This window comes from Podarcis tiliguerta, assembly GCF_965153285.1.
Source record: "Podarcis tiliguerta genome assembly, chromosome: 1".
NCBI classification, from domain to species: domain Eukaryota; kingdom Metazoa; phylum Chordata; class Lepidosauria; order Squamata; family Lacertidae; genus Podarcis; species Podarcis tiliguerta.
This window is the reverse complement of record NC_139534.1, coordinates 115,081,591-115,153,679: the sequence shown is the minus strand read 5'-3', so window position 1 is coordinate 115,153,679 and position 72,089 is coordinate 115,081,591. Positions and strand designations below refer to the sequence as shown.

The following is a 72,089-nucleotide window of genomic DNA, read 5'->3' as shown; positions in this document are numbered from 1 at the left end:
AGTCAAAAAACAGCTGGAGACCCAAGTTTGGGAAAGCTACACTGATTGTCAAAGGCTCTCCAGGGTTTCAGGCAGGAGATGCTAGGGACTTAACCTGGAACTTTTGGTAAGCAAAGCAGATGCCGCTGAGCTATGGTCCTTCCCCCAAACCAGATAGTTCATTGGACAATACAGAAGCTGCATTATCTAGCTGAAAGGAGCAGCTTGCTCAGTATTTTCTACACAGGGCATATCCAGATGTTGTTGGACTCCAACTCCCATCATCCCCAGTCAGCATGGCCAATGATCAGGGATTATTATTTTATTAGGCATTACATTTGTTAATTGTTTTATTTTGCCCAGGGCAACCCAAAGCAACCTACAGACAGACAGACAATAAATGATGGGAGCTGTACTCCAACATCTGGAGGGCATCATGTTGCCTACCCCAGTCTACATTAACTGGCAGTGGATCTCCAAGGTTCCAGACAGAGGACATTTCCAGCCCTACCTGGAGGTGATGGACATTGAACCTGGGATCTTCTGCATGCAAAGCAGATGTTCTGCCACAGAGCTATGACCCTTCACAGGTGAAAAGAACATACTGGTCTTTCTATGCCCTGTATTGTCTACTATGGATGTTAGTGACTCTCGCACAAAGAGTGGCTGGGGAAACCCAGCAAGACGGGCAGGGTATACATGATAAATTGTTGTTGTTGTTGTTGTTGTTGTTATTATTATTATTATTATTATTTCACATTAGGGATGGAGGGAACTTCATTTGGTCCACACTTTTTAAGCAAGCTGACCCCATTCCCATCTCCTGGACCAATGTGTGGCTTACAACATAATACAGTGGTACCTCAGGTTACATACGCTTCAGGTTACAGACGCTTCAGGTTACAGACTCCGCTAACCCAGAAATAGTACCTTGGGTTAAGAACTTTGCTTCAGGATGAGAACAGAAATCGTGCTCCGGCGGTGCGGTGGCCCCATTAGCTAAAGTGGTGCTTCAGGTTAAGAACAGTTTCAGGTTAAGAACGGACCTCTGGAACGAATTAAGTACTTAACCCGAGGTACCACTGTATTCCTTTGGATTTTGCTCTTTGCAGAATACTTCGATATTGTGCCAAAAAGTTATCCAAATGTGTACAAAAATGATATTTTAGGTAAAATATATTTAGGGATGCATATACCAAGATAAATTGTTTTAATACATTTTTCATAATTCACAGGTAAATGCAGAACAAGACGGAGCAGGCTTATGAATGAATTCACGTGAAATTTACGTGAAGTGGAAACAGACGGATCCATCTGCTAAGCTCAGGAAATTTGATAAACAATTTCACATTTAAGCAATTTGGAGACAAATTGTAATGTCACTCTGTTGCAGGAAAAAACAAAAAGGGGTTTGTGGCACCTTAAAGACAAACATGTCTATTATAGCTTTTGTGGACTAAGGTTCGCTTAGCCATGAATGAAATGCTCTCCTTAGTTGGTGGTCTGTAGTTTTCTCTGACCTTGCTGATTACATTATCTATCTCAATTGTTGTCAGCCATTACAACATAAAAGCTTATGTTGTAATAAATTTGTTAGTCTTTGTTTAATTTCACATTTAAGTTCCATGGTAGAGCGATCCAAAAGGAAGAACCGTAGGCCATAGCTGCATATACACAACATTTTATTCTAGAATCAATGGAGGCTGCGTGTGTTTTTTCTATGTGGTCCACACACAGTCTAGATCTTTTGCATATTTTTTACCCCTGAAAAGCACTTCTTGAGAAACAGGCTTCATTCCGAAATCAAAAGCTCATTGCAGATTGATTCTGCCTTACCCCGCAGTTTGCCCATTTAAAAACAAGACGTAGGCAGTCCCAGCAGTGGGATGGGCTTGTGCATCCACTCTTGCCCAATGACGTCGTAGATCAGTGTGTACAAGATCACAGTCACCACTTCCATTTGATTCATGCTTTGAGAATCTGAATAGAAGAGCTACATCGATTGCACAGGTAATCTCCAGATGAAGGAGGAGAAAATGTGGGACAGCAATAGTTGGAGGAGAACGCCACATAGAGGAGGGAGAATTAAAGGAGGCACAACAACCTCAGCCCAGGATACCTGAAGGAGCATCTCCACCCCCATCGTTCTGCCTGGACACTGAGGTCCAGCTCCAAGGGCCTTCTGGTGGTTCCCTCACTGCGAGAAACAAAGTTACATGGAACCAGGCAGAGGGCCTTCTCGGTAGTGGTGCCCGCCCTGTGGAACACCCTCCCATCAGATGTCAAGGAAATAAACAACTATCTGACTTTTAGAAGGCATCTGAAGGCAGCCCTGTTTAGGGAAGTTTTTAATGTTTGATGTTTTATTTGTGTTTTTAATATCCTGCTGGAAGCTGCCCAGAGTGGCTCGGTGGCCTGGTCAGATGGACGGGGTATAAGTAATATATTATTATTATTATTATTATTATTATTATTATTATTATTATTCACAGTCCGCATCAAGCTGAGCTATGAACAGGCCCCAAGTCGTCAGTACATTGAATTACACTGGGGTCACATTTCCATTATACAAAAGCATCCACATTTCTTTCAAACAGCATTAAAAGTTGCTCATAACCCATAGTTGCAACAATGTCAATTTCCTTCCCCCTTTTTCAAAGTGCTTGCTTTAAAATCACAAACTTTGTGAAAATAGTAAGTCTTTAAATAACCTTCCGAAACCTACACCCACCCACCCCCCATTAAAAAAGAAAAGAAATCAATCTGGTGTTTTTTCTTTTCTTTTTGCAGCACCCTATCTTAACATCCCATGGAGCTCATTTATATCGAAACACAGCCATGCTGCCGGCTGACCTGCCCTTGTGAATATTTATTAGCCGTCAGCTCCTTCACTTTCCCCTGTACACATCCCCAAATTGACACGGCCCCTATAAAACGATCTCCTAATTGGCATAGCTGCACATCACTCTTCCCACTTATTAGGCTCTTAGTTTTATCACCACATTCTGCTGTGGTGAGTGATATACAGCCTGTGGAGAATTAGTTTAGCAGCACAAGCAAGGAATGTTTACGCGTCTAAGTGGCTCATTTGGCAGGGCAAGCCAACTGGACCATAAATGGCCTTAAGTGTCATCACTTTATAAGTTGTTGTCATTCGGCTGGTGCTGAGAACACAAGCTGGGGATGTGCTAACAGGAACAGCCGTCTACACTGCAGCTTCTGATATTCGCCTCAGTTTGGAGACCGCAGTTGGGTGAGGTACCACATAATCCCTTTTAGCCCTGTTGGCTGTGTAACAACTGAAGGGCCACATAGACTTTCCATCCCGTTGAATCAGTGAGTTCAGGGATTTATTTGTGTATGTGGAAGTTTCAATATATACAGTTGTGCCTTGGTTTTTGAACGGTTTAGTTCTTGAACGTATTGGCTCCCGAACACCACAAACCCAGAAGTGAGTGTACCGGTTTGCAACTGTTTTTTGGAAGCCAAACGTCCAACATGGCTTCCGCGGCTTCCGATTGAGTGCAGGAAGCTCCTACAGCCAATTGGAAGCCGCGCCTTGGTTTTCAAACGTTTTTGAAAGTCGAATGGACTTCCGGAACGGATTCCATTTGAGAACCAAGGCATGACTGTGCAAGGAAATTTCTCACCTGGAAAAGCTTTGCTATTCCTTTTGGTGAAGGGGGCACCTGTACACATCATCCCAGGGATGTGTAGCATAGTCAAATCTGGCAAAGGACAGCTTTGGGCCCTTGGCCTGAATTGAGAAGCCCTCCGTAAGCAATCAGTTTGGAGCTCTAGCAAGAGCAATCTGACCCTCATTCAGCCTGCTGAGAGAAGAGGGAGACAGAGAGAGGGGGTGGCAGAAGGAATGAGAAGAGAATGGGGTAGGAGAGAGAGAGAAGAGAGGAGACAGAAAATGGGGAGGAGAGAAGGGGTGGCAGTGAGAGAGATGGAGCAAGGTGCTGGCAGAAAGAAAGAGGAAAAAAGGGGGAAACATTGAATTTCCTAATCTCTATTTAATGGGGAGGGATGATAATATATTACTTTCGCTTTTCATAGCAAAAGGAGTGCAAAAGTGAAGAGTGAAGACACCACCCACCCCAAAGCCCTAGGTTTCCTCCAAGGCCGAATCAAGAGCAAGATATCTGATGGAGTTACCAGAGGGATGGGGCACTTGTGGCCCTCCAGAGTTGTTGGACTCCAACTCCCATCAGCCCCAGCCAGCATGGCCAATGGTGAAGGCTTATGGGAGTTGTAATACAGTAGCAACTGGAAGGCCAGAGGCTCCAGTCCCCTGGGAGGAAGGGGGAGGGGGAAATAAACAAAGGCTGCAATCCTATGCATGCTTACTTGGTAGTAAACCCCACTCAACTCAACAGTGGTACGTGTTCAGCGGATTGGCAGCTGGCTCCCTGCAAAGAATCCCGAGAACTGTGCACCATAAAGCACGTTCAATGCACATTTAAAACACATGGCTTTCCACAAATAATCCTGGAAACTGTAGTTTACTCCCTTACAATGCTATAGTTTACGGCACCGTTGACAAACAACAGTTCCCGGGATTCTTTGCAGGGAGCCAGGTGCCAATCCGCTGAACACTTACCACTGTTGAGTTGGGTGGGGTTTACTCCCAAGTAAGCATGCATAGGATTGCAGCCTTTGTTTATTTCCCCCTCCCCCTTCCTCCGAAATAATACATTGAGCCTCTGAGTCTTCAGCGCTTAACTCTGTTTCATTTTGTTCTAGTTAATAAAATGTTACTGGCTTTTGTCTGCAATTATTGACTAGCAAATTAGGAGGATGCCTGTTAGCTCTATCTTAATTAGTAGCTTATTAGAATCTAAATCACACGCAGAGTCTTTGTCAGGTTTAATATATTTGTGCATCTCTATCCAAGTGGCAATCAGTAAAATGCCACCCGATAGACCCAATTTGTTGCTCAAAATAAGGCTTTGTTCTGCAGCCAGGTAGCTGTCTGGGATCAAGGAATGATCACCTGGCTGGAAAAGCTGCTTTCCACAGCAGGTTTGCTGGATGGTATCTGTGGCCATTAAAAATAAAAAGAGCTCCTTCTAGGACTATCCTATGCCACCTTCCCTTCCCCCTGGCTGGGTGTGTTTGTATGCTAATAGCATTGAGTGGCAGCAATCCACTCAATGCTCAAAGCAGCGTAGCAGGGGGAGGATCAAATGGCCCTTCTCCGCCGCCGCTGTTTCAAATAAAGTTCAAGCCCCCTCCCCACAGAAGCTTTCAAATAAATAAATAAAAGTTGAGCAACCCATGGTGTATGCCATGCATTTTGGCCTTCAAGATTGGCTCCCAGGCAATTAAGAGCTGGGCAAGGCAGGAAAGGGGGCATGAAAGGTGCCCTACAGGCAGATAACAACATCAGAGATTCTAGTTTAGAATTACCAGACGTCCCCGGTTCCCAGGGACACTCCCGGATTTGCAAATCTATCCCCGGACAAATTCTGTCCCCGGAATGTCCCCAGATTTGCACATCTGTCCCTGGGAAATGTGGCAGCGGCAGCCTCAGCAGCCCAGAGCCAGCCTAGTAGTGCAGTTGGCTCTGGCTGGCTCCGGGCTGCTGACTGCCGCTGCTGCCGCCGCCGCCACTGCCGAAGGGGAACTGGGGACGTCTGTCAGTACAGATCTCCTGCCCCCTTTGTTTTGACTGATGGGGGAGGCTCAGGAGTTGCGGGTGGTTGGCCGTTGCCCAGGAGGGGCACAAGTCATGTGGTTTCTCTGCCAGGCAAGGTGCAAAGCCCTTATTTTGCACCCAGTGAAACATAAATGTGCAGAGTTTTTTCTTAAAACTGGGCAACGGCTTGCCGCCCGCCCATGACTGCCGAGGCTCTGATCTCCTGCCCCTTTCCCCCTTTGATTTGACAGATCAGGGGAGGCTCGGGAGCTGTGGGCAGGAACCATTGCCCAGTTTTTTAAAAACTCTGCGCATTTATGTTTCACAGGGTGCGAAAGAAGGGCTTTGCACATTAATACAATATGCATGTGTGCTTGGGCCCAGGGTCTTTTGCCTCACCATCCCCACTACTGACTCCCTGTTGCTACTCAGCTTCAAAAAAAAGAGAGAAGTGTCCCCAGATTCATTGGAAAAAAATCTGGTAACCATATTCTAGTTGCTTGTCGAATATCATCTGACTTCTTCTGACCAATTGACACATAAAGGCTCCCTTGGCTGGTGTCAGCAGCATAGCGTGGCTTGCCGGCACCCGGGGCGAGGCGAGTATTGAGCCCGTCTGGTGAACCGGGCAACTGGGGTGGAGGTGCACACAGAGCCCACAAAGAGAGTGAATGGAGCCCACCTCCAACAGGTTGCCTCCATCCACCTGCCCACTAGACCAACCAGCCTGTCGCCATGCCTCAGCTGCCAGGGCTCCATGCCTGTCATGGGAAGTGCCTGATTGCGGCCCCTCAAAAATGTGTGCCTGGGGCCACGGGCCCCCTGGCCCTCCCTATGCCTCTGGCTTTCCCTGCAGTTCCCTCTTTGGGTGGCACACAAGCTGAAATCCTGCCTAAAGTAACCCAGTGGCTCGTGACCAATGCTTGCAATCAGATGTCCTGTTAAATGACCATTTGCTTAATTCTGAGTTTATGTCGCATGCATTTCAGTGAGACTTCTCTAACTTTCTCCAAACTTGAGTTTATGAGTATATGGAATTATTGTTTGATTTCCAGCTCCTAAATTTTTTCCCCACCCCAGCTCCTTCACATACAAATCCTCCCCCCCCCCCCAAGTAGGCTAGGTATTGTGTATTCATGAGGCCTCTTTGTCTTCATGTTGAGCTCCTTAGTATCTCAGGCAGCTTTTATCTCACTGCCTGATAAATGGTTGATAGATGGTTCTTTCTGCTCAAAACACACACACAAATCCCTTTATTCAAATGTTATGTACTCTCTCGGTGATAATGTATCTGAAGAATACAACCATTATTTAATATTATCGGGTATATTCCCTTTCATTAGAGTGTAGTACCTCGCTGTGGTGCCAAAACTGATAAGCTGACTAACCTTCAGGCTGCGAATGCAACTGCGCCATGCGAGATTTCATAAAAGCCCGCCTGAATTGGTAGGCTGAAAGCGCCTACCTCCTCCCATTGCAATCTGGCGGAGATAGTGATAAATGCCTTGCCACAGCAAGCAGTATTTCATCCAGGCTGTCCCTTAGTTGGGAAATGTGTGACTTCTGTACATAGCACCAGGCAAGTTTGCAAGCCCTTGATCCACAGCCTAAGCTGATTAAAGATCTTTAATCTCACTGTAATTAATGGTTGCTTTCAAACATCATGTTTACTTCATGACAAGGTAAGTGCTATAACTGTCCTGAGGTATTCCATTCGAATAGCACCAGATATTCTATTTGGGCTCTCTTGGAAGATATTTCTGCTCACTTTCTGCTAAAGACATAATAATAATACAGTGGTACCTCGGGGTAAGAACTTAATTCGTTCTGGAGGTCTGTTCTTAACCTGAAACTGTTCTTAACCTATAGCACCACTTTAGCTAATGGGGCCTCCTGCAGCCGCTGCGCTGCCAGAGCACGATTTTTGTTCTCATCCTGAAGCAAAGTTCTTAACCCGAGGTAATATTTCTGGGTTAGCAGAGTCTGTAACCTGAAGCGTATGTAACCTGAAGCGTATGTAACCCGAAGTACCACTGTAATAATAATAATAATAATAATAATAATAATAATAATAATAAATAATAATAATAATAATAATAATAATAATAATAATAATAATAATATACCACCCTATACCCGCAGGTGTCAGGGCAGTTCACAAGATAAAATCACAATATGAACACATAAAATACAGAATAAAAATAAGAACAAGAACAGCCCAATAAACTGCCTCCCTTCCCAACACATTTTAAAAGGGCATTGAATGTCAATCAGCCAAAGACTTGGTTAGAATGGATTCCGAAGGCAGAGGCCCTAATACTGTCAGTTTGCATTTCTTAGTACAGAAAGTATTGATCTGATGTGTAGAGATCTTTCCCATTCTGCTTGGTTCGGGAATGTTCTGAAAAGTTTCTTTCTATGTGAAAGAAGCAGGCAGACATTTTCTGATGTTTGGGTTATTCCTTCTGGGAAGCTGAGTACAGCTGGTTTAAACTGGTTCTGTTATCTTTTCTGTCAAGGTCATGCTATCTATAATAGTCAGGCCAGGAGGAGCCTAGGTCTCACTCACTTTCTCTTTCTATCCCTTTGTTCTGGTGCGGTGTTCTGTACACAGTATGCTATAGTGTTAAGGTTTAGTCTTATTCAGTGCTTTTTTTCGTAAAAAAATGTTTAGGGGTACTCTCATTCCGTCTGAGACTCAGGAAACATCGTGACAGGAAATTATGCCTCCATTTGGAATAGCAACAGAACAGACAGTTCACCGTGCTAGAGAAGAAACTAAACCTTATGCTTAGGGATTTTGGGATGGTATCAAGGAAAAGCTGCTGTTCCCACTTATTTCTGCCGCTGCTGTCATATGCATGCAGACAAAATTTTATTTCTCTAACACAAAAACTCATACCCTTGAGCTCGGAAAAACTAAGACAGCATATTCAGTATTCATGAAGAGACTCAGAGTTTCCATTGAGAGGCTGAGGAAAATCTATCTCTGACTACCTAATTTTGAAAATGCCTGGGTGGTATCACATTGTGATCCTAAACAATATCAACTTATTCTTTGCATGCTTGTTAACGCTCTCTCCAGAGAAATGCTCCTGGTGCCATCATCACCAACTTTTAGGTGACAGTAAAAAAAAAAAAAAATCCTGTTCACAAATGAATTTGGCTCTTAACTGGGGTCATAGGATATGATGATACCCATGTTTGTATTGGTGATCACCTTTAAATAGAGTGGGGTAGAATTTTTCCTTTAAACATTTATAAAATATATAAGGTAAAGGGACCCCTGACAATTAGGTCCAGTCCTGAACGACTCTAGGGTTGCGGTGCTCATCTCGCTCTATAGGCCGAGGGAGCCAGTATTTGTCCACAGACAGCTTCCGGGTTATGTGGCCAGCATGACTAAGCCGCTTCTGGCGAACAAGAGCAGCGCACGGAAACGCCGTTTACCTTCTCGCCGGAGCCATACCTATTTATCTACTTGCACTTTGACGTGCTTTTGAACTGCTAGGTTGGCAGGAGCAGGGACTGAGCAACGGGAGCTCACCCCATCACGGGGATTTGAACCACCGACCTTCTGATCGGCAAGCCCTAGGCTCTGTGGTTTAACCCACAGCGCCACCCGCATCCCTCATAAAATATATACATTGCCATTTAATAGGAAATCAACACACCCTAAATTTAAAAAGTATAAATATCTAAAATGAAAAGCCCAGAACAAGATAAAATTCCACCTAAAGTTAGTTCTTCTTGGTCTCCGGACTGTGGTTGCGTACACATTAGCTAGGTTGTCCTTTTTCTCAATTTGGATCGAAACTGGTTTGGAGGAATACACATAAGAATGTAGTATTTCATAAGAAGTGACAGGTTAAATTTGGGATAGATATGGAGCGTGGCCACATCCCAAACCCTCGGAGGATGTGCCCCTGGATGCAATGTAAATGAGAAAGTGTACACAGCCTGTTTCACTCTTACAATGCCATCGGAGAAAGTTGGATTATATTTAATGGGGTTAGAACATTACTGTGTGTTAAGATCTCAAGTTACAGAGGCATGCTGTGACAGTCAATCAACCAAATAGAAACACCAATAGAAAATTTATAAGGATTATTTCTTCATTAAGTTCTGGTTTCATGCAATTCAAGAGCTAGCCAACAGAGGGCTCCCAACCCTTTTTTCACATGCACCCATTGCACAAATACAACCAGCTGTCTCATAACTTCGGGTAGGTAGCCGTGTTGGTCTGACGCAGACGAAATAAATAAATAAAATTAAAAATTGTCCAGTAGCACCTTAGAGACCAACTAAGTTTGTTCTGGGTATAAGCTTTCGTGTGCATGCACACTTCTTCAGATACACTGAAACAGAAGTCACCAGACCCATATATATAGTGGGAGGGTGGGGTGGGTTTTTCTCAGGAGGGTAGTGGGAGATGGGTGATTGACTCAATGGGTATGGTAAACCTGTTGACAACTGTTAATGACTGCAATTAGTCCTACAGGGAAAAGCAAGGTATAGTATGCAAAATAGCTTTAGCATATGTAACGGGACAAGAATCCAATATCTCAATTCAGAAATAAACTTGAAAGAGAAGTTGTTGAGTTACAACGTATTACTAAACTGAAAACTATGGAGAGACCTGGTCTTAATAGAGATATTGGATTCTTTTCTCATATATAAGGGTCTGGTGACTTCTGCTTCAGTGTATCTGAAGAAGTGTGCATGCACACGGAAGCTTATACCCAGAACAAACTTAGTTGGTCTCAGGTGCTACTGGACAATTTTTTTATTATTATTTTATCTAGCTCTATTTAATTAATTAATTCACAATTAATGAACTCACAATCACTTTGTCACTTATCCTCGGCCATTTGCAGTCATGCCCAAGGTCAGCTGAATTAAGCAACATGGATGTATCAGAAGCAAAAAAAGGAACAAGTGCGGTGTGCATGTTAGCTGTGGCCCTGCATGGGCCCCAATAGGAATCCAGTCTGAATGCTTCTGATCCTACATAATTTTTAAGTGTATTTCCATATGTGACGGCTAGATTTAAAGCAAGAAAGACCATACACTTGCATTTAGGAGCTTCATTAATACAGACCAGCAGTATTAGGCTAATATATTTTGCTGCCCGATAGCTCCCATGCCTCTTGGGAGTCTGAATGTGATACCCACATGGCAGAAGTTTTCCCCAGTTGCAGTCACCACACAGAGGTAGCTTAAGGCCCAAAATCGCTTGCTGCTACAGAAGATCAGTTCTGGACATTAATATATATGCATAGAGCTTGTAGGCTTTGTAGATCAGATGCTGTAGAAAGTATTTATGTTGCTCCAGCAAGTCAAGATCTAATGCAGACTCTGGACTCAGCAACATCATCATCATCATCATCATAATAATAATAATAATAATAATAGTAAATTTTATTTATATCCCGCCCTCCCCAGCCGAAGCCGGGCTCAGGGCAGCTAACAACAATAAAACAGTACAAAAGTACAGCACAAACAACACTCTAAAACCATTCATTTAATAATAATATTTTTTAATTTTTTTAGTCAAGACATTAGTCAAAGAACAGCATTTTAAATGCATTATAAACATGCAACACCAGATGGCGCTGTAGAGCATAAAACTTATCTAAGCGATTTTACATGGAGGGTTTTTTTTCCCTTTTGTTATAATGATTTAATTTATTATTCATTTATAGTGGTTTTTCCCCTGTATGTAGATCCATCCTCTGACACATGGACAGCGCTGACAGACTGACTAATGATCTGACATGCCATAATCACTTATATAGAACAAGGCCTCTAACATTACTTTTCTGTAGATTTAATTAGAAAAAATGCACGTTCATTCAACAATTTGACACTAAGCTGAAAAGAAGGAAGGAAGGAGAAGACAGAAAGAAAGAAAGAAAGAAAGAAAGAAAGAAAGAAAGAAAGAAAGAAAGACATAGCTTTAAAAGAACTATAAATGTGCTAATGAATAAACTGGTTGTTTTCACACGTAAAACTGCATGACAGTGGTGATATCTGCTGGGGGCAGGAAGAAAAGTTTTACATCTGCCTCAGCACATTAAAGGCGTGATGATAGCTACAACATGCTTAAGAAAGCTTTTTGCACCATAATTGCTCTATGTTCCTTGCAAAAGTTACAAAATACTAATTACTTCAGAGTTCGTTTTGTTCTGATTCATATATTTCTTAATTAGGATTTTACACAAGAGCAGATGGCCGTCTTCATTAAATCATGATATATTCCACTCAAATAGAAGCAGCTGGATTTCTGAATGCACTGTAATTTATTTTCTACATGTCACACACACACACAAGACTCATCTGAACAAACAAAAAATCTACTAAACTGTAATCATTCAATTTCCTTCCGTCCTTTGTTTTTTTCAAATAATAACTGGGTGGTCTACTCTAGTAAAATAAGCAACAGTCAGTGATGGGATATCCCACATACTGGACAACTGCAGGTACTCTCAAGATCTTCAGGTTGTTGTATATAACCATTTATTGATATGAGAACAACTTCAGCCCAGGCTGACACCAATATTTAGGTCGGGTCAGGAGACTGAGGAGGGAACTGTACACTCAACACAGGCTTCTGCCTTAAATGGTATCCCTTTGGTGGGTTCATCCTTTGATTCCTCCATAATGCAGAATACTCTTACCCCATGTCTTGATATCCACAGTAGGCAATGTAGTTCCCTCCCTTGAAATGTTAAAGGTTTCCCTCCTTTGCTTTAAAACAAGGATGGGAACCAGGGTTGTTGCACCACAACTCTCATCAACCCTGAGCATTCTGGCAGGAGTTGATGAGAGATGGAGACCAACAATACCTATGAAGGCATACATTAGATTCATAAAAGGTAAAGGGACCCCTGACCATTAGGTCCAGTCGTGACCAACTCTGGGGTTGCGGCGCTCATCTCGCTTTACTGGCCAAGGGAGCCGGCGTACAGCTTCCGGGTCATGTGGCCAGCATGACTAAGCCACTTCTGGCAAACCAGAGCAGCGCACGGAAACGCTGTTTACCTTCCCACCGGAGTGGTACCTATTTATCTACTTGCAGTTTGACGTGCTTTTGAACTGCTAGGTTGGCAGCAGCAGGGACCGAGCAACAGGAGCTCACCCCGTCGCGGGGATTAGAACTGCCAACCTTCCGATCAGCAACCCTAGACTCTGTGGTTTAACCCACAGCGCCATCCGCTTCCCAGTTGGAGTCGTAGACAGGTACAAATATCTGTTGGAAATGTAAAGAGAAGGAAGGCACCTTCTGTCATCTGTGGTGGGCATGCAAGGTAATAAAAGCATTCTGTGTAATGATATATAATGATATATAATGAACAGGGGCGGGGGGTTAAAATAACTTTTACAAAAAAAAACCCAGAAGCTTTTCTATTAGGAATTTCAGGTGCTAAAATTCCAAGGGAACACAAAAGACTGTTCATGTATGTGATGACGGAAAGAAGACAAAGTCCCTAGCAGAGAAGAATGGCAGATCAAGTTGATGGATTATGCCGAAATGGCAAAAATGACCGGAAAAGTCAGAAATCAGGAAGACCAAAACTTTAATAAGGAATGGGGAAATTTTATAATTTATCTTGGAGACCACTGTAAACAGTCAAAATCATTAGCAGGATTGCAATAACACTTGAGAACTATGGATACAATTGAGATTTTGAAAAATTGGATTATTCTAAAAGATGCAGTAGATAAGGTTTAACAATGGGACCCATGGAGGGGGAGAAGTCCAGAGATTCATGGGAATCTTGTACTTTTGGAAGGTGTTGTGGCATAATTGTAATTTTTAATATGCAAAATCAAATGAAAAAAGGGGGGGAGTTAGAATCATTGAATCTTAAGAGTTGGAAGGGATCCCAAGGCTGATTTAGTCCAATGCAGGAATCTCACCTAAAGCATCCATTGGCCATCCAACTCATTATTATATTTTAAATAATATTTATTACTTTTTCAACAATTTAAACACTACAAAACCAAAAAACAAAACAAAAAAACAATACAATGCAATACAAAGACACTACATAACACTAACACATTAAACTAACAAAACAAACAAAAACAGTTTAAAACACTCAAACAATTTCAATATCTTGTCTTTCATTCACTTATTTCACCGACCTCCTCACACCTCCCTTTTTCTATTCCACTTCTGTCAATTGTTTCAGCAATTCCTTTTGGCCATCCAACTCATAAACTCATATTAAACAAAAGCTGTCACATTTCTTTTTGTAAAGTCTATTACCAAAATTTAAAGCGCTCTCTCTCTCTCTCTCTCTCTCTCTGTGTGTGTGTAACACGAATATTATATATGTCAGTAAAGATGTCTCTCAACAACGAAATTAAAAACAGAGCCTGAAAAACGAAACATCCTCCCCAAAATACAGTATATATTTTTTCAAAGCAACAGAAACCCTGATTGGTAGGACTAAAAGAATCAGCAAAGTAGAAGAAAAGCTATAGGAATAAAACCATCATTCCAAAGCAGGTATCTAAACTATGTTGGCGCATCCAGTCTCCTCAGTTGTAGATGCACATGCTAGAAGAATTAGGCACATTACTGCCAAGTGCTGCCCAATCCAGAACATCAGCAACACTGTTTAGAGCAGCAGTGATTGACAGGGGAGGGCAAGGCTACTTGGCTTCCCAACACCAGGGTTGCTGCTGGTGACTGGAAGTGGGTGGCGCAAGGTAGCAGGGAAGTCAGTGCACCCCTGCTTTTCCTCCTGGTCCCATACAAGTAAACTGAATGGCCAAAAGGGTCTCCTGAGAGTTAAACATCACAGCAGCTATAAATTAATACAGGAAGCCCAAAGGATAAATTCCACAGAGCTATAACACAGGGCCGGCACTACCATCAGGTGGAAGAAGGCCATTGCCTCAGGCAGCAGCTGAGTTTGCTAGCAGAGTGGCTGATAAAATACTTCTTTTATTTCTTGACTTTTTTAGCCTGCTCTTCCATGATTAACATGCAGCATGAAACATGGGTGACACCTGGCTTGAGAGCAGTACATGTGAAAAGGATCTAGGAGTCTTGGTTGACCACAAACTTGACATGAGCCAACAGTGTGACGCGGCAGCTAAAAAAGCCAATGCAATTCTGGGCTGCATCAATAGGAGTATAGCATCTAGATCAAGGGAAGTTATAGTGCCACTGTATTCTGCTCTGGTCAGACCTCACCTGGAGTACTGTGTCCAGTTCTGGGCACCACAGTACAAGAAGGACACTGACAAACTGGAACGTGTCCAGAGGAGGGCAACCAAAATGGTCAAAGGCCTGGAAACAATGCCTTATGAGGAACGGCTAAGGGAGCTGGGCATGTTTAGCCTGGAGAAGAGGAGGTTAAGGGGTGATATGATAGCCATGTTCAAATATATAAAAGGATGTCACATAGAGGAGGGAGAAAGGTTGTTTTCTGCTGCTCCAGAGAAGCGGACACGGAGCAATGGATCCAAACTACAAGAAAGAAGATTCCACCTAAACATTAGGAAGAACTTCCTGACAGTAAGAGCTGTTCGACAGTGGAATTTGCTGCCAAGGAGTGTGGTGGAGTCTCCTTCTTTGGAGGTCTTTAAGCAGAGGCTTGACAACCATATGTCAGGAGTGCTCTGATGGTGTTTCCTGCTTGGCAGGGGGTTGGACTCGATGGCCCTTGTGGTCTCTTCCAACTCTATGATTCTATGATTCTATGATTCTATGCTAAAGAAAAAACATTGATACCCTGTGACTAGTCTCCCCCCCCCATTCCCCAACCAACTGTCCTACAAGAAGAACCTCACAACCTTGTTCATCTTGTAGATATATAGAGAGAAGAGGCCTCTTTCCTGTTGATTATGAAATCACGTCATGAGTGTCCTCCTTTTTAATATATACTAAGTCTAGGAAGTGAACTCACCACCACTAGGATTTCCATTTGGTTTGGGGAACTGTGCCCCTCCCTCCAGAAATGCACGTCATTGCCATCTGAGAGCCTCTGAACCCTACCTGGAGCCTTGTGGTGCTGAAGCTTGAGCAAAATCGGGGATGGGATCATTAGTTCCTACAATATTTATTACACTGAGGGTTTCTTTCTCCTCTCTCTCCGCAGAGGCTCCGTGCAAGTTAACGATGCACGTACCGTCAATCATTCAGCAGTTCAGTGCAGCCCGGGGACTATCACAAACGGAAAGGCCTAATTTAAAATATGCTAGCTAAGGTCTTGCCGCACCTCTGCTGCTCTGGGAGCGCATTGGCTTCAAATTAGTTCCCGCAGAAGCCCCTCAATAAAGCGGGTGTCATCATGTTTACTGCTTTGCTTTGCTGGGGCTTTGTGCTTACTGTAACATTTCAAAGCAGACCGTGCGGTTTTAACTGAACTCCTGAACCATAAACACGGAACTGGCAGGAATTCCCACCCACCCACCTCCCCACTTGTCGCGCGCTGGTGAGTTCAAGACTCTGAGGATCAAAAGGTATTTATCTTCTCAGAAAAACCACCAAGATTTTCTCCATCGGGTTTTCCTGGCTGCAGGAGAACCAAGTCATCGTGAGCTTGGCTGCCGCACATTTCTGGAGGCTGCTGCCAGCTCTTTTCTCAGGCTTCTGAAGTAGGTTTTACAAGACTTGTGTGGAAAGAAATACACTCTCTTCTCCTTAAGATCCACAGCGACAGCAACAATAAAAAAAGCTGCAGTATCTGGCTGAGAACTGGATTGGTTTCTCTGATGTCAGCAACCTCTCTGCATCCTCCACTGGAACGGGGGGGGGGGGGGGACAGTTACCAGATTCAGAAGAAGACCAGTCTTCTGCACATTTAATAGTGAGCTCCGGAGGGATCCTTGCAGATGTAGGTTCATCATGCTGTGGAGAGGAGAGCTATGTGGTTTTTAAGACATTTTTTTTTTATTAAAGATTTTCCTCATTTACAAAAGCACATGCATTGTCTCTTTCTTGTCTCTTTCTTCAGGTTGTGTTTTCTGCAGATCAGCTTAAAAACCCCCTCTTCTACATAGTTATGAAATGCCCAGGAACTCTAATGTTCTTTATACCTGGGTACTTGAGTTTGAAGCATTGGTCAGAAACATTCAATGAGAAGAGAGTCAAAGAAGGATGGGAGTTTCTAAAAGGAGAAATATTGAAAGCCCAAATGCAGACAATACCGTGGGAGGCATCTAAGGAAACCGGTGTAGCTGCATAAGGAGCTTACAGATGAGCTGAGAGTTCAGAAGGATATGTATAAGAAATGGAAAGAAGGGGAAATCACAAAGGAGGAGTATACAGTTGCAGCCAACAGTTGGAGGGGGGAAGTCAGGCTGGCTAAATCTCAGAATGAGCACTGGCTTGCAAGTGAGGTTAAAAATAATAAAAAATGGTTTCTTTGGCTAAGTAAGAGGAAGAACAAGCAAGTGGTAGGTCCTCTGTGTGGGAAACAAGGAGAAATGCTATTGGGTGACATGAAAATGCAGAACTACTCAACACCTACTTTGCCCCTATCTTCACCCAAAAGGAAAGCGATGCCCAACCTGGTGATAACAGAATAAATTATGTAAATGTTGTTCCCATCTTCAAAAAGGGGAAATGGAAGACCCAGGTAACTACTGACCAGTGAGCTTGACATCAATACCAGGGAAGGTCCTAGAACAGATAATTCAAGTCGGTCTGTGAGCATTTAGAGAAGGATGCTGTGATAACTAAGACCCAGAATGGGTTTCTCAAAAATAAGTCATGCCAGACCAATCTGATTTCTTTTTTTTTTTTTAATGGAATTACAAAGTTGGTGGATCAGGGAAATGCTGTGGACATAGTGTATCTTGATTTCAGTAAGGCTTTTGACAAAGCCCCCCATGACATTCTCACGAGGAAGCTGGTAATATGTGGGTTGAACAAGGTAACTGTTAGGTGGAATTGTAGCTGGTTGACTGACCGAACCCAAAGAGTACTCATTAATGGTTCCTCATCATCCTGGAAAAAAGTGACAAGTGGGGTGCTGCAGGGTTCTGTCCTGGGCCCGTTGTTGTTCAACGTCTTTATAAATTACTTGGATGAAGGAATTGAGGGGATACTCATCAAATTTGCAGATGACACCAACCTGGGAGGAGTAGCTAATTCCACAGAAGACAGAATCAGAATTCAAAATGACCTTAACAGATTGGAGAACTGGGTGCAAGCTAACAAAATGAATTTCAATAGGGACAAAGATATAGTTCTGCACTTAGGCAGGAAGAACCAGATGCACAAATATAGGATGGGGAGCACCTGGCTTACTAGCAGTACATGTGAAAAGGATCTAGGGTGGTTTTGGTGGACCACAAGCTTAACATGTGTCAACAGTGTGATGCAGCAGTAAAAAAAGCTACTGTTATTTTAAGAAGGATGTTGATAAGCTGAAACGTGTGCAGAGGAGGGCAACCAAGATGATCAAGGGTCTGGAAACTAAGCCTTATGAGGAGTGCTTGAAGGAGCTGGGTATGTTTAACCTGGAAAAGGGGAGACTGAGAGGAGATATGATAGCCATCTTCAAATATCTTAAGGGTTGTCACATGGAGGAGGGAGCATGCTTGTTTTCTCCTGCTCTGGAGGGTAGGACTCAAATCAATAGCTTCAAGTTGCAAGAAAGGAGAATTCGACACAACATTCGGAAAAACCTTCTGACAGAGCTGTTCAGCAGTGGAACAGACTCCCATGAGAGGTGGTGCACTCCTTCCTTGGAGGTTTTTAAGCAGAGGTTGGATGGCCATCTGTCATGGATGCTTTAGCTAGGATTCCTGCATTGCAGGGGGTTGGACTGGATGACCCTTGGGTCCCTTCCAACTCTAAGATTCTATTATTCTTCAATGCATAATCTTCAGTGGTAGATTCACAGCTTAGGAGACTGGTTGCTCCCACATACTGAAACAAGGAAGCAATGACTGTTCCAAACAGTGGGGAAATTTGGGGCCACAGCCAACTCAACAGTAGAAGCAACTCAAGCTGTCTCATGGAGCCCAAAGTACCAGTGAAGCAGTGCAAGACCTGAGAATGTACCCAGAATCCCTTGTAACATCCCGGTAGAAGCCAAGCACTTCTTTCAGATTCTGTGTAATTGTGCATGCTCAGAGAGTATCTCCTGCAGCTTTCCACAGGGTTGTATTTGTCAGATCATGCAACACAACTGCTTTGGGCAGCAAAATCTCCAGAATTGTGTTTGTGATATCGGTTGCTGGGTCCAGCAGAGGAACATTGCTGGGTGCATACTACCTGTATTGCAGAAAATTATCAAGGGCAGAGTAGTACTTGGTGGACAGTAATGATGGGGGATGTATGTGAACTTTGGTATTGGCATGGGGCTTCTGTGTTTTGTTGGTGGGGTGTAAACTAGTTTTATCAGTCAGAGACATGAGACTCCATGAAGCACAGGGCCCCCAAGTGTATTAATCTAGACCTGGGAGGGTGGAGAGGGGGAGAGGGAGACATTTCTAAGATGCAAAGAAAATGAGTTTCAAGCCTGCAAACTGTTAATTGCTGGGTAAGCACATGCATCCAGCAGTGCCAGGAAATTGCCTTTCATACTAGGCAGAGCAAGTTCGCACATTACGTTAATCACATGGTAATTGCAAGTAATTGCTTGAATATGTGAAATTGCTTGCATAAGTCACCACACAGTGAATCATCACACATTATTGCTTCCTCAATTCATCCAGCAGATACCTCAATTCACACAACCAGTTAAACAACTCAGAGCCAATTCTCAAGTGGTTTCTGTTCTGGCGTGTTGTTTTGTTTTTCCGCCATCTCCGTTGCTGATTGTGCAAGGGTTCCGGCACTATTCCTTCACCAAGAGCAATCAGTGATCCGGCAAAGCAAGGGGAGGTGGGTAGAGCAGCCACAATACTCTCAGTGGCTCTGTGAAATAGGAATCATCTGCGCTTATTCATTTGCTGATTAATTTCACCCATTCATCCATTTGATAGCGGCTGCCTGCAGGTGACAGCTGAAGCAGCAGAGAACCATCGCTCAGTGGACAGATATCTAGCCTTTCAAAGGTCCAGGACTTTACGCTGGGGAAGCTCAGTGGTTAGAATCATATTAATAAGTGCCATTACAACTGGTGTAGTCACAGAAGTAGCAGACCCATCCAGGAGAACCACAGAGCTTGCAAGTTCAGCTAGGCAGATCAGCACCTTGGAGAGTTCCCGTTGAGTACCACACATAGGAGCTGGCTCCATTTGCGGACTTATCAAGGCAGTTTGTCTTTTTTGCTATAGCCCCCACCACCTGGAAAGAGCTTGCTGTACTCCTTAAAGCAAAGCTTTCCAAACTGTGTGTCATGACACGTTAGTGTGTCAACTGCTGTGTGTAGGTGTGTCGCGTGACCGCTCCCTGCACTCCTCCTGGGGCTGGAGAGGGGTTAGTTTAACCTCCTGTTTGCTAGTACAGTGGTACCTCAGATTACAGACGCTTCAGATTACAGGTGCTTCAGGTCACAGACTCCGCTAACCCAGAAATAGTACCTCTGGTTAAGAACTTTGCTTCAGGATGAGAACAGAAATCGTGCGGTGGCAGCACAGTGGCAGTAGGAGGCCCCAATAGCTAAAGTGGTACTTCAGGTTAAGAACAGTTTCAGGTTAAGAATGGACCTCCAGAATGAATTAAGTTCTTAACCCGAGGTACCACTGTAAAACTGAATTACTGTGTCACAAAATGATGCATGTCTAAAAGGCATGTCACCAACATGAAAAGTTTGGAAAGCTCTGCCTTAAAGTGTCCTTAGTATTCTTAAGCTTCTGCAAAGTGAAGAAGAGAATTGTGCTCCTGTGAATTCGTCATCCAAGTCTGAGGAGGTCTTTTGGCCAGGATGGTGCAAAAGAGGGTCCCCCTTCTGGGTGACAGCCCCCTTTTCATCTGAGTCTTCTTCTCCACACTGAGAGACCCTGTCACTGACAATCATGACAATAGAATGAATTGCCTTAAGCTTAAATGACCTAGCCATGAGTGCTTAGTCCAGTTGTGAGGAACCTGTGGCCCTCCAGAAGTTGTTGGATTCTAACTACCTTCAGCCCAAATCAGCATAGCCATTGGTCAGGGATGGTTGGAGTTGTTGTCTAGCAACATATAGAGACCCCAGACTCACAATTCTTGCTCTTCATCTAACCCCATAGTTTTTAAACTCCCTACCCACTGAGACCTCCTTTTTGTATTGGCTTGCCTAACGAGAATCCCCTGTACTGGCTGATTACATTGCATTCTTATCACACACATTCCCAGGAGCTCAAGGGCACATACACGATCCTCTCCTTTTATCCTTGAAATAACCTTGGATGCTGGTTTTCCTAGAGTTAATTAATCTCAATGAAGGTGTGGGGGTAGATATCTGTATTAGATGTAACCAACGGGCCAGGGACTAAATATGTTTCCACTTATATAATCCTTTACATATACTAGAAAAGGCAGGAAAAACCCCTTGTACCTCAGTTATTATGGTTCCCGTTGTGGTTTTCTTAGTCTGAACCACCTTGGCTTCCTCGCAAAATAAGAGCAAAGTCAAAATAGTCTGAGGGCATGTGTAGAGTTCCAGCTGAACCAAGGTGTTCAGTAGCTCTAGCGAACTAGATGTTGAGGTCACCTCCAACAAGCCTTTACTTTTTCAAACTTTTTACTGATACTTTCCCTCCCTCTTCATCATCAAACTTTTTTTTTTAAAGAAAAGGTGACTTTCATCCTTAGATTTACAGAAAAAAAGGGGAGAGGCACTTGAAAAAGGACAGTGAGTGACAGAAAGACCATCATCATTCTGCCTCTATTGGCCAAAAGGAACTGATGTCAGGAAAGGAAAGTAAGCATTGATGTCAGCAAGAGGAGATGATTAATTTGGACGCCCTTTCCGCTATCTGAGTCACCAAGTTTTCTTCACTGTTTCCCCTCCTGCTATTTTTTTAAGGGTTGGTGTGTTTTTTCTGTTTCTGCTGCCACTCAAATTTCTCATGACAAGGCTTCTATTCCAATAAGAGTCACTGTGAAAAGACTGGCATCAAAAGGGATTTGAGACACTTCAAGTGATACCTTCTCCTTGACAGCCTAGGAGACTCGTACCTCACATCCTGCATTCTGAATGGCCGTGAGATCGACCACACAAGAGCTTTGTGTGCGTCAGGTTGTGAGGGGGTGGAGAAGATATTATTTTTACCACAGAGAAGGGTAAATTTATCCAACATCCTTTTCTCACAGTGGCCAACCACATGCCTAGGAGAAGCCCTGATCAGGTTCGCCGGTGAATTGTTTTCACTAGATTGGTGACATGAGCTGCTGAAGGGGCCGCCATCAGGCCCTCGCAACCCGTTGAAGCAGTTTTCACAAACACGGTCAGCAAAGAAAACAAATCCCCTCTGACAGGCACATGAGGTGTTTGTACCAGACAAATTAGGAAGCACAAAGCCATGTATCTCTTTCTGACTGAAGGCAATTGAGAGGCACAAAATGTACCAAGAGAACGTAAATTGAAAAGGGCTTAAGTGACAGAGGAAGAATCACACAAACACAAACACACATACTCAGCAAAGGTATGGGCTAGGAGGGGTGGTGAGCAATGTGACCTTTCCACAATGACAGTTAAGACAAGATTATATGGATATATAGAAATACCTTGGAAGTTTCACCAATGATTTATTCCCTCAAAGCAATAAAGCCTGTTTGCTGCATCTTGTATGGATTAATTCCAGTTTTATAGAGGCTGCCATAATTGTACCTGAATACAATAGCAAGGAATTAGTTCACTTGTCCCCCTGTACCTTATCTCTGCCTCTTTTTCTCTCAGGACTGCCTACAAAACAAAATGACAGGTAGTTTTAGTTGAGCCACATTTGCTAACCTTTCATTCTCTCCCCCTCCCCTTTATCACATCAATTTTCCAAGCGGTCGTCAAGCTTCTGTCAATGGAAGGATGTTCAAACACACAAAGATGGCATTTTGAGCAGCTTCAGGTTTTTGCTTGCTTGCCGACAGCACCGTGAAAGCAAGACATACACGTGCTTACGTTGACTTTAAACTCAGCTGTCATGTTTAAAACCAGACTGAATTTGGCCCTCTTGCCAATATGCCTTGCAATGTCTCAAACCCCATAGACCTCCATGCATTCCTGATGTCCAATTTTTCTTGCCTGATTCCTTTGATACGCCAAACCACTTCCTTCAAGCGTTTTCTTTCTTTCTTTCTTTCTTTCTTTCTTTCTTTCTTTCTTTCTTTCTTTCTTTCTTTCTCCAGACACAGGAAGCAAACAAGTTATTTCCTAAATCTGAGGCTCTATTGTGTTTGTTAAGATTAAGAGATCACATGAAAAGAAAAGTCGAATCTAGGGATAAAATGTCAGTTTTCAGTTGCCTGTTTGCACAGAGAAAAATGCTAAAGGATTTTCTTCCTGTGCAAAGAGGAAAATTCTCCTGCACACCTTTGCCAAAACTTTTTTTTTCAGCTCCAAAGAATTATAATTGTCTTCAGATTTTGTAGGGAACTGGGTAATTTAAACAGTTGGTTAAATTTAACCAGTTTTACCAGGCTCTTAGTTAAGGTTGCTAGATCTGTGTGAAGTTTGAGATTCATTGGCAATGAAGGCAATTTAGGAGCTTGCTAAGGGTGAAGATGGAATGCATGCTGGATCAGACTAGTGGCCTGTCTAGTTCAGCATCCTGTCCTCACATTGGCCAACAAGAGGAAACTCACTAGCAGGACCTGAGCACAAGAACACTGTCCCCTCCTGTGGCTTCCATCAACTGATATGCAGAAGCATTACTGCTTCTGAACATGGAGGCAGAGCATAGCCATCACAGCTAGTGGCCATTGAGAGCCCTCTCCTAAATGAATTCATCTAATCCTCTTTTAAAACTATCAAGGTTAGTGGCCATGACTTCTTCCTGTGGGCATAAGTTCCATAGTTTTGCTTTGCACTCAATGGAAAAGTACTTTATTTTATCTGTTCTGAATCCTCCAACATTCATCTTCAATGGATGTCCAATGGATGATGTTGTGATTTCATAGATTCATTGCGAAGTGAAGGCAGGGAAGGTCCTGTGTGAGTGCCTGGAGGCAGTTGGAGGATGGGTGGCGACTAATGGATTGAGGTTGCATCCTGACAAGACAGAAGTACTGTTTTTGGGGGACAGGGGGTGGGCTGGTGTGGAGGGCTCCCTGGTCCTAAATGGGGTAACTGTGTCCCTGAAGAACCAGGTGCGTAGCCTGGGAGTCATTTTGGACTCACAGCTGTCCATGGAGGTGCAGGTCAATTCTGTATCCATGGCAGCTGTCTACCAGCTCCATCTGGTATGCAGGCTGAGACCCTACCTGCCCGCCGACTGTCTCACCAGAGTGGCGCATGCTCTAGTTATCTCCCGCTTGTGCTCTACGTGGGGCTACCTTTGAAGGTGACTCGGAAACTACAGCTAATCCAGAATGTGGCAGCTACACTGGTGACTGGGCGCTGCCACCGAGACCATATAACACCGGTCCTAAAAGACCTACACTGGCTCCCAGTACATTTCTGAGCACAATTTAAAGTGTTAGTGTTGACCTTTGAAGCCCTAAAGGGCCTCAGCCCAGTATACCTGAAGGAGCGTCTCCACCCCCATTGTTCTGCCCAGACACTGAGGTCCAGTGCTGAGGGCCTTCTGGCGGTTCCCTCACTGCAAGAAGCAAAGCTACAGGAAACCAGGCAGAGGGCTTTCTCAGTAGTGGCGCCCGCCCTGTGGAACGCCCTCCCATCAGATGTCAAAGAGATAAACAAATACCTGACATTTAGAAGACATCTGAAGGCAGCCCTGTTTAGCGAAATTTTTAATGTGTGACATTTTAATGTGTTTTTAATCTTTGTTGGAAGCCGCCCAGAGTGGTTGTTGTTGTTGCTGCTGCTGCTGCTGCTGAGTTGAAAGGGACCCTGAGGATCTTCTAGACCAACCCCCTGCAATGTAGGAATATGCTGCTGTCCTATACGGGGTCAAACCTGCAACCTTAGTGTTATCAGCACCATGCTCTAGCTAACTGACCTATCCAAACTACTAGACAAAAGAGGGATTAAAAACTGTTCTCTATTCACTTTCTCCATGCCATGCATAATTGTATAAACTTCTATCAGGTCACATCTTACTCAGCTTTTCTCTAAACTGAAATTTCCCAAATGCTTCAGCCTTTCCACCTTTGCTCCATCCCTTCCATCATTTCAGTTGCCCTTTTCTGAACCTTTCTAACTCCAAGATGTCCGTTTTTGAGGTGAGGTGACCAGAACACTACACACAGTATTCTGAGTGCAGCCGCACCATTGATTTGTATTACAGCATTATGATTTGGGCAGTTTCATCTTTAATTCCTTTCACCGATGTCAGGGACCATGCTGAGGAAGAATGGTGGGAGCCACCCCCTCCCCCTGATCTTGATCCTGAATCTTCCCATGAGCAGGAGGACAGTGTAGATTTGGAACAGTGGTTTGCAGAGGGGCGTAGTTAAGAAGGCAGAAGCTGGGAAATACTGAATGGGCAGCAGCTGGGAGAAGAAACATGAAGAGAGAGGGTTTACAGATTCAAAGTCTCTGGACAGCATTCACCCCCCCCCCCCCATCTCCAAAGTCATGGAGAGCTCAGAAAGTGTTAGAACAGAAAGTGCAGAGGCTACAAACTCAGATTACAAGATGTAGGAGTGACGTAGATTAATAGGGACGGGGGGGGTGACCCTTAACTGGGAGCACTGCCATTTCTAGGAGATGTGTTCTTTGTCTCTCGCTGTGATTATTAAAGTTTCTAACTGGTAAGATGTTCATTTCATTTGATCTTCTTATCTACTGCCACAGGGGGAGGAAGCTGATTACTTGAAGCCTGATAACCATTTTCAACACCAGTGATGGGGAAACTGTGGGCCCCCAGATGTTGTTCATCTCCCTTCAACCCTGGACATTGTCCATGCTATTCTGGGCTGTTGGAAGTTGGAATCCATTAACACCTGGAAGGCCACAAGTTCTCCGCCTTTGGTCTACCCTGATGGGCAATGGCTTTCTAGGAATTCAGTCAGGGGTTGAACCTGGGACTTCATTCATACAGAGCAGATGCTCTACCGTGCAGCTATGACCTTGCTCCATATCTGAACCCTAAGTCATTTGGGGGCTTTATAAGTAGCCCAAAACATTGGAATGTACTTGAGTGCCACTCTTTGACCTCTCTAAACAAGGCACCTGACCTTGTTTCTCTGAGTGAGATCTTCCTGAATCCCTGATCCAGAGCCTGGGTCTTATAACACCAAGGGATGCAGGGGATTGAGATCTTGAAGCACCTCATTTTTCATTCCTCGCTTTGGCGAGTTAGCATCCGACATATTGTGTGCTTAGCAATTCTACCTGCTGCCAAGCAAAGCTTAGTGTGGTGGGAAGTGGGACCTTGAGCGAGAGGACAGACGCCTAAGCCAGCAAAAGCTCAGCTGCCGAGGGATCTGCTCGTAACGTGTCAGCAGCTGCATGCGAGATGCTTCCAAAAACTCTCGGAAAACATTCGTTTCCCCCCAACAGGAAGGCTTTTCTAAGCACCTGCTCCCAGATGAAGCGTGCTGGCTTATGCCAAAATTCCATGGATCAGCTTTATTTGCATATGCAGCGCATAAGCAGGCACTTGTAACTCTTGCAAATAATAAACAGCTCGGTATGAAGGCTCCATGCAAAAAGTGACTTCTATAAATACATTCAAAATTGTCTTCTAAAAATACCTGGATGCACTTGATCAAACCGGGGCTTCTCTCTTGTTCAGCAGTTTTATTTTAAACCTTTCTGGCCAGCGGGGCAAAAAAATTAGTGCTGTGCCAAAAATCCCTCCCGTTGTGTTTTTTTTTAACCCTTCAATTAATATTGAAAAGCAATTGCATTAAAAATGATCAAAGAGGAAAATTTGTGTGCAAAAGAGCAAAAGAGAGAGAAGTTCCCACTGGTGGAGTATAGGATTTTTATTGCACTTATCTTATCCTTAAGATAGCCAAGAGGTGTTTGTGAGTTGTCTTTCATTCATTCTGCAAATTTCTTCTCTGCTGGTCCATAGGCCACAGATCTTCAGGCAACTTCCACTTCCTGAAATACCCATCACATTGTTCGTTGAGCTCTCTTATGGGTGTGGGAAGTAGGGATGATTGATTCTCTCAATGCCAGTTTCTCTGCTCTTCTCCCTTTTCTAATCTTAAATTCAGATGGCTATGTTACCACACTGGTTTGCATTTTGTACTTATGTAAATCAATCATACTTTTTAGTGTGAATTTATCTGGATATGGACTTTTTTGGGCAGTCTGGTGCATTTTTTGCCTGCTGTTACTAATACATGCATTGTTTATGCCCACTTTAGCCAGGTCTATGCATTTTGGGCCATCTTACTTGGCTGCAGAACTTGTCATTGCAAAATTTTGAAAAGTGCAAATTTTGAAAGATGGCTGTTTTCAGCTCACATAATGGCTTGTATTCATCTAAGTTCTGCTTAGTGTTGAGCCACTGGTATTGGTGGGCATGACTAACTTAGATCCTCTAATTTCAATTGGTCTAGTCTGAGTGTCAAGACCAGAGTGTTCCTCTTCCCGAGGAATTCTGGGAATTGTACCTCTTTGGGGGGAAGACGGGTCTCCTAACAGCACTCAGCAGCCTTAGCAAACTGCAGTTCCCACAGTTCTTTGGGGGAAAGCCACAGCTGTTTAAAGTAGCATGATACTGCTTTAAATGTACAGTGCAAATAGGGTCGTATAGTATCTTGAAGACTTGTTTGAAGCCAGACCATTATGTCACAATTCTTTTTGAATATATCTCGTTTCCCAAAATCTCTCTGACTGCAGGAGCTTGTGATTCAACAACTGTGAGGGGGAGACAAATTTTCCTGTTTTCCAATAACTGTGGTGGAGATGGGATAAGCAGCCCTTTCAGGAAATGAGTGGTTCAAGGAAGAAAAACTAATTACTTGTGAATTGTAGGATGGGGGGAGTATCGCCTTTGCATCTGAAGCACAGATACATTGAAAAGACTCTCCAATACAAAGTGAATTTGGTTGAAAGCATCCATTTCCATTACTTTAGACTCACTCTGGTTGGTAATCAGATAAAGCACACTACTCAGGCAGATGCTTAGGAATGGTTATAAAGGACTTTGAAACAGAGAGAGTCTCAAGATCAAGCTGTCATTGTAGGTTTAGCCTATCACTGAGACTCCAAGCTATGCTGTTGCACTTTCTTCCCTTAAAGAAAGATATGATGCTGGATCTAGAATTTCCTCAAGAGGAACTGCACTCATTGGATGCTCTTGCTGGAAGAAGAGGGAAGGCAATTCTGGTTTCTCCTTCCTCTGCAAGCTCCCCCTGCCCGCAGAAGATGCTATGGAGAGCTGCAAGATCTCCAGAGCAGTGTGGGAGTTGGGGGCGGGGTCTGCAGATGGGGAGAGTGATTGGCACAGATCCCCATGAAAAGGAGCATTCCTCAGTACGTTTTGGTGCTTTCACAAGTTGAATTGTACCCCCATACCTGCTACTTACACCACTGGGGTGGGAGGAACATGTAAGTGGGTCCCTAAGTATTTTTACCTATTTAGGGCAAAACGGGGTGGTTTATACTGGGGAAATGGTGCAGGGGAAGAGTTAAAGTTCCTCCCCCACTGTCAGATTCTCACTTGTGTGGGGGCCTCATGGCTGATTTTTGTTGTTGTTTAGTCATTTAGTCGTGTCCACTCTTCGTGACCCCAGAGCACACCAGGCACCCCTGTCCTCCACTGCCTCCCGCAGTTTGGTCAAACTTATGCTGGTAGCTTCAAGAACACTATCCAACCATCTCGTCCTCTGTCGTCCCCTTCTCCTTGTGCCCTCCATCTTTCCCAACATCAGGGTCTTTTCCAGGGAGTCTTCTCTTCTCATGAGGTGGCCAAAGTATTGGAGTCTCAGCTTCAGGATCTGTCCTTCCAATGAGCAATCAGGCCTGATTTCCTTAAGAATGGATAGGTTTGATCTTCTTTAGCTTTGGGCAAAAAGCAAGCAAGCATGGTGTAGTGGTTAGAGTGATGGACTAAGACCAGGGGGGTCAGACTTCAAATCCCCATTCAGCCATGAAGCTCTCTGCATGATCTTAGGCCAGCTGTTGCCTGTTAGCTTGACCTACCTCACAGGCATGTTTAGAGGATAAAATGGGGAGGAACCAGATACACTATTTTGGTCCATGGTCCCCATTCAGTATAATGGGAAATCTGCAAATGACTGAAGAAGATGAAATTTAAAGCCATATACAGCCTAGGACCCTCGTACCTACGGGACAGCCTCTCCTGGTATGTCCCACGGAGGACCTTATGGTCTTCAAACAAAAAACACCTTGGAGGTCCCAGGCCACAGAGAGGTTTGGCTGGCCTCAGCCAGAGCCAGGGCTTTTTCGGTTGTGACTCCAATCTGGTGGAACGCTCTGTCACAAGAAACTAGGGCCCTGGGGGACTTGACATCTTTCCGCAGGGCCTGCTGTTCCACCAGGCCTTTGGCCAAGGCACAGCCTGACCTTTGGAATTTCTTCACAGAACTCTAGCCCAATGGTTGCCATTAATTTGATTTGAACTTATTTTATAATAAATTGATTTTAGAATGCTGTATTATTTTACTCTTGATAGCTGTTCTGAGCCCAGCTTGGGTTAAGCCACCTGAACTGCAGATGAATAGGTCCAGGGGCTTTTAGTGGGGGGAGTAAAAGGGATTCACTTCTCCATAATCCACATTATGGAGTTTCATAATTTCTGAAGGTCGAGGTGGGGAGTGCGGGGTTATCTCCTGTTCTTTCCAACCTTAAAATAATGAAGAGCTGACTGTATTCTTGATTGTATTATTATTATTATTATTATTATTATTATTACTACTACTATTATTATTATTACAACTTCACATCGACTTTCCAGTGCTTCTTTTGTTAAGTCTTAAAGGTCTCTAATAAGCCTTACAACGTGAGCTCAGGGATGAGGGTGTTAAATCAGAGCAACATTTATTTTATATATTTTTAAAAAAACTTAAATCTGCATGTGACCACCCTTAACTCTGTTCTATCCCATTTCTGCATTTATCAGTGCATATAAAAGTAAAGAAATTCACAGTTAAATGCTACTGCAATGTGTATTTTGAAAAAGCTTTAAACGTGTGATACATTTTAAAGCTGAATATTATGACTCACCGTTTGGTGAACAGCAAATTCAGAGGGTACGTAACTTCTGAAATGTATGTAATTACGGGAGGAGGTTCAAATCAGGCCAATTTGTACTGGGATTTGAAAATAGTTTTGCTTGTTCCAGTGTAGTGCTAGGGAACCATCCTATCAGTGCAAAGATTTATGCTTGTGCAACAGGACTCCCCCCCCCTTCCCCTGCACTCTCCCCAAATTTGCTCTGGAATGCCTGGGGAACTCTGAGAACAGAATTAGGGGGCATGTAAAGGAAGGGGGGAAATTCCCATTGTGCAAGTGTAAATCTTTGCACTGACCGGATGCAAACCTGGATTCTTCAGTTATCCCCAAATGTGTCCAGAATTCAACCCTAAAATAACACTTTTTTTTTAAAGGGTGGAATTTGTTCTTTATGTTAATAAACACCATGGCTATATGGATTTCTAGCTGTACCGCAGCAAATTCTACTGATGTATGAAATGGAAAAGCCTTGCCTTCTGCACAGAAGGAATCATTCAGATACTGTTATCCATTCTATCACTGACATATCATACGGAAACTTTCATTCAACTCATAAAAATGCAGTAAGAAAAAAACCCATGATAAACTCCAAAATAATCCTGGAAATGAAAGGGAAAGTCCCTTTTGAAAATTTGGACTTAACAAACAAGATTTCCCCAAGTGAGACACATTCGCACATAGGAAAGTACAGGAAGCGCAGGTGGAGCCTTAATGATTCTGTGTATCAGAGAAAACTTCAGTCTTCCTGCCACACTGTCAATCTGTCTGAAGAGTACATGTAATTCACCAAAGTAACATAGTGATGAAATCAGGGAGGCAATGGAAACTTAAGCATATCCTGGTTCGGTTCAGGTTAGGATGTGATTACATGTTTCCGCAGAAGAGAAACAAAACAGTCAGGGCCCCTGGAATGAGTCCTAGGAATCCTAGGAAGCCATTACCAATGGGATCAGACTTGGAAATAAACAAACAGGACTGTTGCCATTGTGTTGGGTTTGGCCCTAAAAAATATCTCATTTGAATGATTTAGTTTTAGTTTCCCTCAGCGCAGCTTTCAGAAAGCTGCCTTATGCTGTCAGACCATTGGTCCAACTAACTCAGTACTGCCCAACTGGCAGCAGCTCTAACAAGACAATGACAATAATCCACCAACAGCATACAAATCAATATGGCTAACCTGATCCAAAACCCCCACCCACCCCACTCACACACAAAAACAAAGATCAGCACAGCCAATCCCAAACAAACAACCACACCCTAGGCCAACCCCAACCTCTCTCACCACCAAAGGAACACAAGTGAACAGCAGAGAACCTGCACGAGCAACGCTGACACCAAACCCTACATACATTAAGCAAAATAGAAACATCGCCACCTGACCCGACCCCACCCATCTTCCCCCCCTCCACTCCTTTCCCCCCCCCCTAATGTCTCAACAAAGGGACGCAGGTGGCGCTGTGGGTTAAAGCCTCAGTGCCTAGGGTTTGCCGATCGAAAGGTCGGCGGTTCGAATCCCCGCGGCGGGGTGCGCTCCCGTTGTTCGGTCCCAGCGCCTGCCAACCTAGCAGTTCGAAAGCACTTTCGGGTGCAAGTAGATAAATAGGGACCGCTTACTAGTGGGAAGGTAAACGGCGTTTCCGTGTGCGGCTCTGGCTCGATGTCACGCTGGCCACGTGACCCGGAAGTGTCTGCAGACAGCGCTGGCCCCCGGCCTCTTGAGTGAGATGGGCGCACAACCCTAGAGTCTGTCAAGACTGGCCCGTACGGGCAGGGGTACCTTTACCTTTACTTTAATGTCTCAACAAATGAAACAGATTTTCAAAAATGTTACATGGAAAAAATACAAGAGACATTACACATACTTCTGTAAAACAAGAAACTATTTAATAAAAAAACAAAACAAAAAATAAGCTGGCAGTAGCTCTCCAGGGTTTCAGGCAGAAGTCTCTGCTAGTCCTTCCTGGAAATGCCATGAATTGAATCTAGAACCTTCTGTGTTCCTGGGCTCCTCAACTCCACATTCCCACCCTACAACTGCTTCCATTAGGGTTGTTTGTTTTTGTTTGTTGCATTGTATTGTTTTCTTTTGTGTGTCTGTTTTTTTATGGTCGTTGAACCTTAGCATTAGGGACGCGGGTGGCGCTGTGGTCTAAACCACTGAGCCTAGGGCTTGCCGATCGGAAGGTCGGCGGTTCAAATCCCCACGACAGGGTGAGCTCCCGTTGCTGGGTCCCAGCTCCCGCCAACCTAGCAATTCGAAAGCATGTCAAAGTGCAAGTAGATAAATAGGTACCACTCTGGTGGGAAGGTAAACAGCGTTTCCGTGTGCTGCTCTGGTTTTGCCAGAAGCGGCTTAGCCATGCTGGCCACATGACCTGGAAAAACCGTCTGTGGACAAATGTCTGCTCCCTCAGCCAGTAAAGCGAGATGAGCACCACAACCCCAGAGTCGTTCGCGACTGGACTTAACTGTCAGAGGTCCTTTACCTTTATCTTAAACCTTAGCATTACCAGTCTTATAACTCATATGTGTGGTGTGTGTGTGTGTGTGTGTGTGTGTTTTACATAAAAGATATACACCATAAACATAACATTTACACACATTAAAAAAAGAAAAGGGTTCTTTTGAACCTTGAGACCTCCTTCCTTCCCTCCATTGGTTCCAACTCTAAATTTTGTTCCTGCATCTTTTACTGTAATCTATCTGATATATAATCATAGTATCCAAATTCCATGTCACATTACAAGTGTGATTGTATTCCTGCCAGTGATTTCAGCAGTTTACAGTGATCTCTCAAATATGTTAGAAAGTTATTCCAGTCTTTTAAAAAAATACTTGGCCTTCCTGATTTCTGATCTTTCCCATCAGTCTTGCCATTTCTGCATCTTCCATCAGCTTGGTCTGCCACTCTTCTCTGGTCGGTACTTCTTCTTCTTTCCATCTCTGGGCAAGAAGCATCCTTGCTGCTGTCGTTGCATACATAAACAGTCTTTTATTTTATTTTGGTAGTTCCACACCTATAATGCCTAACAAAAAAGCCTCTGGGTTTTTTTTAACAAACGTTATCTTAAACATTTTTTTCAACTCATTATATATCATTTCTCAGAAAGCTTTTACCACCACATATGATAAAACATACCCTCTTTCCTTTTACATTTCCAGCACACATTTGAACTGGTTCTGTACATTTTCACAATTTTACTAGGTGTCAGATCCCAACCGTACATTGTATTATTTTCAATACAGTCAGTATGAGCAACACAAAAGGCAGATATCATTTTTAGTAACATTTCCTGAGTTGTCGCCATATATTGCACCTGCTATACTACCTTAGGGGACAGAAATCTTAGAAGAATTTTGGGTGGGAATGGGGAGCGGGATGAGGCACAAATATAATCTAGTTCCCTTTCCCACCCGCACTCAGTGTGTGTGTGTGTGTGTGTGTGTGTTTGTCTGGCCAGGTCTTAGTATACATGCAGCACTGATGAATACCAGCTGCCATGAGATCTGTGAGGGATCATTCGCTTAGGTGGGTCCCTCAGTGTCTGTGTTTACAGCCAGTGCTTTTTTCAAAAGGTCAGCCTGTGTTTGGGAAGATTCCACTGGGCTCCCCCTCCCTAGTAATTACACAGAACACTCAAGAATCCACATGTCGCTAGCATGAGTGGAATTCAAAGAGAGAGGAAATCTCCATAGGAGGCTCTTGCGAGACTTGCATTGACTTGCATCCAGTCGAAACCCGCAAGCTGGGTACCCCAATGGATATAGATAGGACTCCTCCTCACCATACTAAAAGGGGGGCCTGCCAACTATAGCAGCTGTTGCAGTCACTGGGAACTCAGCCGCAGGAAGAAAGGGATTTCAGTTTCGGATTTCCCCTCCCAAAATTGAAGTCACTACCCTCTCCCAATGCTGATATATTCGTCTCCAGCAAAACGTACAGGTTTCCAGTTTTGGCTTGAATCAGAAGTTCGTAGCTGGTGAAATTTGCTGGTAAGATGACAAACAGGGGGCTTCAAATATATATACATATATTTATATCACACACACACAAACATGATACATATTCACATCTGGTGTTTTGTTTACTTGTATTAAAATCAAGTGGTAGGTCTCTTCAGTGGCAAAAAAAAGATGAGACATTTATATATGTGCATATAGATGATGCCGTCAGACGTGCATGAAATCCCTGAGGAGCAGTCCTCAGAAATAAAAATGAATTTTGGGCATACTGTATCAATTCAACCATTCATATCTCTACTGCAAAAATGCGCCTTGGTTAGCTAGAACTGCAGCAACCTGTCTGACACAATCTGCACAATTTCTAAAAAGCCCCAAAACAAGGTACCCAAGAGTTAGGTTTTGAGGAAGACTTCTGAAAATGTGATATAAAGGAATCTTCACGCTGCCTAACATGAGGTCGCTTCTCAGTTATGGTTAGGGATGGGTGGGGAATTCAATTCAGTTCACATTTGACGGTGAATCTATCTAACTTTCCCTTTGAGAAGCAATATGAGAATGAAAACAGCCATCCATTGAAAACTGCACTTATCTGAATTTTGCAATGCAGTTCTGCAGCCAAGTAATGTGTACAAATATGCATGTGCTGGTGTAAATTGTGCACTGAATGCATATGTATTTCTGAAAACAACATACATACATGCCTTATATTAGGGGAAAATGCTTTGCAAAAAATATGTTTATTAGTGGAAATGATGTATATATTAGGAAAAATTCACACTTACCAAATTCACATAACCAAATTTATCCCCCGTCTAGTCCCATTGCTTTCAGTGGGACATGCTGCCAAGTATGGATGCCTGGCAATGAATGGTCATTTCTGAAGCACTTTATCTTCATCACACTTTTCTGATGATTTAGCTCTTGAGGAAGAGTGAGAAGAAGGCAGGCGATGACAGCTACTTACCATTCTGCAAAACTCCCAGAAGACCAGTATCCAGTTGTGTGAAGGGCATGGAATTGAGGAGGCCAGGGAGATGGAGAGGTTGATTTGCAAGATTCTGGAATGGAGAAAAAGAAGAGCGCTGAGCTAAACAGAAACCCATCTTGCTGATTGTGACAGAGATGGGAAACAGGTTTTGCAAACTCTAGAGGTTGCATCGCAAATTAATCCCATGAAACTACTCTCACTCTTCTCTTTCCAAAACCCAATGTGAGATTCTCCTTACTTGGAAAAGGTTGAAAAAAAGTCACCCCATTAAACACTTGCTATAAAACAAAATGCTTCAATGTGTCCTGTTGTGCCATGAACAGACCCCGCTTTCCGGTATATTCTCAGAAAAGCTATGTACAGAAGGTATGGGAAACCTGTGGCCCTCCAGATATTGTTGGACTCTAACTCCCATCATCCCCAGCCTGCATGGCCAATGGTCAGGGATGATGGGAGTTGTTGTCCAGCAACATCAGGAAGGCCAAAGAACTTGAGGAGACTGCAGAGGAGGGCTGGTGAGGCATATGACCTTGAAAAAAGGAGGTATGGCCTACCATCTTGAAGGTCAAACAGAGGCACTCAGAGGACCACATTGGGTCTGAAGCTCTCCATCCTTGCTAACAGCTCATGTTGTTCTATCAGCTAGGAAAGTCATTGCTTGTCTCAGATCACATTAATTGTTCAATAAAGTTGTGACCCAGTTTTACTCTTAAATCTCTCTTTGTTCACCACTGGGTCCACAATTAATCAAGGTTGACTAAACTCCTGGACACACCACAGAAGACTCCGATCTTCTAGCAGTAAAAAACAAACAAACATAAAGGACACCTAACAGTTAAGTCCAGTCGCGACCAACTCTGGGGTTGCGGCGCTCATCTCGCTTTACTGGCTGAGGGAGCCGACATTTGTCCACAGACAGTTTTTCCGGGTCGTGTGGCCAGCATGACTAAGCCGCTTCTGGTGAAACCAGAGCAGTGCATGGAAAAGCCGTTTACCTTCCTGCCGGAGCGGTACCTATTTATCTACTTGCACTTTGAAGCGCTTTCGAACTGCTAGGTTGGCAGGAGCTGGGACCAAACAACAGAAGCTCACCCCATCACAGGGATTCGAACCACCGACCTTCCAACTGGCAAGCCCAAGGCTCAGTGGTTTACACCACAGAGCCACCCACATCCCTATATCTTCTAGCAATAATGCAATTTAAAAGTTAATCCACCCCCCAATCCAGCTTCCCCCACACCACACCCTGAGCAGACTTTTGTGATCTTTCTGACAGTTTGGCTGATACATTTTTCATTTAATTGAGTGTCACTTCTTGCAGCCTGGAATGTAGGAAACAGGGCTCACCCTTTCTCCAAAGTGCAGCGATATTGCTGGTTCCATCAGTAATTAAGTTGTCATTCTCTCAAATAATCTGGCTTTGGCCGAAGGAGAAGGGGGGGGGGGATAAAGGAAATCCAATTATTTGGAATCTTAATTTGACAGAGGTGCTAATTTGCCTTCAATAAAGCCTTAATAGATTATCCTTTGATGTGACATTATGAAATAGATCTGAGGGATGGGGAAATCAGCCGGGGCGGTTGGGTTCAGCAAATGTTTAAATGAAAATTCATTCCCTGGATTGCAAAGAGATCCCAAAACACTTTTCAGATTGTCCATTGCTTCATTGGTGGCTGCTGTGCATGACCTAGAAGTGTCTGAAATATCGCAGAGAATTCTGACACACCAGCCACAGCTTGTCTGCTGCAGCTACCAATTCCTGCATTTAATCCGAGGGCTGCATTGTTGCAAAAGAAATGATGGCACACCTCCCAGTTGAAAAGCTGCATCCAGACACATTTTTAGTAGATGCATTACTAAAGCAGGGATGCGGAAGCTGTGGCTCATGTGAAAGCCTGCTCACAGAAAGTTCAGTTTTACTCCATGGAAGAAATATGCAATGGATAGATAAATAGAAAAGAAGGCTTTCAATACAAGTTCTTATAACAGATATCAAGGATGCGGGTGGCACTGTCATCTAAACCACTGAGCCTCTTCACCAATCAGAAGGTCAGCAGTTTGACAGAGTGTGTGACAGAGTGAGCTCCTGTTACTCTGCCCCAGCTCCTGCCAACCTAGAAGTTCGAAAGCATGCCAGTGCAAGTAGATAAATAGGTACTACTGCAGTGGGAAGGTAAATGGTGTTTCCATGTGCTCTGGTTTCCGTCACGGATTCCCATTGCACCAGAAGCGGCTTAGTCCTGCTGGCCACGTGACCCAGAAAGCTGTCTGTGGACAAACACCGGCTCCCTCAGCCTGAAAGTGAGATGAGGGCCCCATGGTCACCTTTGACTGGACTTAACTATCTGGGGTCCTTTACCTTATAACAGAATAACCACCCCCTTCAGGGAGGCATTTCCTCTTTTCTAACATAATAGGCATTGCTTCCTGCAAAATGATGCCATCTACAATACATGTGCATATGATCTAAAGACAAACTTTGCCTGTTTCAGGGAGCTTACTTTACCTGTGTGCAAATTTAATTGTGAGATCAATTGATTAAGGCTTCAACCCTAACCCCACCACCACCATTACCTGAATCCGGTAGAGCTTACTTCTGAGTATGCATGGCTAGCATTGTATGTGATTGTCTGGAATTCCTATGAGTAGTCAATTCATATTTCGAATCAAGCTAAAACAGGGTTGCTATCTCAGTCCATCAGCAGCAGGCAAAGACTGTTGTTTAGTCGTTTAGCCGTGTCCAACTCTTCGTGACCCCATGGACCAGAGCACGCCAGGCTCTCCGGTCTTCCACTGCCTCCCGCAGTTTGGTCAAACTCATGCTGGTAGCTTAGAGAACACTGTCCAACCATCTCGTCCTCTGTCGTCCCCTTCTCCTTCTGCCCTCAATCTTTCCCAACATCAGGGTCTTTTCCAGGGAGTCTTCTCTTCTCATGAGGTGGCCCAAGTACTGGAGCCTCAGCTTCAGGATCTGTCCTTCCAGTGAACACTCAGGGCTGATTTCCTTCAGAATGAATAGGTTTGATCTTGTTGCAGTCCATGGGACTCTCAAGACCACTTGACACTTAATCAAGTAGGCAAAGACTACTTGACACTTAATCAAGGGCCATTGGCTGCCCACCATCATTTGAGGTAGACCAAAAAGCCTCCTTCCCCATTAACGCTCAGGACTCCTCATCAAAATGCTGCCATTCAAATCAGTCATCCTACCTAAGTCTGTGTGCAATGGCTGTTGGGTCATTTGTTTTGGTTCCTTCCTTCCATTCAGTGCAGTGAACTGCAGCTTGCCACACTCCAGTTATGATGTCTGAAAGTCTCCAAAGGTGAATTTTCCCTACATGAAATTAAACTGCCGGGGTTTTGGTTCATTAACCAAGAGTTGGCTAAAAGACAGGGAGGGTGGGAGCTCATGTTACTGCTACATCTGTAACCCAATTACTCTCAACCCAAGACAGATTTGAAATGGCCTGCATGATAACGTTGCTTTTTATAACTAGGCAAGCTTCCCATTTGATGTGAACACCCTCCTGCATCCAGATCCACACCAACTCACTTTGGATTCCCTGTCTGTAAACTGATCACCAAAGCGAGAGAGAGGAATAGCAGAGGAACGGGGTTGGCTTCAGACAGACAGAAAGATGTTCATCATATTTACACAGCACTGACAGCTGTTGTTACAAATCATTCAGAAAGCCATTTAGGAGATGTATCGCTCATTACCTAGTAAATGAAGAGCAAATCAAATCAAAGGTTTAGAAAATTTCTGGAAAGCAAAGGAGAAATTCTGGAGCTCGGCCTGGTTGCAGATATTAAGGTTCCAAACACATACTTGGCAAACCTTAGTTTGCTTTCACCTGTGGGCTGTGGAAATGTACCGATACTAATAGCTCAGTTGGTGAGAGTGTGGTGCTGATAACGGCAAGCTTGCAGATTCAATCCCCATATAGGGTGCCTGAGGCGGTGCGTGTGCCCTGTGCCCAGGCCAGCCACCCGCAGAGGCAAGGCAGGGTGAGCAGGGCAGGATGCTCCGTGGGGCCACTGAGGAGTCTGCCTGCCTCCTCCCACTCAGCCGCCCTACAGCTGAGGTGGAGGCAGAGGGCAGACCATTTGGGGCAGCGCGGAGCCTGCTGGCGCCCAAGCCACTGCGTCACTCCCAGGAGAGACATGTGGCTAGGACACGCTGCAGGACCCGTGGTGATTGCTGCCCAGCATTTTGTCACCACCCCTCAGTGGTGACACCCAGGGCGCCCCGCCCCCACCGCTCCCCCTTCCTCTGCCCCTGTATGGGACAGCTGAATATTCCTTAATTGCAGGGGGTTGGACAAGATGATCCTTCCAACTCTATGATTCTATTATTCTAATTTTACAACAATAACAACATAATTTAAATGTTTTAAGTTTTTTGTATCAATCCAGTATATTTTCTTTTAATTGTTGAATCATTCTGTGTACATTGCGGCAGCCTTTGGCTATGTGCAATAAAACTGACTGACTGACTATTCTAATTTTACAGGTCTAAAGGTCTAATTTTACCTTAAAGGTCTAAATGTCAGCACCCAGCAAAGCTGAATGCCCACCCTGAACACAAGAGGGAGGCAAATGAGTTATAAATGATGTAGCAGGAAATGGGGCTTTTGAATTTGTATTCTGAAAGTGGAATCTTGCTCTGCCATTGCCAGGCCAAAGGCATCACCCACACCATACATTTAAAGCACTTTGGTATAGCTTTAAACATGTATAGCTACCCCCAAAGAATTCTGGGAGCAGTAGTTTCTTAAGGGTGCTGAGAGTTGTGAGCAGACCCCAATACCGCTCCCCGCCCTGCAGAGTTACAATTCCTAGAGGGAAGAAGGATTGGTTGTTAAACCACCCTGGGTTCTGAGCCATTTGTATAAAATGAAGCTCAGCGTTTGCCATTCACACTTATGGGGAATAGCTATTAACTTAATTTAGTTGAATGCTCCTGCATGTTTAAAAAAATAATCCCCATAAAAAGGGAAGTAGGGCACCAGGAAGTTTTCTGTTTGCGCTAAGCAAAATGAAAAACTGGAAATTTTCACCCACAACCTAAAGCAAACCTTCTAGCACTTTAGCACATTGAACTTCATGTCTAGCTCCAGCCTGAGCCCAGTCACTAATCTAGTCTAGCCTGCTAGGATCCAGTGCATTTCTTAATCTGGCATTCATGCTGATAAAAGGAGTTATGAGTTTTGCACTTGACTTCTTTTGCCTGTGACATACTGTATTTTTCACTCTATAAGACTCACCAGACCACAAGACGCACCTAGTTTTTGGAGGAGGAAAACAAGAAAAAAAATATTCTGAATCTCAGAAGCCAGAACAGCAAGAGGGATCGCTGCGCAGTGAAAGCAGCAATCCCTCTTGCTGTTCTGGCTTCTGGGATAGCTGTGCAGCCTGCTCCAAAAGACGCACAGACATTTCCCCTTACAAAAAATATAGTATTTGTAGTGTTTTGAGGTACAGTGGTACCTCAGGTTACAGATGCTTCAGGTTACAGACTCTGCTAACCCATAAATAGTACTTCAGGTTAAGAACTTTGCTTCAGGATGAGAACATAAATCACGCGGTGGCGGTGGCACAGTGGCAGCGGGAGGCCCTATTAGCTAAAGTGGTACCTCAGGTTAAGAACAGTTTCAGGTTGGGAACAGACCTCTGGAATGAATTAAGTTCTTAACCAGAGGTACCACTGTAAAGCCATCAGAAACAGGCAACCATTGGCAGCATTCTGCAGTATTCTCCCATTAAGCCTCGCAAAGTTAGTGTTCAATCACTCAGCCTCAGATGTGAAACCAAAAAGGGCCTTCCCTGCTGGAGGCAGAGGATGATTCAGGTAGGCACTCGTCCTATGGGTATCCAAACAAGCACAAATTCCTTGCCCGTCCTGGACCATCCATCTATTTTGTGTACCTTCATTCACGAGAGTGGGGCTTGTAAACACAGCCTTGAGCAACAGTGTCATTCCAAGCTGCAGCTTGAACATGCTCGGAATTTAAGGAAGAAATTCAGAGAAGAATTTCAATGGCATCTAATCCTTGCATCATGCTTACTGGGGGTGGGGGATACTCAGAAAGCAAACAGAAATGCATACCCGCATCCTGATACAGAAACTGTCCACACTCTTGCATTCTGATATCCATTGGTTAAACAGGGATTTCCCATTTCAATTCATAGTCAGGGACAGCTTTGGTGATGTATTCCTATTGCGTAGGGATAGGGGCCTAGAGCTACAAACCCTGTAACTTACTCAGAGATGTACAGAGGACCAGCTGAGCAACAAAGGAGAGGGATGACTATGGATGGGTAGATAATGTTACAATGGCCACCCTTGTTGGCTAGTTCTTAATAGTCCAGGTTGGTTAGCTGATGATTAAGGAGAAAGTTTCTTGATAGCTGGGGATTACTCTCAAGCGTTTTGAGTGATACACTGATCCGAATTGGGCAAAGGTCACACCACTGCAGGGAGACAGCAGGAAAAGTTGTTTGTTGGTCGGTTCAAACAGAAAGGCACAGTGAGAAGCTGATAGCTTTGTACGTAACTCTCTGTTAAGAAGCCGTCGCAGAAGCTACAAGGTGTGCAGTTGACTTAGGGAGGCTGGTGCTGCCTGAACCAGTTGCACATTTGCAAATGGTTGTTGTTGTTGTTGTTGTTGTTGTTTTATACCCTGCCTTTACCCCTGACAAGACTCAGGGTGGCTAACCTGCCTTTACCCCTGACAAGACTCAGGGTGGCTAAGAACCAATAACAACATGGGGGGGATCATAAAAAATAAACATTGATCTAATTAAAACTTTATACATATATAAAATCTATTAACACCAAACCAGTAATTGCAATAAAAACAGCATGGCACCAGCCCTTTCATTAAAAGCAGTCAGTTCCCTAAATTCTTTTTTTTAAAAAAAAAATTTATACTTTTCAAGTTTATACATTAGTTTTATAATCAATTTAACATTTCAAAATTTGACTTCCTTCCCCCCTCTTTCTGTGGTTCCTTAAATTTATTCTTATTATCTTCTGCATATCCAAATTCATTTCATTTGCTCATTTAATTATCTTCTTTAAATATATACTCTTATGAAACTTCAGGTTAGTACAATAATCCTGCTAATGTTTTTATCTGTTTGCAATTGATCTGTAAATATTCAATAAACCATTTCCATTTTTTTAATAAAAAGTTTGTTATCTTGATTTCTTATTCCTCCGGTAAGTTTCAACATTTCTGCATATTCCATAAGTTTTTGTATGCATTCTTCCTTTACTGGGACTTCTGCTTCTTTCCACTTTGGGGCAAGTAGCATTCTTGCTGCTGTAGTCAGTTCCCCAAATCCTGTGGGAACAAGGAAGCCTTCACCTGCCAGCAGAAGGGCAGCAAGGAGGGGAGCAGTCTAGCTTCTCTGTGGAAGGAGTTCCAAAGTCTGGAGCAGTCACCAAGAAGGCCCTGCTGTAACAAATAGTTACTCTAGCACCATTAGATATTACAAAATCTTCAGTGCTCTCTCCTCACAAGGAAAGTGACTCTGTAAAAAGAAGAAAAGTGCCTTGAAACTTCGTACTATGAAGGAAAAGTGGGACCCGAAAATCCTCTCCTTTTTCTGTGTCCGTTCTTGAATAGGACAGCTATTTCCTGCTGCTTTTCCCTTAACTTGGATAGTTAACGTTTGGCAGGAACTCAATTTTTCATGCCTTAGGCTTGCCTTGGGCTAATTTGGTTTTTGGAAGCTTCAAGGTTTCAGCAAACATAAATCTATGGGAAGACAATTCTAATGAGAAGTAACCTGATTTGCTGCAGAAGTAATTCAAGTGGGAGGTTCTGAATACCTTCCTCGCCTTGCTCATTGCTATGCATGTATTTATTAATTTATTTGCGCTAATTACTCTAACAATCAAAACGCTAAAATATTGGTGACCCCCCCCCGACTCAGTATTTTCAGGAGGGATTGAAATTCATATCAGAAAGCTAGGTTTGTGCAATTAAAACGGATTAAAGCCCTCTGTCACCCTGGTGCAATGAATCCAAAGAAGAAGAAGAAGAAGAAGAAGAAGAAGAAGAAGAAGAAGAAGAAGAAGACTTTTGTGATTTGGAAACCAACAGGGAAATGCACTTAAACGTGTAGTATGAACAAAAGATTAGCAGGAAAGCAAGCAAGCAAATCAGGATGAATGCAAGAGGAATGGTCATCATCGTTTGCCCTCCCCACAAACAAATCAGAACTAATGCTGAATAAAGACTGTACTGCATATAGTCTAACCTCTGCATAGTTTTGTGCAAGGAAATCAGGATAAATGCTCATGAAACAGGACATCTGGAGGTGTCCACAGTTATAAGAGTATCTCAAATTCTAAGGCTCCCTCAACCCCGTTTAAAGCAAATTTGTTGAGGTGTTTCAAAGGTGGAAAGGAAGGAAGGAAGAAAGGAAGGAAGGAAGGAAGGAAGGAAGGAAGGAAGGAAGGAAGGAAGGAAGGAAGGAAGAAAGAAAGAGAGAGAGAGAGAGAGAGAGAGAACTTGGGGAATCACCGAAGTCTTCACCTCACATCAAAAACACAACGAAGAAGGTGTCCAGTGAGCTGCTCTGGGAAGAGGATTTCACAGCTGTAGTAGCACCCTGGAAACTGGCTTCTCTGCAAAATCACTTCATGAAAGCAGCCAAGGAAGATTCTCTCAAGGTCCAAGCAAGTGTATTTTTATTTTATTTTATTTTATTTTTTCATAACATTTATATACTACTTGATTGTTAAACAACCCCCTCCCCCCAAAAAACCCTCACACAAAAATAAAACAATAAGATTATCAGTAAAAAAAAAAAACAACAACTGAAAACAGCTATTTAAAACATTCAAAAATAATTAAAATCAACAATAAGCTAAAAACTGATCAAAACACATATCAATATTCTACAATCTGGACAGGTTTGCCTCAACAGAAAAGTTTTTAGGAGGTACTGAAAAGAGCACAGCGAAGGGCACCTGTGCAGAGAATTCCCAATTGCGGCTGCTGCCACACCGAAAGATCCATTTCTGACAAACGCAGAGTATTATGTGACACTTGCTATCTTGGCAGTTCTGCAGAGGGGAGCATTCAAGTGGCCAGATACAGGGCAAGGCAATCTTGCAGGTATCTCTGGGAAGATGTTAAGCCCTTCCTAAAACTGAAGCTACCCTGGCATTCTCCTTGCCATATTTGCAATGTTTTCCCATTGTCCTGGCCCATTATTATTCTTTGAAACTACAGTTGCTAAGGCTCCAGTCTGCCTGGCAACCAAAGCCCTTTCCACTATGGGACCTGGCTATGGCTCTTCATTCATGAGGCCGAAGCCCAACCAAAGTAAGTGAATGATGTGTTTTGTGTAGTCGTTCCTTCTGTAAGTCCTCCTGAGTCCAGCTTCATCAGGTGATCTCGAGATCTACTTGCCATAGGAGAGGGAGAAAATATTCCCTCCCTCCACACCATTCATAATTTTTATGTGGGGCAGGGAATGAATCCATGGATGCACTGGTGGGTTTACCATCGGGTTTACAAGGAACTAAAGAGCAGGCTGGAGGGGTGATGAGTTTGGTTAAGAAAACATTTCAGACCAAGAAGACAGGGGGGAACTGCGGGAAAGAACGAGACAGTGAGCTTGCCTCCCAGGCAGGTTTTTGCGAGATCTCATCGTTCTATTTATAACTCCATGTGCCATGTTAGATTATCTCACACTCCAGGAGATGTGCACCATCTATGCCACAAAATGCATTAGAAACACTACGGGTTATCTCCAAAACAAATGTCTCTGGCCTTCAGATTTCTGCAGAGCTCGGAGGTGCATTATCTGGCAAGGGACGCGAGATCCTCTGGCAAAGATCAGTTTGCAACCTGTGAGGCCCGTCCAAATTCAGGATGATTACCTTTTCCATCCTGCCACCTTGACAACTTTGAAAACTCCCTGTGCAAGTGCTAAAAATACACAAACGAGCTGACCCTTGCTGTTATCACTGTAGGTGGAATCTGCAAAGCCAACTTTTCTATATTTATTGTTCTATATTTAAACGGAAAGAGAAGCTTTTGTCTCAAGGGCAAAGGATGCTCTTTGATCAACATGTTTGAAGCTTTTAGAAGAAACTGTCACGAATAACTCGCTAGACAAGTCTAGGATTCCTTAACATTCTTGAACAGCCTGAAGGATCTATTTTGTAAAGTGTTATGTACTCTCAGGTCTCGTTGAGTTCTTGAGAGTGCCTCAGAAAAGGCCATCAACTCCCCTTAAGGCTCCTTCACTAAAAGGATCACAACTTAAGGGAGTAGATAGAGAACACTTTGAAACTCGGCTTGTTTGACCAGAAATATGTCTACTATGTGCTGAATGGTTCTTTTCAAGGCAAATGAAAATGGGTTGCTTTTTTAAAAATAAAATAAAATATTGACAATTAAAGGGAGAAACTATATGGGATTCTCAGTTAGGGATGAGGAAGAATTTGGAGTCAGTTCACATTTAAAGAAAGGCCTCCCTAAAACACAGTTTCTGAAACAATTCAAGAACCAAAACAAAAACAAAACATTCAAGATTTGCAGATCTTCAGATTTGGCAATGGTGCTCTTGACCCAGGTAATGTGTAAAAAAAACCGAAGAAGCAAATAATGGGGTATAGGTTTTTGTAAAAATGCATATATTCATGAAAATAATGTGCAAAATTGCATTATGTTAGAGGAAATTGATTGAAAAAAATGTGTGCATTAAGCTAAATTGCATACAAGCTAGCATGTATTAGGAGAAATTTACAGTAAAATGCTCATGCATAATGTGGAAATGTGAATTGTCTTTAAAATTGAAAAAATGAGAAACTGAGCGAAACTGAAAGTGACAGATTCGCCCATCATTGTTCTCGGTAATGGATAGCTGTCTTAGAATCATGGAATAATAGAATTGTAGAGTCAACAGGGACCATGAGGGCCATCTAGTCCAACCCCCTGCAATACAGGAATCTTTTGCCCAATGTGGGGCTCGGACCCACAGCCATCAGACCCATGGTCTCAAGCTACACTGACTGAACTATCCAATGATAATTAATTAATTGGGTAAGCAGCCATAGAGGTTTCTTCCTTATACTCTTGTGGTTTCTCATCAAAATCCCCTCAGGTGCTTTTCCCTTTATGGGGGGAAATGGCTGTGGCAATTTTTCAGCGGTGAGGTATGGGTTAAACGACATAATGCCAAGCCATTGGGAGGGATTTGCTTTTATTTTATGTTTCGGTTTTTTGTTTTCATTTTCTTTTATTAAATATTTTATCTTTCCATTTCACAATTTTTCAACAGCAAAAATTAAATCAAAACAAATTCAACCTACATTTTCTTTGACTTCCCTCCCCCCCCCACCTGAGGTTCCTTATTTTATATCGTAATCTTACTGCATAACCAATTCAAACCTGTTTTTTAAAAAATTACCTTTATACTCCCTTTAAGTTATTTCTTACTGCTCATGTCTATGTCAATCCTGTTAACGTTTTTAATTGTTTATAGTTTGTCTTCATATGTTCAACAATTTTTCTCCATTCTGGAAGGGCCTTTCTTTTAACCCTAGTTCCCTGAACAAGCCAAAATATGGCTCACAGACGTTCAAAGAAACTGTGGTCTGTTTTGCCAAATGTTGGTTTGTTGCTTCCCTGTCCCCCATTTATACTCAGGTCCTTTGTGGCACTCAAGGACTGGTGAGGAATAACTGCAATGCTCCTCATCACGACTTGGAGGCTGGCTAGAACTTCAGGACCTGCACACATACATAAGAGCTTAGTCCAGTCTAGGGTTCCCCATGCTTATGAGTTCACTGACCCACTGATGAGCTTGTAAAGTTGCCATTGACCCCAACTCAAATTCTTAGGAATGTAAATGCAATAAAGTCAAGAAACATCAACATATAATCAGCATATATTAATCATTGGTCACCATTACTAGGAATAATAACATTTAAAAAAAAAGAAATGCTGTGGAATTGTGGAATCATCTTATTAAATACAGTCATACCTTGGTTGTCGAATGCCTTAGTTGTCAAACAAATCGGCTCCTGAATGAACAAAACCTAGAAGTGAGTGTTCGGGTTCTCAAACTTTTTTGGAAGCAGAATGTCCAATGAGCTTCTGTGGCTTCTGATTGGCTGCAGAAGCTTCCTGCAGCCAATCAGAAGCTGTGCTTTGGTTTCCGAACATTTTGGAAGTCGAACGGACCTCCGGAATGGATTCCGTTTGACTTCTACAGTACGACTGTACAGAGGTTTCTTATTGGCAAAGGGAGGTTGCCTCTGAACATGCCAATGCCCTTTATTTTGCAAGCTCATCCTTCTTGATTGGTTTTTTCACATTAGAAACCTCTTTATTCAGAAAGATCTTTATTCACCCCTTGCAAAAATCCCCTCAACCCTAGGAGGTCAATATCAACCACTTTGGGAAACCCTGATTTAGTGGCTTAAGTCTAACTTCCAGAAGATGAAATTGTCAGCCTTGGTGCTGTCCAAGGTTCTGAAGCACAAGCCTAACCATCCCTAATTATTTGCTGTAGTCCACCATCCATTACACTGGGCAACAATTTTTTACTTTTTGAATGTTGTCTAGATTTCTACAGCTGATTTAGGGTATTTTTGCACTGCTGAATCAGGAAATGGCATCCGTTTCTCTCCATCAGGTCAGGTTTACTGTAAACTGAATGGTGGGCATTGATAAAGGTAAGTACACGTAAATTGCATGTTGCTTCACCATTTTTCAAACTTCAGGGTTTGAACTTCCATTTCTTGGAACTCCTGGAATGCTCAGCGGCAGGGAGGTCTCTCTTCAGAGTCCAACAGTAGTCAGCCATCATGACTGCATCCCAGCGACCCTGATACCTGGTCTCCATCTCTTTCATGTCCTGATGGAATCTCTCCCCCTGCTCGTCACTCATTGATCCCAGCTTCTCAGGAAACTGGTCCATATGTGAAAATAGGTAGTGCATCTTGACGCTCATGTTGCAGCCCAGGTTTCTGAAAGCAGTCATCATGTTCTTGACAAGTTCTGTGTAGTTTCTGGCCTTATTGTTCTTCACTACCAGAACAAATGCCTTCCACGCTTCCAGTTCCACTTTGTTCATTGAGTTTCCGAACTCTGGATCTCTGATGAGCTGACGGATCAGAGGACTGTCAAAGATGCCAGCTTTCAACTTCTCCATGGTCAATCCTGGAAAAGCCTGGCACAAGTAAGTGAAGTAGTCACCATCCTTGTCCAGAGCCTTGTTGAACTACTTGATTAAGCCGAGCTTGATGTGCAGCAGTGGGAAGAGTATTCTGTCTCTGTCCACCAGAGGGTCATTGATGACGTTCCTTTCTTTGCAAGGCACCAATTCCTCCTGCACAGGCCAGTCCTTCTTCGTGTAATGCTGAGCACGGTCCCTACTATCCCACATGCACAGAAAACATGGGTACTTGGTGAAGCCAGACCGTTGTCCCAACAAAAAGTTCACCATCTTCAGGTCAACACAAATAAACCACTTATGCTGATCATAACCAATTTTCTCCAGCACATACTTCACCGCTTCATAGTTCTCCTTCAGTGTACTCGAATGAGCCAGGGGTATAGAGGCAAACTGGTTGCTGTTGTGTAGCAGAACACATTTCAGTGATCGCTTGCTGCTGTCAATGAACAGTCTCCAATCTTTGGGTTCATACTGTGGCACTCCAAGCTTGAGCAGAAGCTGCGCAATATCTGCACAGTACACCAAGTCCTCTTCCGAGAAAAAACGGAGGTACTCTTGATGCCTGTTGTGGAAGAAGCTGGTGCGAGCACTGTCAGAGAGGAGGTTTTTTTTCCTTCAATCTGGATGCCAACAGTTCGGCAGAGTCCTTTGACAAGCTGAGGTCGTGAACTAGATCATTCAACTCCTTTTAGGAAAATGGATGTGGAGCATCATCTTCAAGAACCACTTCTTCTTCTTCATGTCCTTCAACAATGGAGGCATCTTCGTCACTAATTTCAGGAAGTTCTCCGAAGATAGGCACTGGAATTTCATCACAATGAGCTACAGGACGACGTGCTGATTGAAGATCAGGATACTTCGTGGGGCGGCTGCCCCATTAATTTAGTTTTGATCCCCCAACTTTATGCTTTGCCGCACCAATTTATGGAAGATTTCGAGGTTTTATGAGTTCAAACTGATCCCTTTTCAACATAATCACCCAGAACTATCGGACCTGAATACTTCCTGTCATTAAAATAATCATTTCCAATCAAAACAATTATTCGACATGGCATTTTACCCCCACCAACTTCTTCTAAAATGCTCCACACAAGCGTACATGTGAACAAAAACATAAAAAAGACATGTGGCCATAGCTCAAAAACTTGACCTGATTGAGCAAAACCAATGTGATTTTTGGATTCAGCGCATCAGATTCGTCCTAAATCAACTGAAAAAACGCAGACAACACATTTCTTGTTGACCAGTGTATCTTTCCTGTTTTTTAAAAAAGGTTCTTATTAAAGATTTTCTTATGTTACAAAACAAACAAATAAACAAGGAAAGGTACATATAATGTCTCCATTTTGGATTCATAGTGTTTTTTTCACAGTTCATTTATGTTCAGCATGAGACACTATTGTCATACACGTCGTGCGGTTGAAGGGAAAGAGAGGAGAGGGAGGGAGAGGGAGGGAGAGAAGTAGGGGCAATCTTATTTCATTCTATTGCATAGTGTTTGTGTCAGCATCACATAGGTAGGTGATTGATTGATTGATTGATTGATTGATTGTCATTGCAAGAGATTAGAGCGTCCAGAGCTTGGTTGGTTGTGTTCAGTTGGTTGTAGAATGGTTTGCTTGTATGTGGCAGGGGTGTTGTTGAAGAAGATTAGTCTTATTGAGTCATAGCCTGTTGGGGGTGGTAGCTCATTCTCTTGTTGTGCCCTATATGTCAACACATATTCCTGGATCCTTAGACAAACTGGTTGCATAGTACAAATGTTTGACTCGTTTTGAGGATTTAATGGGTAGCTGTGGTCCCATGAACATTGTCTCGCCCACATGACTCCTCACCTGTGACCAGGAGCAGACATAAGTCTTCATAGTCAGATTGCAGACAATGCAGCTGGAGGGAAGGAGGAAAACTTTGGGGAAAGTAACACAAAACTCAGGTCACACGTGCCCTGTATATTGAAAGGACTGTTATACCAGTTTGACAGTGATAGCTTCCCACAAAGAATTCTGGGAACTGTAGTTTGTTACGTGTGCTTAGAGGAAGCCCCGGTTCTCCCCACAGAGCTACAATTCACCTTGTGTCTTAACAATCCCTCCTCCCATGGAACTCTGAGAATTGTAGCTCTGTGGGGAAAATAAGTGTTTCAGAGCACTTGGCACCTTAACATACTATAAAGTATAAATGTATAGTGTTGATCTACCCTCTGTAGATTGGTAACCAACCTACTTTGCTGTTGATTGCTAGAAAGAAGGAAGGAATGAGCCTGATTTGTTTTTCCAAGGCGCATAGCAAAGTACCTCTTGTGCCAATTCTGCAGTTTAGTGCATGTGTGTTTGTGCTACTCAGCCTCCTCATGTTTCACTCACACACTTTCCAATACTCCCGTGTATTAGGTATCTTTGAACTGTGGCAATAGGACCTCTTGGCAGATTTACTCAGTACGTCACAGTCACACAAATCTTTCCCAAGGCTGAGACGAATACACAGAAATGTACACATTCATTACTGCAGCTCAGCAAAACATTTGCATTTCTTTGGGGAAATTAGCTCTACTAACATATCAGCATTGACTACTATCATAGCTGTCAACTTTCAGATTTGAAAATAAGGGATCAACAGCCTCAAAAATAAGGGATCAGCAGCCTCACCTGTCCCAGGGACAGTCTACGGGATATCTAACAATCCAGGATAGCAGCGGGAAGCAGCGGGAAACGGCGCTGGAATAAGGGAATTTCCCGCGAACAAAGGGAAGGTTGACAGCTTTGAATACTATGTTTTGGGGACATGGCCTAGACAAATTTAGGAATGACTCAATCAGCACATGCATGAATTGCAAGAGGGAGCAGGAGAGGAAGTGGAGGAAAGGTGAGTCCCAAAACAGGTCTACACAAACACCAAGATAGGACAAGGAAGCAGAATGGAGGCTACAGTGTGAAAGTAGAGGACCTTTGGAAGATAGGATAAGACAGAAATGATACCTCTTCTGGGTCCCAATAGACTGTTCTTGAAGAAGTAAAACCGAGGTGCCTGAGAATTCCTGGGCCAGGTAGGGAAAATCAAGAAAATAAGCAAGAGGGAGCACTGAAAACAGCTGGAACAAGGAGCTCTGATTCAGCAAGTGGTAGTTCAGAGAATTAGGAACCAGAGACAGTGAGTGAAAAGTGGAGAAACAATGGAATCAGATCACAGGTCTGCTGGAGGAAGCTGGCTGGCTGGGACTTTGAACAGGAGTGTTCTTGTTAGGAGGTGAGATGATGGTGATGATTTAATTGCCTTCTACGTTGCTGTTTTGTTGAAGCTGCTACTTCTGTACCTATAAAAGATAAATATGGCAGAGCAGAAACAAATGCCAGAGTCACAGGGGAACAAAAACCACTCTCAAGCAAGTACCTGCACTGTCTGAGCTGTACTGATGTCTCAAGGGAGGAAGTTCCGTAATCCAGGCACCTTGTGTTGCTGCCAGTCACACTTCTGACAAGGGGAATGTGTGTGGATCAGGGCCTCCGCTGGTTATCTCAGCAGAAGGACAGGTTCATAGAGCTTTGTTATCACTGTTCCTTTTGTATATAGATTCCATAATGTGGAAGTGGTGGGTTAACTCTGGCAGCTCATAAGCTCTGTTAACTTCGGTAGCATTTGCTCAGTACGACCAAGCCAAAATATCCATCAAATTATTATCCCAAGATTGTTATTTTAAACTCTTTCATAGTTCTTCCCCTCCTTGTTTTCTTTCTGCATTTTGAATATTTGAAGACATGCATGCATGGAAGTCCCACTGCACTCAATTAGGTTTAGTTCTAAGTAGACTTGTATAGGATTACATTGTTAAATAGGTTCTTTTCGTTCTTCCCATTTTTTCTCCCCTCTTGAGCTCTAGAAGCTTATTTTGTAAAAAATGTGATTCTCACCAGATTGGGATTTATGAACCTTGACTCAGAATAAAGTGCTCTAAACAACAACAAGCAACACGTCGGCTAATAATATACTGTGCTGACAACATTTTTATAACACTAAACTGTATCAAAATTCATAAACAGAAGAGATTGGTAAGTCACTGCCAAGGATCACTGAAACAGAGGCAGAATGCCTTTCCACAGTCAACATCCTATCCAAAATATAGTTGGAAGTGAGTTGGAGCACGGTGGTGCTATGGGCACAACACTACAAACGTGAGAAGAATAAAGTACGGCAGCCTCATTAACCTCAGGGTCAAGCTCTATAACTGGATGGGTTCATGTCTCCTGCTAAAGGAAACACTCCCCCCCCCAAAAAAAAAAAAAAAAAACACAGGACAAAATTATTTTGGTTTCTGAAAGCCTTTTGTATTTCTTTGCAGCAAGCAAATTCTCATAGGGGCTTTATATATTTTTATAGCCATTTCAGTAGTGTAGCTACCTGCAGTTCCACTGTTAAACGTCACCTGTAAAACGCTAAAAGCTATAGTCAGTTAGTATAGATCTGGGAAAGAAAGCTACTGTTGCCCTCTGCCTACTTCCCCAAGCGGTGAGAAGATCTTGGGGACAGTGTCAGTACCTGCTTTGGTTTCCTTTAGAGAACTAGAGACCTAAGGCATCTTGGTAATGTTTTCTTACAAGCACAGCATAAACAGAGGCAAACAGCAGGCATGTCTGCAAGGTAGAAGATCCCCCCAGAGAGACACTTGGACAGCCCTGCAAGGCTCTGCTCCTGCTTTCAGACAACGCAGCTAAAGGCAAGTAAGCAGGGGGGCTTGGCAGAGATGTATAAGAATATGCATGCAGTGCAGAAATGGGATAAAGGGGGATTTTTCTCCCTCTTTCATAATACTAGAGTCCAATCCAATGATGCTGAATGCTGGAAGGTTCAGCAGGACAATCTAAAGTAAGTACTTTGGGGAAGAAGGATAGCTCAGTCAGAGATTAAGATAGAACTCTTAATCTCAGGGTTGTGGGTTTGAACTCCGCATTGGGCAAAAGGTTCTTGCATTGTTGGGGGTTGGACTAAATGCCCCATGCGGTCCCTTCCAACGCTACAGTTCTATGATTCTTCACACAGTGCATAGTTAAAACTATGGAATTCGCTCCCACAAGAGGTAGTGATGTCCACCAATTTGGGTGGCTTTAAAAGACAAATTCATGGAGGATAAGCCTATCAATGGGTCCTGGTCATGATGGCTACATTCTACCTCTACTGTCAGAGGCAATACAGTTCTGAAATCTTCTTCTTCTTCTTCTTTGGTGATCACTCGTAGCTGAGTAAGATTGTCTTCCACAAACACGGTTGTGGCATTTGCCCGTTCTTTTGAAAATGTCTCTACAGGGGGAGAGAAAGAGTTGATCACTGCAGATGGTGACAGCAGCCACGAAATTAAGAGACGCCTGCTTCTTGGGAGGAAAGCAATGACAAACTTAGACAGCATTTTAAAAAGTAGAGACATCACATTGCCAACAAAGGTCCATATAGTAAAAGCTATGGTTTTCCCAGTAGTGATGTATGGAAGTGAGAGCTGGACCATAAAGAAGGCTGATCGCCGAAGAATTGACGCTTTTGAATTATGGTGCTGGAGGAAACTCTTGAGAGTCCCATGGACTGCAAGAAGATCAAATGCATCCATTCTTAAGGAAATCAGCCCTGAGTGCTCACTGGAAGGACAGATCGTGAAGCTGAGGCTCCAATACTTTGGCCACCTCATGAGAAGAGAAGACTCCCTGGAAAAGACCCTGACGTTGGGAAAGATGGAGGGCACAAGGAGAAGGGGACAACAGAGGACGAGATGGTTGGATAGTGTTCTCGAAGCTACAAACATGAATCTGACCAAACTGTGGGTGGCAGTGGAAGACAGGAGTGCCTGGCGTGCTCTGGTCCATGGGGTCACAAAGAGTCGGACACGACTGAACGACTAAACAACAACAACAACAATAGAAAAGCCAGAGGTGAAGCCTACCTGTTTATAAAAGGGCTTAGCCCAAGGTTTGGGTGGGTTGCTTTTGATTGGTTGGGAAAGGCAGTTGGGAAAGCACTTGGCAGACAGTTGGAAATAGAGAGACAGTGAAGTTGGTTCTTGTGTGAGGGGAGGTAGAAGAGTTAGAGACAGGATGAAAATAAGACTAAGAAGGTAAAGAGTAACAGTGTTTTGAATGCAGTTAAAGTTTATTTGTGTTTGCAGTAAACTACACTCTTCTTTGTTAACTTAAGAACCTGACTGAGACTAAGTGATTTACCGGGGAGGACCTGGTTGGTGGCAGCGGATTAGTGGTGTACGGGTCAATAGTCTGTGAGACGACCAGGGTCTCCGTACGAATGCCACAATGGTTTTAACAGTGGGTTCGTAAGTGACTGTGGAGGCCAATTCTGGATCCACAGTGAGGAATACCAGTTTCTGGAAAGCACAAGTGCAGAGAGTCCTTCTTTCAGGCTTCTCATATGTGGTTGGCTGCTGTGAGAACAGGACCTGCTATTGACCTGGTCCAGAAGGCTTTTTTTATGTTTTTACGATGAGCAGTCAGATTCATCTTTGGTGTGGACGTACATCAGCTCACCCATCCCTACACGTTATGTCTAGCCTGTACTTCTGCACTGTCCAGTTTCCCCTCTATCTATTCCATAGCTGATGTGGCAGAGAATCAGTGCTACTCATAACTCCGCCCTATCCACATCTACTCAGATGCAAGCCACATTCAGTTCAATGAGCCTTACTCCTTGTTAGTTAGTAGGATCGAAGCCTGAAGGCATTTCAAGTTTTGCCTCCTAAACTTGTCAAAACTAATACAGGAGGGGGGATTTCTTCGGATCCTGCTCCAGAAGCCCAAGAGTAAATGAATGGTGTTTGGTGTGAGGATATAAGGCAGGCGTCCCCAAACTTGGCCCTCCAGATGTTTTGGGACTACAACTCACATCATCCCTAGCTAACAGGACCAGTGGTTGGGGATGATGGGAATTGTAGTCCCAAAACATCTGGAGGACTGAGTTTGGGGATGCCTGATATAAGGTGTTAAGAGTACACAAGGTTATCCCTGTTTTCATCTGTGAAATGTTGCAAAGTACATGCAAGGTTCGGCAAATCAGGCTGGTAGCTTGCCATCCTTCTTTAGCTGTGTTGGGTCTCTCTCTCTCTGTCTCTCTCCCTCCCCCCTCCCCAATATCCAATGTATAATATATAACTTCTCTTAAATTTCCATGAATTCTCTATGATTGCAGAGTACTTAAACTGCACTGATTTCCCATAATAGTCAGCTTGGCAAATTTAATGCCTGAAGCATTGTAATAACATCATTTTTAAATAGGAACTCCTGAAATATTAATTGGTCCGTTCGTTATTCTTTCAAGCTGCCTCTCTTTCAACTTCTTATCTACTGCAATGTTCTTTCCCTTTCAACTGTCTGTACACCGATATCCTTCAATCATCAAACCACCCACAGAATGACTCATAGTTATGTGAGATTTCTTGGTTTGGGGCTTACTTTTATTCTCAAATGCTAATTCTATTGTTTTCCTTTTTGTTTCAATTTTCTTATTTATTCCTTCTGTTCATTATATTTTTCTTATGCTGCCATTTCTCCAAGTTGCTCAGAGTGATATACATATTTCCTCCATTATCCTCACAACACATCTATGAGGTAGGTTAAGCTGAGAAAAAATGATTGGCTTTTCATGGGTGAGTAAGAATTCGCACCTGGATCTTCCTAGTCCAAGTTAAGCATTCTGTCCACTGTATATAAATGCAGGCTGCAACAAGAGCTATAGACCCGTCTTTCAAATTATCTTACCTGTCGATCAAAATGGGGTTACTCAAATAAGATTGAAGGCTATTCTCTGTTTATTCTTTCTTCCATGTATAGGCTGCATTTCCATTTCTTTAAAAAAAAATGCCAAAGGCAATGTATTATCTAACACATAATAAATAAGCAACATCATAATAAAACTGTGTGAAAATGAGACGAGGGTAGATTTAAATAGAAAATTGAGGGCTGGGCCTGTTGAAAGTAAAAACACAGGCTTAAACACAGATTGGCAGAGGAAAAACAACTCAGGAACCAGACATCTGTTTAAATAAAAGGGGGTTTGCCTGCTAGTGGATTTTTGGAGGTTTTTAAGCAGAGGTGGGATGGTCATCTGTCATGGATGCTTTGTTGTTGTTTAGTCGTTTAGTCGTGTCTGACTCTTCGTGACCCCATGGACCAGAGCACGCCAGACACTTCTGTCTTCCACTGCCTCCCGTAGTTTGGTCAAGCTCATGCTGGTAGCTTCGAGAACACTGTCCAACCATCTTGTCCTCTGTCACCCCCTTCTCCTTGTGCCCTCCATCTTTCCCAACATCAGGGTCTTTTCCAGGGAGTCTTCTCTTCTCATGAGGTGGCCAAAGTATCGGAGCCTCAGCTTCAGGATCTGTGCCTTCCAGTGAGCACTCAGGGCTGATTTCCCTAAGAATGGATAGGTTTGATCTTCTTGCAGTCCATGGGACTCTCAAGAGTCTCCTCCAGCACCATAATTCAAAAGCATCAATTCTTCGGCGATCAGCCTTCTTTATGGTCCTGCTCTCACTTCCATACATCACTACTGGGAAAACCATGGCTTTAACTATACGGACCTTTGTCAGCAAGGTGATGTCTCTGCTTTTTAAGATGCTGTCTAGCTTTTCTCCCAAGAAGCAGGGGTCTTTTAATTTTGTGGCTGCTGTCACCATCTGCAGTGATCATGGAGCCCAAGAAAGTAAAATCTCTCACTGCCTCCATTTCTTCCCCTTCTATTTGTCAGGAGGTGATGGGCCCATAGTGCTTTGGGGCCTAAGCTAAGGCATGTGTTTTGAGTATCATGTAGGATGGCCTTAAATCTGTCTGGTGTCTTTCTCTGCCTCACAGTTTCTTCCTCCTATGAGCATTTGACTCCAGAAATTCAAATAGAATATTCAAATTCAATAGTCCTTTTCAAGAGAAAGAGCTGTATTTTGGGGGGGGGGGAGAGATGTGGGTCTGTGGCAGAGCATCTGCTTTGCATGCAGAAGGTCCCAGAATCAACCCCCAGGATCTCCAGGTAGGACAAGGAATGTCCCACCTGAAATCCTGGAGAACCTACTTCCTATCAGCTTATACAATATTGAGTTAGATTGCCTGAATTAGTGCAAGGCAGCTTCCTAGGTTTACAGTGTATGTGAGTGGGTGGGCAAGGGAGAACAGAATTTTAAAATGTCCTAGAGCTCTCTCTTTCTTTCTCTCTCTCTATGTATAATTTGTAGTTTTTACTAGTGGAGAGAAGATGGAAGAAATAGAAGCAGCAGCAGAGAAAATTATACAGATTTAGAAAGACAGAAAAAAAGATGGTAGATAGAAAGGTACATTTAATAGTTCCGGACACAAGCAGCTCAGTTCAGTTTTTTACTTTCAGTCAGCAATTATCTAAGACCTTATCTCATTTATATGGTAATACCTTGTCTCATGTCAAGTCACAAAAGAGAGCTAGCAAGCTAAGCAGAGCTGGCTTCTCTGACAGCCCCCTTGAAGGTTCTGGCTGGCTGGAAACCCACCATTCGTGGGTGGAGAAGCCTTGATAGGCTGAAGCTCTCCCCAAAGCACCAATTAGACTTTCCAATGAGCCAAGCTTAGTGGTGCTGTGAGGCGCATAATAAGCTACGGAATCTATTACAGCCATGGATTTGACTTAGCTCGCGTAGCTTATTGCAGGCTGAGCCCAAAGTTACTTTGAAAGATTAATCTGTCCAGTTTCAGCAAAGTGCTGGGATGTTTGCCCAAGAGATTTCCCTTCCTTAAAAGACTCACCAGCCTTGCTTGGCCGCTGTGCAATGTATATTCAGGCTTGCAAAAGGCTTTGGGCAAAGTCCTTCATCAACGATCTTCAATAAACTTAGCAGTCATAGGATGAGGTCTTCAAACTGATCTATAAGCAGTTAAAGAAAGAGAAACTGAAGGTAGCATTAAACAGACAGCTTTCACAATGCAGGGAATCTTCATTCTGGCTGGTGCTGTTCAATTTATCCATAAATGATTTTCAGCCAGCAGTGAACTATAGGATGTCTAGCGAGGTTGAGCTGACAGATGGGTTGGGAGGACACAGGACTGGCCAGAAGGCCTTTGCAGTGGTGGCACCCCAGTTGAAGAATGCCTTTCCTGAAGAGGCTCACCTGATGCCTTCTTTGTACCAAGTAAATTATTATTCTCCTTAACCTTTCAAATATTTGTGTTTTTAGTGTCCTAGGCCACTGTTTACACACCTCATACTCCAGTTGCTGCCACTGAGAAGGCCCTTTCTTCTGCCCCATTGAGCTATGCTTCCATTCTCAGTGGGATCACAGAATTGCAGAGCTGGAAGGGACCCAAGGGTCATCTTGTCCAACCCCCTGCAATGCAGGAATCTCAGCTAAAGCATCCACGACAGATGGCCAACCAACATCTGCGTAAAAGCCTCCAAGGAAGGAGAGTCCACAACCTCTTGTGGAAGTCTGTTCCACTGCCAAACAGCTCTTGCCATCAGAAAGTTCTTCCTGATGTTTATTCGGAATCTCCTTTCTTGTAACTTGAAGCCATTGGTTTGAGTCCTATCCTCCAGAGCAAGAGAAAACAAGCTTGCTCCATCTTCCATGTCACAGCCCTTTAGATATGTGAAGATGGCTATCTCCGTCTCCTCTTTTCCAGGCTAAAGAAGCAAGGAAGGGCTTTTCCTTTTGATGTTAGGGGGCAGGCAAGATCGTATGGAGTAGTTGATTCCTAAGTTATCCTGGACCCATATCACTTAGGACTTTAAAGGTAATTGCCAACACTTTGGATTGTGCCCAGAAACAAACATCTAATAAGTATAGCCATTGCAGGATCATGGTAAGATGTTCTCACCATAAGTTAGCTATCAATACTGGCACAGTAGCACTTCTTCCAAGTCCTGTATAGCAAAGCCATTTCACACAAGGGGTTTTTCCCCCATGATGACTCAATAGCAAGAACCCAGAGAAGTTGTCTTCATGTTTCTTGTTTTCTCTCCAAGCCAATGGAGCAAGTGTGTAAGCCACATGTGGACTGTCCCCTTTGCAAGTACAAGAGGCCAGTTGTGGCTGGTCCCCACTGGGACTAATTGGGCAGAAGACCAGCCAGTCAATAGTAGATGGAGCCAGAGGCCCTGATAGGCAAAGCCAAATAATTCTAGTGTTCTCCCCAACCACCACCACCCACTGCTAAATTCTGCAAGGGGCAAAACTAAGGCGAGGAAGCTGATGGCCAGGGCTGCCCCCAGACTGCTTGTAAGTAAGAAAGCAGACAAGTGTGGGCTGTCTAAGGTTGGTGGGGCAATGTCCCATTTGCCCACATAAGTGGCTGCTGTAGACAAGTCACAAAATCAAGGCTAACCCAGGCATCCTCCCTCTCCCATAATACTAGAATTCCTGAGTGAATTCACTCCTATGGGTTAAAAATAAATAATTTGCAGGACTTAGAGATGACATTGGGGTAAAGGCTCAAAACCACCCAGCTCCCCAACTTTGGGTGATTCAGCCTCTGTGGACAGTTGTCTTTTACCCCCCACCCCTAAACTCAAAACTATGCTCCTCACAGGTTGCCCATCATAATGATAGGCATTTCACAACTTTTGCATAAAAGGGAAATGTGCTCCGAGAGAGGAAATGTAAGAAATCCAACAGCCACCTGATAGCAACAAGAAAACAATTCAGGACACTGTGTGCAGAAAGGCATTGTGCTTTTCCATTTGCCTGCTCCTCTCCCAAGAAATGGCTGCAGTTTGTGTTTATGTTGTTGTTGTTTTCCAATTCTTGGGCTGACATACTTTGCAGTTCCTTTCCTGCTCAATAATTACAACCCTCCTCGATAATGTACTGGAGGTGGCTTGAAAAGAGTAATTATGGTGAGCACTTTGATGCATGGTAATATTGCTTTCCATATTATTATCTTGCTTCCGTCGTAGAAATCATCATGCAAAACTGTCAAACCATCCAGATTTATAACTTGTCAGTCTACCTCTCCTTGGTTCAGACCTTCATAGACGCTGTTGTAAAATCATTATTTTCTGCACTGAAATGCAGATCATCATTTGGCATGACAAACTATGGTTTCTATTTATAATGGATAAATTAACAAGCCACCTCTGGGGCCAGGTGACTGCCGACAAATTTTATGCCATTTGGCATGATTTTATTTCCTGTGTGAACCAAGCACATAAGGGGACACAGCTACCGAGTCAATATACTTTTATTTGGAGTAAATAACACATGACAGGGAACTGTGCCCTAAATTTGCTGGATCTCTTGAGGAACTTGGGAAATGGATAGCAATACTTATCTTTTGGACCCAACTGATTCCTGCAATCTTAATTTATTTTAAACAGTTTTTAATATTGTGGTTTATTTGCTCTAACTCACCCTGGGACTTTGGGGTGAAGTATGGATAATAAATTGTAGTAATAATAATACCTCCTACAAAAATATAAAAAAATTAAGATGTGATGAGACACCCTCCCCCACCATGCCTCTCTAACATACTTTTACTGCTTGTCAAACCCTGCAATTTGCTGTTTGTGTTAATACCTTGCTTCAATCCATTTATACTATGCAAATTAAAATCTGCATTAAAAATAATAATTTTAAAAACAGGTTGCTTTTACCAGAAACCTCTTAAGAACTGATGGAGACACAACAACCTATGTATGGTGAGAGCTTAGAGAGCCAGTGTGGTGTAGTGGTTAAGAGCGGTAGACTCGTAATCTGGTGAACGGGGTTCGGGTCTCCGCTCCCCCACATGCAGCTGCTTGGTGACCTTGGGCTAGTCACACTTCTTTGAAGTCTCTCAGCCCCACTCACCTCACAGAGTGTTTGTTGTGGGGGAGGAAGGGAAAGGAGAATGTTAGCTGCTTTGAGACTCCTTCGGGTAGTGATAAAGCAGGATATCAAATCCAAACTCTTCTTCTTCTTCTTGCTTATTGAAGTCGTAATTAGTCCACTCCAACAGTAGGTGGAGCTGTAACCTATCTTAGTTGGTTGAAGCTTACTTATTTCTCTTTCTATCTCCGATTTAAGCAACTTCCTCTTTAACTTCCTCTTTCCATTTCCCCTCCCTGTTGAATTCATGCTATTTATGTTGCTTGTAGTCAGTTAAGTTTCCCCCCGCCCCCAAGAAGTACTTCTGCCATGTATGAGACTGACTGAGTTTATTTGCTGCACAACATTCCATTAACAAAAACAGAGACCTGTACCCAAAAATGGCCCAATGCATGAGTGGAAGTGTCATGGCCTGAGTCCTTGGAATCCTCAAGCAGCAGCAGACCCGCTTCAGGGGCCATCCTCAGAAGACACACTGGAACCAAATTCCATGCATAGTCCCACTGAACACTGAAGTTGCATATTTCCCTGTGGGCTTTAACTGATAGGCTATTGATTCCACTGTCAGTCAAGCAAAGCTACCACAGGCCAAGTCCCTGGAGGCCGAAAGCTCTACCATTAAGAAGGTTCAGCTGAACTGATGAGCACTCACCTTTTAACAAGTGTATTTAAGCAGTCAGAAGGTGGTTCTTCCACCTGGCTCCTCCAGGCTAGACTCTGAAGCTCTGGCAGTTGCAACAAGCACACGGCTGTAGGAAAGGCTGGCCCAAGATGTTTTGCTGCTTGGTGCAAAGGACAAGATGGTGTCCCTACCAGTTCACATACAGAGCCTGACTGGACTTGCAATTGAATCTCACTCAACTCTGGCAATGGGACAGCAGCATCTGCCACTGCTGTGGGCAGCATGTTAGATTAGGGAGTGCAGAACAGGCCACAAAGCCAAACACCACAGTCCTGTAACACGGAAAAATGGTTGGGTTGAGAAGGGGCTCAGCAAGAATGACCTTGTGGCAACAGATTCACTATGCCCAATGATAGGGCTGGCCCTGCCTGTGGGATTGCTCCCTGTGGTTCTGAACCTGTGACTCCTTCATTCTAACTGAATGATTCTCAGTATTATCCCATTGGCAGATACCAGATTTATCATGCCCCCAAAATAATTTATTACTGGAGATGTATTATTTTCCCCTTGACCAAAATCTTCAGGGATACTACACTTGATCTTAGCCAAAAGGCCGAGAAGAATTTACGACTAAATACAATAAGCTCTGCTTATAGAGATGGGAGACATAGAGGCATACCAAAAAAAACGAACGTGTTTGCATCAGGGGATGTTCTGAAGTAGAGGACCTTATGCATTATATCTTGCACTGTCCGTTATATAATGATGCAAGACAAAGATTTTTGGTACCTATAATGACAGGGTCCCCTGGCCAGAACCCCCTTGACCTGATGTTATATCTCCTTGCAGACACAGATAAGTATGTGACCTGGCGGGTAGCACTTTTTGCAACTGCTGCTAGGGAAATTAGAGCAAATTATATAGCCAAGGTAGCCATTAATTGCAAAGGAGATGAATTTATTTGATCCCATCTACCTCAGGCTATGCTCTATCTTTGTCACCAAACTCTGAGTATAAATTGCACACTGTATTAATTGATATTGTTTTTAACATTAGTGACCATGTGATGATTTTAGCTTATGAATTTTATTGTTTAATGTTTTTATTTGTACATTGGGGTACTTTTATAGCTTTGTTTAGAGTACGTAATATTTTAATAATATAAATGCTTTAAGTCTTTTTTTACCAATTCAGTATATTTTCTTTTAATTGTCAAATAATTCTCTGTACATTGCGGCAGCCTTTGGCTATGTGCAATGAAACTGACTGAGACTGAGACTGAAATCTTCAGGGTGATGTTAAGCTGGAGAACGAAATCAGGGAGGCATCCATGGAAGAGGAATGTTTGTAGTGATCATACAAGGGCATATTGTCGTTGCCCTTGTACAGACTTGCCTAAAATACACGTTCCGGTCATGAGAAAGAAGTAAAAAATTCCAGAATGCGAATAGCAGTGCTGGTTTTAACTAAGAAATAATGACAACAGATTTCAGGCTTAGAAAAATGTGACATCTACAGTGACTTATTCCAGGAGGGAGGAGATGAAAATGCCAATTACAGCAGGTAGTTAGTAAGATATCATTGGAAGCCCCCGAGAGAGAGAGAGAAATTCCTGGCATTGATTGCTGCCACAACCAAACACAAAGTCAATTGAACATTTCTGACAGTCTTTGCATTTATTTTATTTTTTTAAAAAGCCTGTTATCATCAGGCAGAAATCCCACATCCACAGGAGTCGAGAGGAAAGTGGAGGCGTCAGTGAAGCACAAAGACATGCCTAACAATTATAAGATAGCAACCAAGCAATCCGCAAGGGGAAGAAGAGTTGCTGGATGCAGATGTTATCCCCATTCAAGTAAAAACAAAGGGATTCTGTTCCCCTTGCCCCTGGACAAGGCATCACTGCTGCACTATGTAACAAGGATGCAACTGGATCTCTTAAAAACAGATTAAGTAGTCTCTCTAGTCATTCCATATATAAAAACTCAGTTGCTTCCCCGCCCCTGCCCCTTTCCCTCTAAGAAGTTAGTAAAAAAGGTAAAGGGACCCCTGAACGTTAGGTCCAGTCGCAGACGACTCTGGAGTTGCGGCGCTCATCTCGCTTTACTGGCCGAGGGAGCCAGCATACAGCTTCTAGGTCATGTGGCCAGCATGACTAAGCCACTTCTGGTGAACCAGAGCAGCGCACGGAAACACCATTTACCTTCCTGCCAGAGCGGTACCTATTTATCTACTTGCACTCTGACACACTTTCGAACTGCTAGGTTGACAGGAGCAGGGACCGAGCAATGGGGGTTCACCCCGTCGCGGGGATTCAAACTGCAGACCTTCTGATCGGCAAGCCCTAGTCTCTGTGGCTTAGACCACAGCGCCACCCACACCTTCAAGAAGTTAGCAGCCCTATGGATTTTTCATTGTGGATTCTTACATGCTAATTTTTAATTATGATCATCATCATTAAACTTAATTCATCATCTATACCAGGGGTCTCCAGGCAATCTGCAGTAGAAGGCATATTTAGAATACAAAAGCATACTTTTTATTTTATTTTTTAAATCAACAATATAAAACACATAAGAAGAGGAGAAAAGCCTGCTGGATCAGGCCAATGGCCCATCTAGACCAGTATCCTGTTCTCACAATGGCCAGCCAGATTCCTGCGGGGAACCCTCAAGCAGAATTCGATAAAACACTCCATCCAGTTAAACATACAACAGTTTGCAAAAAGATCCCTCTACTGACATGATCACCATATAGTATCTAAATCTAATTCCACACCTTCAAGAAGTAGCAATCCATCACTGTGGGTATAATTGGTGCCCAGAGCATGGCAATTATCTGTATATTGTATTCTTCATGGCGATACTTTGGGGGGAAAAAATCAAGAAAGAACCTTTAAGACTAACTGTTATGGCATTATAATATAAATATTATAACTATTATAGGGACGTGGGTGGTGCTGTGGGTTAAACCACAGAGCCTAGGACTTGCCGATCAGAAGGTCGGCGGTTTGACTCCCCGCGACGGGGTGAGCTCCCGTTGCTCGGTCTCTGCTCCTGCCAACCTAGCAGTTTGAAAGCACGTCAAAGTGCAAGTAGATAAATAGGTACCGCTCCAGCGGGAACGTAAACAACGTTTCCATGCACTGCTCTGGTTTGCCAGAAGCGGCTTAGTCATGCTGGCCACATGACCCGGAAGCTGTACGCCAGCTCCCTCGGCCAATAAAGCGAGATGAGCACCCCAACCCCAGAGTCGTCTGCGACTGGACTTAATGGTCAGGGGTCCTTTCACCTTTTATTATGGCATAAGCAAATCTTTGCCAACCTGGTGCCCTCCTGGTACTTTGGATGACAGCTTCCATCAGCCTCGGCCTGGAGAGCAGCAAGCTGGCTTACGCCAAAATAAAATGAGTTAGCCTTTAAGGTGTCAGAAGACTTGTGGGTTTTACTGCAGCCATCTAACATGCCTGCCCCTTTGGAAGCTGGTTAAACAAAATGGCAGAGACTGGAGTCCTATACACATTTATTTGGTAATAAGTCCCATTGAACATAATAAAATTTGCTTTGGAGTCGAACACACGCAGGATTACCCTGTGCTAAATTGTGTGGTTCTTTCCGCCCGTTAAGCCTACCTTTCTGGCTGTGTACACGTTACCGGCTTAAAATGCAGCTAGGTTGTCCTTTTCCCCCAGTTTGAAGCTGTTTTTGCAGAAAATGGATTGTGGTAAATGTCATGTGTACACTGCTTCTCAAACCAGGGGGGTGTGCATATAGCCTTTGTGCACAGGGCAATCTCCTGATTAAAGATTTGTTGATTGATCCAATAAGCTAGCTACCCTGTTAAATCTACATATATATGTTTGCCTGTGGCGAAAACAATGCCTCGGGGGGGGGGGACGGACGACAATACTATTTTCACTGTGTTTAGATTATGTAACCTATAAGCAGTGAGACTGAAGTGAGATGGGTGATACCATCTGCTATCCTGGAAAGATTTGTATTAAAATCAGTTCTTTCTCTTTTTTAAAAAAAAGGCATTGCAGGATTAATCATGGATTTTAGCCTTATTAAAAAGATTTTAATTTGATTAATCAAGAAATCAATTAAAGGCTGCAGCCCTACTATTTCAAGACATTCTGTTCTATTCTATTAGGTGAGGTGATACGGATGGCGCTGTGGTCTAAACCACTGAGCCTCTTGGGCTTGCCAATCGGAAGGTCGGCAGTTTGAATCCCCGCAACGGGGTGAGCTCCTGTTGCTCTGTCCCAGCTCCTGCCAACCTAGCATTTCGAAAGCACACCAGTGCAAGTAGATAAATAGGCACCACTGCGGTGGGAAGGTAAAGGATGTTTCCTTGCACTCTGATTTCTGTCACAGTGTGCCGTTGCACTAGAAGCAGTTTAATCATGCTGGCCACATGACCTGGAAAGCTGTCTGTGGACCTGAAAGCAAGATGAGCGCCACAACTTAACCGTCCAGGGGTCCTTTACCTCCATTCTGTGTTGTTTTGTTTTGTTTTGTTTTGTTTTGTTTTGTTTTGTTTTGTTTTGTTTTGTTCTGTTCTGTTCTGTTCTGTTCTGTTCTGTTCTGTTCTTTATATCACCACCTCTGCAGAGTGATCCCAGTCCTGTGTCTGGGCTTCCATCTCAAGGCACTTATAACCTTGAGATAACCCCTTAGACTTCTTCTTCACTTTTTCATAGGACTGCCATGTTGCAGCTCAAAGAAGGGGAATGCCCCTTTTATGTCCCTCCCATCGCTGCAGAGCTTTTGTGTTCTGTTTCTTTCCTGCCACCCCTAAGCAGTGACTGGCACGGCAGGAGAATGACTATGGAGATGGCAGAGTCCTGCTTGCCAACGATAGAGGTGAAGCCCTAAAACTGTCCCGAAGAAAATTGGATTTCATAAAATGACAAAAATGTCATATAATAGTGAGAACGCATGTCACATTTCAGCAAAGGCCATATTAGGGAGCACAAGAATACACTTTTTCCTATAAAGGCAACACAAATGAAGTCATTGCTGAAACACATTGGGCATCTCATTATTTTATAAGGACATTTATTTTATAAAATTCTGTTTTTCAGTGCCGTTTTGAGGCTCTTTCTTTCTTTCTTTCTTTCTTTCTTTATGTGTGTGGTGCTGGTATCACCTTTATTTCCTCATCAATTAGACTTGCAGGAGCAGCTCAAATATATTTTCAGCCTGAGGCAAGAGACAAGATGGCACCCCCTTATTCCATGCACAGAATCCATCTCAACTGGCAGTTAAATCCTATTTGCTTTTGGTAATGGGGCAATAGCCTTCCCTAGACCTGAGGGCAGCAGGCTAAGTTAGGGGGCAGAGAGTACACTTGTTTAGAGGATTCTGGGGAAATAGTCTGTTAAACTATCTATAATTTCTCGGTAATAGCAACGTGAATATGCTGGATTAGATGATGTCATGGAATAGCTGGATGCAGAGGAGGGGTGGGAGACACCCTCTGGGGAACCCCCAAGACTACCCCCAAGAGAAGAAGGCTCAAAGCCAGGTGATTGGTGGCGGGACAATGATGAGTGGTCAGAGGGAGAAGAGGGAGAAGACTTGGAGGAGGAGGTGTCGGAAGCTGAAGAGGCAACAGGGTTTAGTGAGCAGGAAGAGGTTGTGGCAGAGAGCAGGCTAGACTCAGGAAAGGAGGCTGGTGAGGAGGGGAGCCAAGAGGCAGAGATGAGACAGGCTGCCGAAGAAGCCAAGGAGGTGTCCCCCTCCTGTTGCGAACAGCTCCTCCACCACTACCCCATTCTCCCAGAACACGAAGAGGAATGAAGAGTGTGGAGCACATAGAAATGATTCTATGATTCTATGATTCTAACAAGCGGTTGTTTGCTTCTCCGTGTTCCACCTGCGTTGCTACCTGAGAATGCTGATGCAGAGCTGCTCAGGCACCACATAGCAGCTTGGCTCTGTTTTTGACATTTAAACCCCACTTTGGGATCTGCCACCGAGAGCCCAGGACTGTCATTCTTCAAAGGACTTTGGTTGTGCAATCAGTTCAAGGGAATCGTTAAACGGAAGACAATGAAAACAAACTTTAAATGAGATACTAAATGAAGGGAAAGGAAAGATGTCGTCAAAATGTCAAGGTTAATGTTTTCATAAAGCTAACCAGGGGAACGGTAAGCCAGTAGGAACGGCTGGGACTTAAACTTTGTAAAACCTTTTGCTTGCCTTAGACATCCAGTAATGTTTCTGCTAGAATTGACTCACAGAGCCTTAGCTGTCGCGTCAGACAGTAGCTGACTGCGTACACCAGACAGAACCATTAATACAAGGATGCAGAAGATGTGGATCTCATGGACCAGTTAAGTGAAAATTGTTATTCAACTACCACCAGATCAGTTGCTGGTGAACTGGATCTCCCATGTGCCTTGGGAGCAAAAGTCACCTGATTTCATAATTACTGTCATACTAATTGTGACTTTTTATACAGGACCTGATTGTTGCTATTCATGTTTGATGTTGCAGCAAAACCAACAGTCTTGTGACACCTTAAAGATCAACAGCGTCCCCACCCCAATCGCTCAGCCCAGACACTGAGGTCCTCCTCCGAGGGTCTTCTGCTGGTTTTTTCACTGCAAGTTACAGGGAACCAGGCAGAAGGCCTTCTCGGTAGTGGCACCCTCCCTTCAGATATCAAGGAGATAAAGAACTATAAAGAACTTTTAGAAGACATCTGAAGGCAGCCCTGTATCAGGAAGTTTTTAATGTTTGATGCTTTATTATGTTTTATATATTCTGTAAGCTGCCCAGTGTGGCTGGGAAAACCCAGCCAGATGGGCGGGGTATAAATAAATTGTTGTTGTTGTTGTTGTTGTTGTTGTTGTTGTTGTTGTTGTTGTTGTTAATTAGTGAGCTTTTTTCCTTTTTGCATAGGGTTTGCAAAGTCCCATGCACCATGCTCTCCGAACCCCCAACAATCAGCTTATCACTTGAGCTTGCATTGCACTGTGCACAGAAGACAAGAAAATGAGTTGAACATCGGGGTTTACAAAATGCAATGCCTTATGTTATGCAAGCCCTGGCAATCAGCCTGGGTGGGGAAGAGGGAAGGAAATGTGTGCACACTCTGGGAGTGGTAAACGTAGTTACAGGCCAGCCAGCCACGTAAATAATAATAATAAAAAAAGAACTACCTCGCTGGCTCAGATTAAAGCTTCATTTCTTGTAGCATTCAATCTGCAGCATCGCCTTTGAGAAGCTCATAAAATGGGTATGAATTCAACAACCCTGTTGATCACCAGTATCTGGTATTCAGAGGTATTGAGAAATTCCAATGTTTTTAGAAGTTCAAAAAATATTTTTTTGAGGGGGAAATAAGGGGGGGGGGAGTCCTCCCAAGAGCCCAGTAAGAACTGAGAGCATAGGGTGGGTTGGAAAAAATGGCATGAACTTGCTGGCTGGGACTGATGGGTGTTGTAATCCAAAAACATATGGAGGGCACCAGGTTGGCAAAATGCCATGTTGCTATGTTTGGTTGTTTGGTTGCCTGCGCTTTACTGTAAGGTCCCAGGGCAGGTTGCAACAATAAAATGCGCAGTCATCAAAAACAAATTTTCTTCCATTTGATCTTCCGAAAAACCACTTTTGCTAATGGCAGCAAACACCACCATATCTTGTGGCAGTGAATTCCACTGGTTAATTTTATGTTGCGTGCTGAAGCACTTTCAGTCATCTATAGAAGATGCCCCCCCCATCTATTTTCTCCCATTTATAATTTGTTGTATCTCCATCAGGTCTCCTTAGAGTTTTGCTAGACTAAAACATGGGTCAAGGGACTTTATCCTTAACCTAAATGTGTTAGATTTATTATGGCTATTGTTATTGCCACCCTAAAGGCTTTTGCAGGGGCAAAAGTAGGGAATACATTTATAAAAAAAGGAGTTTGCCCCCCACTTATCTTCAGAACTGCCCTGTGAGGTAGGTTTATATTAGACAAAAGTGCAGGGATCATAAGATGGGAACTTAAGGCTGAAACACCATGTTATTTTCAGAGCAGAACTTTTCTGGAGCTCCTAAACTGCAAATAAGCCTCTTTTTGCTGCCACAATGTATTTATTTCTAAAGCTTAATATTATTGAAGGCTGGTGTTAAGAAAAATAAAATGTTTGTTGTACTACTGGGACGCGATATGGCCAGTTTCACCCTGGTGATCAAACTGGCATAAATAGAGTTTATTAAAGCCTTGAAAAATGAGAGTTATAGAAAGAAAACCTTTGCCAGACCCTTCAGCTACAGCACTGCTGCCAATGTGCTCCCCCATAATAGATGACTGGTTTAAAGGAAAAGGAAAAGGAAAAAAACACCCAACAACCTTGCTCCGAGGAGTCGATCACACATTTGGTCTGATTGCAACCCTGCTCTTATTTATGATGATGATAACTGGAGGGTACATCCAGTTTACGAGGCAATAATGCCATATGAGGCTGAATAAGCTGCAGTCGCAAGTGAGACCAATGATTTCTGTAGGTGTATGATGGCAAGAAGATGGCCTACAAGATGGAGTTGTTATTTTCTGACGCGGCTAAGCCTAAAAATACGTTGGAAGCTACCCTGAACTGAGCTATGGCATATGGAAGCTGCTTGAAAGGCATGCTCAAAGCTGGAAAGCCGCCATTTTGATGTGGTAACTGGAAGGAGAACCTCATTCCAAAGTTCCATCTGCTCCAGCACCATATTCTCACAGTGGCTAGCCAGATGCTTCTGGGGAGCCCCAAAGCAAGACCTAGAAGCACAGAAGAAGAAGAAGAGTTTGGATTTGATATCCCGCTTTATCACTACCTGAAGGAGTCTCAAAGTGGCTCACAATCTCCTTTCCTTTCTTCCCCCACAACAAACACTCTGTGAGGTGAGTGAGGCTGAGAGACTTCAGAGAAGTGTGACTGGCCCAAGGTCACCCAGCAGCTGCATGTGGAGGAACGGGGAAGCAACCCAGTTCACCAGATTACGAGTCTACCACTCCTAACCACTACATTACACTGGCTCTCTTCCCACATGTGATTTCACAACTGGCATTCAGGGGCACTCCATCTCTGACAGTCAGGGCCGTCTTTGTCGGGATCTCCGCTCGGCCAAGCTGATAAGGCCTCATCTTCTTCCCGAGCCTTCAGAATCGCCTCCCGACATGTTTAACGACCTCGAGCCTTTGAAAAGTTTATTTTCTAGCTACGCAGACAGCTAAGAAATATACATCCTCTCTGAGAGCAGAGAGCAACTGAACAAAGGAACAAAGGAAACAGGAAACCACTAACGTCACATCCCGTCTCCTTTCCCGTGAGACTCCAATAGTATGGAATCCCAGGAATGTAAACAGAGTCCTGTGACTCCATGCAGCTGCACAGTGATAAGAACAGAAACTAACAGTCTTTACCTGGGGGTGCAAGGGGTACGGGGCACCCCGATGCCAAATTCTGGGGGGCACCAGATGCCTGGCGGGCATGCGGCTTCCCTCCCCAGCCTCTGCGGGGATTGTTCTCCTCCCGCCACCTGCAGCGGCATGGGAAAGAGTTGTGTGCCCCCCTAACACAAAGCTCAAGAACTTTGAGCTGTCCCTCTCAAAAAGAGCTCAACAACTTAATTTGGGTGCTGGGAGGTTTTTGCACCCCAGCGCCGCATATGCTAAAGATGGCCCTGCTGACAGTGTAGGGAAAACAGTGTCATCCTAGTAGCCATTGATGGCCTGCACCTTCACAGATTCTTTTTTCCCCCCCAAGTGATTTTTTATTGTTTTCCTTACATATTCTTTTCCAACAAATTGTAATAGCACCATACATTCCCTTTGACTCTGCCAAGTCGCGACCCCCCCTCCCTCCCCACAACTGGTATATTTATCCTCTTTCCATCACGCACATCATTCTCATATTAGTACTATTATACATTGGAGGTATTATGTCAATCCTGCTAGTGTCTTGACCTCTTTACAATTCTTCTTTAAATATTCAATAAATGTACTCCAGTTATTTTGGTATCTTTGATCTCCCTGGTCCCGGATCCTCCCTGACAGTTTGGCAAGTTCTGCATATTCTGTCAACTTCGCCTGCCACTCCTGTATAGTTGGTATATCTTGTACTTTCCATCTTTGGGCCAGAAGGGTCCTCGCAGCAGCTGTAGCATACATGAACAAATTTTGATCTTCTATTTTAATTTCTGTTCCTATTAAGCCTAATAGACATGCTTCTGGTCTTTTGGGGAAAGTATATCTAAATATTTTTTTGAGTTCATTATAAATTGATTCCCAATTTTTTTTTACCTTATCACAGGTCCACCACATATGGAAATAGTCCCCATCTGCCTTTTTACATTTCCAACATTTTCTTTCTTTTTTCCTATAAAAGTAAAGGTACCCCTGCCCGTATGGGCCAGTCTTGACAGACTCTAGGGTTGTGCGCCCATCTCACTCAAAGAGGCCAAGGGCCAGCGCTGTCCGAAGACACTTCCAGGTCACGTGGCCAGCGTGACATCGCTGCTCTGGCGAGCCAGAGCCACACACGGAAACGCTGTTTACCTTCCCGCTAGTAAGCGGTCCCTATTTATCTACTTGCACCCAGGGGTGCTTTCGAACTGCTAGGTTGGCAGGCGCTGGGACCGAACAGCGGGAGCGCACCCCGCCGCGGGGATTCGAACCGCCAACCTTTCGATCGGCAAGCCCTAGGCACTGAGGCTTTA

General features: G+C 43.6%; 2 long non-coding RNA genes across 3 annotated transcripts; one reads left to right on the top strand and one right to left on the bottom strand.

The window, feature by feature from the left end:
• Nucleotides 1–28,399: 28,399 nt before the first annotated feature.
• On the bottom strand, nucleotides 28,400–53,927 carry LOC310677985. 2 transcript variants are annotated; one of them, XR_014511546.1, is made up of 4 exons: nucleotides 53,883–53,927; nucleotides 50,938–51,272; nucleotides 34,727–34,820; nucleotides 28,400–28,605 (listed from the first exon to the last, which is right to left on the bottom strand). It is a non-coding gene; the product is annotated as an uncharacterized lncRNA (long non-coding RNA). The 2 variants fall into 2 exon arrangements; XR_014511547.1 differs by lacking the exons at nucleotides 28,400–28,605; nucleotides 34,727–34,820 and adding an exon at nucleotides 46,912–47,079 and having other exon boundaries at nucleotides 50,531–51,272.
• On the top strand, nucleotides 53,913–63,357 carry LOC310677810. The gene is made up of 3 exons (XR_014511474.1): nucleotides 53,913–54,053; nucleotides 58,140–58,695; nucleotides 63,087–63,357. It is a non-coding gene; the product is annotated as an uncharacterized lncRNA (long non-coding RNA).
• Nucleotides 63,358–72,089: the final 8,732 nt, after the last annotated feature.